The following is a 59,855-nucleotide window of genomic DNA, read 5'->3' as shown; positions in this document are numbered from 1 at the left end:
CTTCTTTTCTATGTGTGCATTTACAGGCATAAATCTCCCTCTGAGCCCGGCTTTCAGTGCATCCAATAAGTTGTGGCATGTTGTGTTTGGTTTCATCATCTCAAAGTATTTCTCACTTCTCTTGTGATTTCTTCTTTGACCTACTGGTTGTTTAAGAGCTTCATGTTTAGACTTCACCTATTTCTCAACTTTCTGAATTTCCTTTTGTTACTGATTTCCACCTTCACTTCATCACAGTAGGAGAAGATAGTTTGTATGCTTTCAGACTTTTTAGATTTTTTAAGACTTGTTCTGTAACCCAACATATGGTATGTCTTGGAGAATGTCCCATGTACACTTGAGAAGAATGTGTCTTTTGTTTTTTTGTTGTATAGAGTGTGCTATATATGTCCGCTTGGTCTAGTTGGCTTATAGTGTTTTTCAAGTCTTTCATGTCCTCGGCAATTTTCTGTGTAGGTGTTCCATGCTGTATTGAAAGTGGTATATTGAAGTCTCCCACTATTGTTTTGGAACTGTCTATTTCTCCCCTTAGTCCTGTTGAGTTTCTGCTTCATTTATTGTGTGGCTCTGTTGATAGGTGTATGAATGTTTATAATTGTTACGTCTTCCTGGTGAGTTGACCCTTTTATCACTAGATAACATCCTTCTGAATCTATTGTAACATTTTTTGTCTTAAGCTCTATTTTGTCTGATATTTGTATAACAACTCCAGCTCCCTTTTGGTTGCTGTTTGCACAGAATATCTTGTTCTACGCTTCCAGTTTCAACCTATTTGCATCTCTGGTTATAAGGAGAGTCTCTTATAGATAGTGTGCAGTTACATCATGTATTTTTCTCTACTCCACTGATTGTGTCTTTTAATTGCAGAGTTAAATATTTTATATAGTGTAAAATATATCTATATATATTTAACGTAATGTATTTTATATTTATATTTAATATAATATAAGAAAGGATAGACTCTGCCATTTTGTCACTTGTCTTCTATATGTCTTGAATCTTTTTGATGCTCAATTATTCCATTACACATCCTTCCGTGTGAGATATTTTTTGGGTGCCATTTTGTTCCCCTTATTATTTCTTTTACCATACAGGCATACCTCCGAGATATTGTGGGTTTCAGTCTCGACAACTGTAAGAAAACAAATATCACAGTAAAGCCAGTCACACAAATTATTTCTTTTCCTAGTGCATATAAAGGTTATGTTTACATTATACTCTTATCTAGTAAGTGTGCGATAGCATTGTCTAAAAAACAACATGCATACCTTAATTAAAAAATACTTTATTGCTAAAATATGCTTCCCATCATCTGAGCCTTCAGGGAGTCATAATATTTGGCTGCTGGTGGGTCTTTCTTCAGTGTTGATTAGGGTGGAGGTTGCTGAAGGTTGGGGTGGCAATGGCCTTTTCACAAAATAAAACAACAATGAAGTTTGCCTCATCAATTGACTCTTCCTTTCACACACTATTTGTGTGTAGCACGCAATGCTGTTTGCTTGCATTTTACTCACAACAGAACTTCTTTCAAAATTGGAGTGAATCCTGTCAATCTGTGTGCTAATATGTTGGCTAAATTTATGACATATTCTAAATCTCTGGCTGTCATTTCAACAATCTTCATAGCATCTTTACCAGGAGTGGATTCCATCTCAAGAAACCACTTTCTTTTCTTGTTCATAAGAAGCATCTCCACATCCATCAAAGTTTTATTATGAGATTGCGGCAACTGAGCCACTTCTTCAGGCTCCCCTTCTAATACTTCTATTTCCCTTGCTATTTCCACCACACCTGCAGTTACTTCTTCCAATAAGACTTGAACCCCTCAAAGTAATCCGTGAGGCTTGGAATCCAATTCTTCCAAACTCTTTCCATGACATTTTGATCTCTTCCCATGAATCATGAATGTTCTTAATGGCATCTAGAATGGTGAACCATTTCCAGAAGGTTTTCAATTGACTTTGCCCAGACCCATCAGAGGAATCGCTATCTATGGCAGCCATAGCCTAACAAAATGTATTTCTTAAATCGTAAGACTTGAAAGTCAAAATTACTCCTTGATTCATGGGCTGCAGAATGGGTGTTGTGTTAGCAGGTAAGAAAATAACCTCAATCTCATTGTACGTGTCCATCACAGCTCTCGGGTGACCAGGTGCATTGTCCACAGAAAGTAATATTTTGAAAGCAATCTTTTTTCCTAAGCAGTAGGTCTCAACAATGGGCTTGAAATATTCAGTAAACCACTGATAACAGATGTGCTTTCCTCCATGCTTTGTTATTCCATTTATCGAGCACAGGCAGAGTAGATTTAGCATAATTCTTAAGGGCCTTGGGATCTTTGGAACAGTAAATGAGCATTGGCTTGAATGTAAAGTCACCAGCTGCATTATCCCCTTACAAGAGAGTCATCCTGTCTTTTGAATTTTTTAAGCCAGACACTGACTTCTCCTTTCTAGATGTGAAAGTCCTTGATGGCATCATCTTCCAATATAAGGCTGTTTCATGTACATTGAAAATCTGTTGTTTAGTGTACCCACTTTCATTAATTATTATAGCTACATCTTCTGGTCGACTTGCTGCAGCTTCTACATTAGCATTTTTTGCTTCCCCTTGCACTTTTCTGTTATAGCGATGGCTTCTTTCCTTACACCTGATGAACTAACATCTGCTAGCTTCAAGTTTTTCTTCTGCAGCTTCTTCACCTCTCTCAGCCTTTACAGAAGTGAAGAGAGTTAGGGTCTTGCTCTGGATTAGGCTTTGGCTTAAGTGACTGTTGTGGCTGGTTTGATCTTCAATCCAGAGCACTAAAACTTTCTTTGTATCAGCAATAAGGCTGTTTTACTTTCTTGTCATTCATGTGTTCACTTGAGTAGCACTTTCATCTCCTTCAAGAACTTTTCCTTTGCATTCTCTACTTGTCTAACTATTTGGTGCAGGAAGCTTAGTTTCATCGTATCTCGGCTTTTGACATGCCTTCCTCACTAAACTTAATCATTTGTAGCTTTTGATTTAAAGTGAGAGATATGAGACTCTTGTTTTACACTTGGACACTTAGAGGTCATTGCAAGGTTATTAATTGGCCTTATTTCCATATTGCTGTGTCTCAGGAAAGAGGGACGCCAAGGAGGAGAGAGACATGGAAATATCCGGTCGGTGGAGCAGTCAGAACACTCTTTTATTGATTAAATTCACCATCGTATCTGGGAGCTATTCAAGGCACCCCCAAACAATTATAGTAGTAACATCAAATATCACTAATCACAGATCACAATAACAAATATAATAGTAAGGAAAACTGTGAAATATTGCAAGAATTACCAAAATGTGACAAAGAGGCATGAAGTAAACAAATGCTGTTGGAAAAATGGTGCCAATAGACTTGCTTGATGCAAGGTTGCAGAAACTTTCAATTTGCAAAAAAGGCAATATCTGCAAAGTGCAGTAAAATGAAACACAATAAAGTGAGTTATGCCTGAATATTTTCCAATTACTCTTTACTGATTCCTTTGGGGATTACACTTAATATCTGAATTTACAACAATCTACTTTGGATTCATACCAAGTCAGTTGCAATAGTGTCTGAAACCTTTTCTCCTCTATAGCTCTACATCCCTTCATTTCATTTTTGTGAACAATTGTATCGTTTTACATTTTGTGTCCATTAATATCAGTTATAATTATTGTTTTATTTTGTCATATAAAAAGAGGCGTCACAAACCACAAGTACATTAGTACTGACTCTTAAACTTACCTATGTTGTTACCTGTACTACTGATGTTTTTTACTCTTTTGAAGATTATGGTAGTTTACAACCTTGTGAAATTTCAGTTGTACATTATTGTTTGTCAGTCACGTTGTAGGTGCACCACTTCACCCTTTGGTGCCCACCCCCCACCCCCCTTTCCGCTGGTATAGTGATTTTTATTTCTTCATTTGGGTTTAGGTTACTGTCTATTTCTGCCAGAAGAACTCCTTCTAGCATTTCTTGTAGCACTGATACACTAGTGAAAACCGGTCTTAGTTTTTGTTTTTCTGGGAATGTCTTAATTTATCTCTCATTTTTGAAGCACAATTTTGTTTGATGTAGAATTCTTAACTCACAGGGTTTTTTTCTTTCAGTACTTTGAACATGTCATTCTAATGCCTCTGTGGTGTCTGATGAGAAAGCAGCTATGAATCTTATTGGTGATAACTTGTCTGTGTAGAGTTGCTGCTCTCAGGTGGCTTTCAGGATTCTCTCTTTGTCTTTGACTTGAGTTAATAGTTCTTGGGGCTTGTTGAATTTCTTAGATGTGTAAATTCATGTCTTTCATCAAATTTGTGAATTTTTTGCTTTTATTTCTTCAATTACTCTTTGTCCCTTTGTCTCTCTCTGCTCTCCTTCTGAGATTCCTATTACATGTTCTATACTGGGATTCTTGATGAAATGCCGCAGTGTAGGCTTTATTTTTCTTCATTCTCTTTGCTTTCTGCTCCTTGAATTAGGTAATCTCAGTTGACCTATCTTCTAGTTCACTTATTCTTCTGCCTACAGAGATCGGCTGTTGAACCCCTCTGGTAAAGTTTTCATTGCAGTTATTGTACTTTTCAATGCCAGCATTTCTGTTAGATTCCTTTTAAAACTTTCTAAGTCTTCATTGCTCTTCTCTGTTTGATGAGATGTCATTCTCGTGGTTCACTGTAGTTCTTTGTTCATACTTTCCTTTAGTTCTTGGGCATATTTAAAATAGTCATTTAAAGTCTTTTTCTGGTAAATCCAATGTCCATTCTTCCTCAGGGACAAGTTTTATTAATTCTTATCTCCTTGTGTATATGGCCAGTGCTTTCTTATTTCTTTGCTGGCCTCATAATTTTTTGTTGAAAACTGGTGATCTTGAATAGTATAAGGTGGCAACTCTGGAAGTCACACGCATAGGGCTTGTTTTTACTGCTTGTGGTTGGTGCTGTTAGTTGTAGTGACTTTTATGAACTAATTTGGTGAAGCCTGTATTGTTTGTTCTGTGTGGCCACTGAAATCTTTGACTACCTTAGTGGCCAGCTAGTGAATTGACAAGAGATTCCTTTAAATTCCTAGAACAGCAATGGCACCAATCTCCCCTCCACCACAATTCCTAGTTTTTGCAGATGTGCTCTCTTTGTTGGGGTATGTCTTCAATACTCAGCTGGGCAATTTACGACTCTGTCGTAGCCTTCATAGTTATTTGGAGAGAGCCTGAAGGTCAGACATATGTGAGACCTTAGGATCTTTACAGGTCTCTTCTGAGTGTGCTCCTCCGCCTTGACATACACATGGCCTTTTTAGATTCTCAAGGTGGGAGCTCTCAAAGCCTTTATTCTCCGAAGTAGCTCATTCCCAAGTTTTCCCTCTCAAGCTTTTCTGTTTGTCTGTTGTTTGCTCCATCTAATATGCTTTGTCCCATGTGGCAGCAGCTAATACATTTGTCTTTAAGTGTTTTTGACAAAAGCCCTCTGATTAGTCACCTCTTCATGTTGGGAAACTTGTGATTTAGCCTCAATAAAAGCAAGTCTTTTGAACTAGTCCTTCAGGAGACACTGGACTGCTATGGAGATGGGGATGGGGGGGGGGGGGAGTGGCAAAGTAGGTTACCATGCCACAAAGCTGTCCTACAAGATTCAGCCACCTTTTTCTAGATTCAGTGTTCGCCTGGTTATGTACAGTGTTGACTCATTTCCAGAGTTCATATAAAGTTGACTCTTACAGTTTTTTTTTTTTTTTTACCAGTGTCCTCACTGTTTTTGTGGAATGATGGGCCCTTGAGATTCCTCATGGCACCATTTTCTCTAATGGCACCCCACATCTCCTGAAGAACATCCTTTAGCCTTTCTTGCAGTAAGGGCCTAGCCATAACATATTCTCTCTGCATTTCTTTTCTGTATGTCTTTATTTCTTCTTCCATCTTGAATGATATTTTCCATGGATAAAAAGTTTTGGATGGAGAGTGCTTTTACTTTCATCATTCTGCTATCTTCTGCCTTCCATTGTTCTAAGAAAACTAGCTATCATTCTCATTGTTTTCCTCTAAAATCAAGGGGTATTTTATTCTGTGGCTGCTGGTTAGATTTTTTTAACTTGAGTTTTCAGTGATTGATTATGATGTGCTAAGGTGTAACATCTTTCCTTGTGTTTATCCATTTGGGATTTGTGGAGATTCTTAGATATGTAGGTTGATGTCTTTCATCAGTTTTTTAACCAACATCCCTCAAATAGTTCTGCTACTTCCTTCTCCTTCTACTCTCCTCTGGCCTTCATTATGCACGTGTCAGACCATTTCATATTGTACTTCATGTTATTGATGCTCTTTTTATTCCTTTTTGTTCCACTTTGTGCTTCAGTTTGGAACTTACCATTACCATGTCCTTAAGATCACTAATTTTCTTTTTCTTCAGCTTTCTTCAGTTTTCTGTGGAGCCTACTCAATTGATTCTTTATTCAATATACTGTAGTTTTCAGCTGTAGGATTTTTCTTTGGTTTCTTGTAGAGTTTTCATTTCTCTACTTTAATTCTAAAACTTTCCACTCATTTTTTCCAATTTTCCCTCTAAACTCTGTAATGTCTTTTTTTTTTTAATTTTTATTCTTTTTTTGAGGAAGATTAGCCCTGAGCTGACATCTGTACCCGTGTTCCTCTCTTTTATGAGTCTGATGCCTACTACAGCATGGCTTGACAAGTGGTGCCATGTCTACACTGGGGATCTGAACTGGCGAACCCCGGGCCACTGAAGCAGAATGTGCAAATGTAACTGCTGCACCACCTGGCTGGCCCCTGTAATGTCTTTATAATAGTCATTTACCTTTCATAGATTTAATTCCTTCTCAGCTTGATGGAATATATAAAGGAGGCCCAGCATACCCAGGTGCTTACAGGACCCTCCACAGACTCAGCTTATGCACTACCAGAGGCACCCAAATAAATTTCCTTTTAGTGAGTGTGCATCTGATCCATTCTTGCCTGGAAGGTCACTATCACGTGGTTCTGAGATCCAGTTGAATAGTTTTGTCTGTAAGGTGTTTCCATTTTAATACTAGCCCACCAAAATCCAGTTGAGGCTCTTTATAGTCATAATAGCTGTCAGATTTGAGTATTTTCCTGGGTTTGGGTAATTCAAGTACACATTTTATTAAAATTCCTCTTTATCAAATTGCATGAGAATCACATTTACAATTTTATATTTAACATTTATTATAATCCTGTTCAGTCAGGCTCAACACTGGTCTTTGATGGTGAAGATAATTCCAAAATGTCCCTCCCCTCATGTAGTCCATACCCTGGTGAGAGAAAGAGAACTGGGCCAATATTAAGATGTGGAAAGCATTGAATGGGTGGGGGACTGTGTCCCTTGGAAGAGGGGCTGGGCAACATTATGGCAACCATATATTGTCACAATTTTCCTAGTTCTTCTTCAAAAGGACCTGCGGCTATTTACTTGAGTGACTATGTGCTGAGCAAGCATTTCCAAGACTACTGGAGACAGAGTTTGAATTGACATTAATATCTGGAGACTTAAGTGTTATTATGACCCCCCTTGTTAGAGTAGGGTCCTGAAGGGACTAGGTAATAAATGGAGTCTTGGCTAAAGTCCAGCTCATGGTGTATCCACTGGCTCAATGGACCCCACCCAGTGGTCATTTCTCCAGCGTTCAAGTTCATAATTTGGGCTTGATCTACTTGGAAATTAGATCAATCTCCAATATAGGGTCTCTAGTCTATGGAGTAAGAGCTATCATAGTATGGAAGGTCAAATGGAAACATCTGAAACTGCCAGAATCCAGGAGGCACCCACCCAATGGCCAAGATAGTAAGTAAGAAAACAATATTGTATCCTTGGGGAGGGGTGTGGCAGAGTTTAGTGCCTCCACTGAGGACCTACAAGATGCAGGGATGGTGGATCTTTCACATCATCATTTAATTCCCCAACCTGGTACATCTGAAACTTAATGGATCCTAGAGAATGAGGAGCACAGAGGAGGAGGGTTTCTGGGATGTCAGTAATTTACAGTCATCTGGGTCAGAGATCGCCAATCATAGCCTGAATCCAGCCCCCAGGACTGTTTTGTTTAGCCCACACAATGTCAAAAATGCTTTGGAATTAGTTTCCAGCTAAATTTAAATTAGGGAAACTTCACATTAGCAGCCATATTTCCAGCTTTCCAGAAAAAAAGATCTGGACACCTTGGAGCTGCATTCCCACATGGTAACCAGGGCTTCTGACAGCACATGCAGCACCTTTGTGCAATGAGAAGGCATCTTTTCCTGTAAACCCTCTACAGACATCTTCCAGGAAGCTGCCATTGGTAAACATCTACATCAGTGATGTGAACGACACCTCCTCTGAAATAGTGCCCTTGTGCAGTCCACCACTTGTACAACTATTCTCAGTGACACCTATCCTTGGAGACAACTGATCTGCAGGAACTGAGATGTGGCTGCCCCTTTTACAAAGGCATGAGCTCTCAACTTTCCGCCATCCTCACTGTTCCCCTTTGTCTTGTGCCTGGCCTATTTCACTCACTGATATTACCTGATCCCTCCAGGTATTTAAGTTTGGACCCCTGACCTCTCATTTTACAGTAATCTGTGGAATGGTGAAGGGAGTCACCCAGCATCACTCACTGAGTTAGCAGCAAGTCCAGACCAGACCTTGAGTCTCTTGTTTCTCCAGAGCAGGACTCTTCCTGCCGCGCTGCCTGCCTCCCTCAGCAGATGCTCCAAAGCTGTTGATTGTCTCTGGCTTAGGAGGTTGTGGGAGGGGAGGGTCACAACGTATGGGTCACTTTATGGCTCTGGGAAGAGAGACAAAACCACATACAAACAAGCTGGAAATTCAGTTTCCTCTGCAGCTGCAGAAGATTAATGTCTCCATTGATATTTGGAGAAACCAACAGATTAAAAACACCACTGAAGTCATTTAAAAAATATAATCATTTTCAATGGCATTACGTGTATTATTTATATCCTTCTCACAGTCCCAGCATCCTCAAATATGGGTCTAATTTAAATAGGTGTCTTGCAAAGAAGGAGAATATTTCCAAGTCATGCTGATACAGGGCCTACTTCCATCCTTGTTCCCGTCCACATGCAATCAGATGTTTTATTGAGTTAAAGTTGAAATATCAATGCCACTTGGCGTCCTGCTTTTTCTCATTGAACTCAGGGTTTTCTGTGGGCTGTAAGAGAAGACTCACTTGGAGGAATTTCCTAAATTCCAATACCAAGGCCCCTCCCCAGTGCAACTGAAGCAGAATCTTCTGGGATGGGTCCTGAAAATCTACATTTTCAGTTTTTAGGCTTTCAATGCCCACCCTGATTAAGAACTGTTGAGTGTTAACAATGTGGCATAAGCATTTTCCACGATGCTAGAGGATTTTCCAAAAATCGCCTTGCATACCTGCCTGATGAGGATCCATCACAATCTCTTTAGCCACCAGCTGCTCCTGGACTTTCACGGGCACAATTTGATGAGCAACTTTGGGAATGAGTACTTTTAGTTTTAAAAAGTATATCCGTCATCTGAATTGCAGAAGACGGACCGGGTCAGAATCCACGCCCTTTCTAGATTCTCTCCTGTGTTCTACACATTCGCTTCCCTAAAACGTCCCATCACTTCAGCCTCCTCAGCAGCATGGCTGCATGTATTTCACAATTCACCTCTGCTTTTACATCATGGTAAAACATAAAATATTTAATTACACTCTTGTTATAAATTAAACAATTTATTTGTTTACAGAAAATCCTTCCCTTTCTTTTTGTTTTTTTCCAAATGACTTTGGGCCTGAACCAGTTAAAGCAAACCAAAACAAAATTTTGGAGACCACCCAAATCAGTCTTTACCTGTGAGTGTCGTAATGTCCAGCAGAGGACAGCAATACAAAGGAAAAAAGCTCTCCATCTGAGGCTCCTGGGGCACTGATGATGTGATACTGTAGAACTTGAACTGAGAAGAAAACCATAGGAAAGAGTTAAATTACAAACAGTACCATTCATCATTGTCCCTTTTCCCTGTAACATCTGGAAAAGGGAAACGTACAATCCATCACCTGAAAATTCTGACTGAAATGACTAGACTCACAGGCAGAACAGAGGTTGGGCCAGCAGTCTTTTTCTTTCCTAATTTGCCTGCCCCACCCCGAGGCCCACTTCTCCTCCCTCTCAGCCTGTAGCCCTGGCTGCAAGTCAGGGGCTTCCCCTGGGCAGAGGTGGGGAGGGAGGGAGGTGGGCTGAGGCCCTGCACCTGGGAAGCTGCCCTGCCTGGCGCACCCCAGGTAACACATCTACAGGGTGAGCCTCCCTTCCCCCAGCTCAGACAGACCCTTGTGCTCTGCTGGAAGTTTGTGTTAAGGGTGTGCCTCATCTTATTCCCAGGGAAGAGGGGCTGGGGAGATAACCTAACTTGGCACTTTCCCGGCCAATAAAAGGGAATTTGTTCGCAAAGATATTGCTGTCTATCTGGATGAACTGGAACTGAAGTTAGGACTTAAAGGATGGATAGGAGGATAAAGGCCAGGAGAGGTGTGGTGTCAGCATGACCATGAATGTTCAGTGGTGGGGAGGGGCCCAGCCCAGTGGGCATCGTGGCTGATATTGGCAAGGTTTCTGGACACACCCTGGAGGCCTAGAGGAACAGCTTTTAAACCTTGACCTGTAGGCAACAGAGTTCTTTCTTTACAGAGGGATGATTGATAATGAATTTATCTACCAGTCTAGCTGACCTTCCATCCATCCACCCACCCATCCATCCATCCATCCATCATCTGTCCATTTATCCATCAATCTATCTATCCATCTATCATCTATCTACCTGTGTCCTTTTATAAAATTACATTTGAAGCTCAATTTACCTCCTAGACTTTTCAAATATGAGAGCCAATGTACTCAATATATGCTTTAGGTAAGGTTAAGTAGGATTTGTGTATCTCATGCTATAAAGTCCAGAATCAAATAATTGCACATTTGACTTGTTATATTGTATTCTATTGCTATGATTTATAAAATTCTCAGTAACTTTGTCCAAAACAGTATTCTCTCCTCTATTAAACAGTAAGTTCTTAAGACTGGTACAAATTTTTGAGTTTTTTAAGTGAATATAATACACAAAGCAGTAATTTTTATGAATTTTCACTAACTGATCATGCCTGTATAGCAGCATCCAGATCAAGACAAAGAATATGATGAGCATCCCAGATTCCATCCTGAGCTCAGTTCCAGGCCATGCCCACCACCCCTCTTCCTGCCCCATCACCTTCAAAGGTACCCACTACCCTGACCTCTATCAGTATATTTCAGTTTTCTGGGTGTTGTACTTCATAGAAACAGAATCATGTACTCTTTTGTGCAGCTTCTCTCCCTCAACATCATGTTTATGACACTCATCCATACAGTGTGTGCTTGTAGTTTGTTCTTTTATCATTGCTGGATAGTCGTTATTTGTGTGAATGTGACATAAGTTTATCTATTCTACTGCTGTTGGGCACTTGGATGGTTTCCAGTTTTAGGTTTTTATGAAGAGTTCCCTTGGATATTCTAGAACATGTCACTTAGTGACTGTGTGTATGCATTTCTCTTGGATATTTACTTACAAGTGGCTTTCTTGGGTCACAGGGGTTGCAGATGTCAACTTTACAGTAGACACTCCAAAAAGTTTTCCAGCATGGTTGTACAAATTTGCCCTCCTCTCAGCAGAGTAAGAGATTTCCAGCTGTTCTCTATTGTTGTCAAGACTTGGTATTTTCTGAAAGTCTCTACACTTTTATTCTTATTAATTAGTGTACCTTTCTTTGTTTAGTTTTACTATAGGCAACAATTGATTTACAAAATTGCATTCCTGAAAATAAGCCACTGAATGGGAAAAGTGGACCATTGATGGTCAGTTAGTAACATAAGGGCAGAAACAACCTTGTCCACCATCATGACTGCTAGGTAGGTGACCAGACACCGGCTTCTTCAGGGGTCACTGTCACTGCAGCAATGTCCTGAGACTTCAGGGACCTTCTTTATGACACTCAGATCTCTGGACAGAAATCACATTATGTTGATTATGCCAAGGCCCTTCAGATACTCTGCTGTGATCAGGTGATCAGATTCCCGGGATTCAATCCAGTTCCAGGCCTGGCAGAGGCAGAGCACCTGTGGGGACTGTGGCCTGGGGGTGGGTCTCAGAGGGGAGAGCTGTCCTCGCCGTGTGCGTAGGTGAGGGATGCCTGCATCCACTTCCACAGGTACCCGGCAGCTCTCAATCCAGGGAGTTTTCTGCTGCCTCTGCCTTGAATCCATGTGTGTGTGTGGGCTCCCTCCTCCCTGTGCCTTGACTGTTACTTTCCCTGCTCAGAAAGTAGTCATCATTGCTCTGTCCATCTTCCAGCTTCCAAAATGCTTGCATTCTGTTTATTCCCTGTGGGCTTGTGCCTTTAAAGACTTTATTTTACTGTCCTTCTAGATGAATTTGCGTAGAGAGTGAAAATAAATGCAATGTCCAATCCTTTTTCTTTAGTAGGAAATGGCCAACTGAATTTTTAATGAACATTTAGAAACAATAGTATATATGTATCTACTTTGACAGCTACATAACATCCCATAGTAGGAATAGTTAATAAATTATTTAACCATTTATTATTGTTGGTCACTCAGGTTAATTCATTGTTCCTACTACTGTCAATATCACTGAGGTGAACCATCTGATACATGCACATCTTTAGGCTCATTTAGAATTATTCCTGGAGGGACAATGGCTGGGGCAACGGAGAGCACCTTTTGCTCTCCCCCTTTAAGTGCTGTCAGCTGTCTGTATGCAGTGATTCAACCAACTGCCGATGGAGTTCTTTTTTTTTTTTTTTCTGCTTTATTTCCCAACCCACCACCCCCCCTCCCGGTACATAGTTGTATATCTTAGTTGCAGGTCCTTCTAGTTGTGGGATGTGGGACACGGCCTCAACGTGGCCTGACGAGCGGTGCCATGTCCGTGCCCAGGATCCAAACCCTGGGCCGCCGCAGCGGAGCACGCAAACTTAACCACTCAGCCACGGAGCCGGCCCCGCCGATGGAGTTCTATGTTGATGATCTGAGGTTGGTTGAATGTCGAAGTGCAAAATCTGTGGATACAGAGCGCCTACAAAAGGACATGAGCATCCACAGAGTTTGGCATCCACAGGGGATCCTGGAACCAACTCCCCAAGGATATCCAGGGATGACTGTATTTGGATATATTTTGCCAAATTGCCCCCTAAGAATGCCTGTACCAGTTTATCTTTCATCATTGGTGAAGGTTTTTATTTTTTCCCATATATTTCTTTTACTGAACCTGAAGTGAGTTCGCTCACCTGTTGCGCAGCAAGCCAATCTCTGACACCAGGTGTGGTGGAAGAAAGTAGGACTTTTATTTTTTGCACAGCACTGAGCAAGGAGAGAGGGCAGCTAACGCTCAAATCCCAAACTCCCCGAAAAGCTAAAAGGAAGGGTTTTTATTTGGGGTTTTAGGTAGGGGAGGGGGAGCATATGGCCCTGCTGGTCAGAGCTTTCCCACCAGCCTGTCTTTGGCCTTGAGACACTTGCAGAGAGGAGGAAGCTCATGACCTTGCTGGTCAGCAGCTTTCCCACCAGCCCGTATCTCTTTGCGGGAGGAGATAGTCCAGGTGCCTGTCCTTGACGATGTCTGTCTCCATGGAGGATAGTGGATTCTGGAGCCAGGAAGCCAGAGAGTAAGCAGGGAATGAGTGTTTTGGTTTTAACCCCATATATGCTGGGTTTAATGTGGGGAAACTGGTATCAGGGTCGATATCAACTCCCCCCCTATTTTATGTCCATCCCTCAATCTTGAGGGATTTGGGGTGGTGACCGATCTAGCTACTTCCTGCTGAAATGGGGCATAGGTTGTTTCATCTCATTGAACCAGTCTTTTAATAAGGTGATGATGCTGGTGGGCTCCCAAAGTTAGGCCTGTATCATGTAAGTAAGTAACCAGGTATTTATTAAGAAGTTTTTCTAGAGAAACAAAAAGAGAAAAACAAGGTTAATGGTTGGAGCAAATTATAAACCAGTTTCTGAGTCCAGGGGGCAGCCAATCAAGATTCCTAGAAGTCAGGGTCGAAGCATCTTTTGCAGTTTGAAATGTCTCTGATGGTGTCATCGGGCACTCAGATAGACTTTTGAGTGGCTTACACAGCAGTAGACATGAATCTCTTTTAAGTTTATATTAGGTCCTCCAGCTTCAGTTTGTAAAGCTTTAGGAAAAGGACAGATTTAGTTTTCAATGACTCTAAATAAAAATAATGGGGAAAAGCCCTGAAAATGTTAGTTTGGAGATTTTTAGCCGGATATTTCAGGAGACTAAAAGAATTCAAGGTCCAGTCCAGTTAACAGAAGTGAAACAAAATTTCAAAGATAATCGAAAAAATTAAAATCTAATATCTATAAACATGTATTATAGTTTCTATTGAAACATAATCTTCCTCCCTAAAATCACCCTCAATTTCACTAGACATAGCCAAATTAAGACTAACTGGTTTGCACAATGTTTAGTTTTAATAAATTTGGCATAATTATTTGCATAAGTACAGCAAGAATAGTAGTTGACCATATAGGCTCTTTTTTAATCTGCTTTGCTGGAACCTTATAAGGAATCTCAGGTTGAACTTTAAAGGTCTCTCAAGGAAAGCCAAGCAAAGGACCTGTTATCACCTTCTGCCTTCAGCACCTGCAGATTTGGGTGAATTCCTCTCTTCACGAGGTTCCCCAAAATATTGAGGTTCCTTGTACCTGCCAGAGGGAACGACATTCTTTGCTCAACCTTATCAGGTTACAGAATCCATAAGCACAGTACCAGGCCAATATTTCCAAGTGGCTTTATTCCAGAATGTCAACCTTCATTCCTCAAAAAGCTGTCTTGTTATATCCAAGCCTGTATGTTTTTTCAAATATGATGTTCCAGTCAAAGCCTTGGTAATATAACCAGTGTTTCCAATTGTGTCCTGTTAACAGAAGAACAGATTCTTATTGGACTTATGCAAACAACCAAATTGCCATAAGAATAAGAATACTTACTCATCAGGGGTTTTTACATTTTGGAGGGCTCACATAGGGAGGAAAAGATAAATGCTTCAATTTTGTTTATAAATTGCTGTAAGTCATAGTTCTTTAAGGGAATAGAGGAAAAGGTTTTCTTAACTCTAAAAAAAAGCAAAATATCAAAAATCAGCAATATCTCAATCAAAAAGTCATAAAAATTACAATCATCCCTATCAGTTTATTCTGTCCTGTGTAATTGGTTCTTGATCTTAATCTGTCAGCAGTTTGTGAGGTCATCAGTTTCTCTGTTGGAGTTCTGTAATTTTTACCCAGTTTGGTTTTACAATCTGAACGTTTATTGGAAACCTGTATTCTAGAGTGTCAGAGTCCTTTCCATGAATTTCTCTGCGGATGAAACGTATTTGCAAAAACATCAAAGTAAAATAGCCATTGTTCATAAATAACAAAACATTCAAAAATGGTAATTGACAAAGGCATTTGACCATGTCTGTGATATATAGCATTTTGAGATAATAACCAGGATTATAGCTGACAATCAGAACAGGCCAGATAATTTTTAAAATATTTATATCAATAACACTCATTTACGTAATATCATTTAAGAAAGTTTATCATTACTTATTTGACAATGCTTCTCATGTAATTTAACATACAAAATAAGCCTTATTAGTTTAGCTTTCTTTTCTTATAGGAAGAGAGCAAAATTCTCCAAGAAGTCCCAGGGACCCTCTGAAAATCCCCAGAGAAACCTTCTCTCCTCTTCCAGGTCAAAAGAAAGCTTTTATTCAATACTTGAATATTTCTGTCAGGGGGGAAGCTTGTCAAAAATATTAAAAACTTTAAAGCATTTGTTCAGATAGGAAACAAAGTTCACTTGTAAAACCATGTTCAGGTATCTATTCAAAGTGACAACAGAAACAGTCAAGGGGAAACAGAGTTAAAATAGTCAAGAAAGCCTTTCTATAATCTTTTTGTCAAGAAAAGATTAAAAATTTAGGAAAATTAACCTTTTAAGAAAGAGGAAACCAAGTTTTAATTTTGTACCAGTTTACTTTTGACATATAAGTTTATTTACTTAATTGGATTTACTTTAATCCTGGACAACTTGACCGTACCTAAAACTCTTTAGGGCTTTACTTTTACAAATCTTTGGTTACTTTTTTACATTCAGAATTTGTCCCAGGACTTTAGGACAAATTTATCTTTCTCAACTCAAGAAACAAAAATATTTCCATTCTTTATATCTTTTTGCTGAAAACATATATTTTACTTTCTTTGTATACAGACCTTTTAGAAATATATGTTTTCTTATAGAAAATTTCTCAGCATACATATAACATGTTTATTAATAAACCTAAGCACTTTTTAGTCTCTTTGATATAAGAAACCAAAGGCAGACAATTATATGCTTAGTAGTTAACCTTTAATATTTTATCTTATGTGGAAATGACCTAGATACCCAATAAAGTGTTATTATTTAATTTAACTTAGTAAAGCTATAAAATTTAAGTTTCCAAAAGGATTTTGGAAGCTGTTAAGTACGCAGACTATAAAACATAATTATTGTACTTAAAACTCTTACCCAGTTTTAACAATTACTCTTCAAAACTTCATGTGACATTATAGCAGTTAACTATCATCCTCAGTTGTTTTAAGTACATATATCATAATATAATTATTATACATATAATTATATATATAATTATTGTTAAAAAGTTTTTCCAAAAACTTTTATTTTTTACATTTATTTAGTTTACCTGTTCTTAACAATTATATTTAGATTGTCTACAAAACCTCCATGAGACATTAAACAAAATTAGCTATTATACAGAGTTATGAGTTTTGCTGATAAATTCTGTAACAGAGATGACATGAGCTCATTTGACCAGTAAACCCAGGCTGTATGTCTGCATTATAGCCAATGCTGATAACTTTGAAGACATGTTCATTTTTAAATGAAACCAGCAAACTTAAACAGGCTTTCATTCATCAAAGATCATTTTATATCATGTTAAATAACTTTGTCTCTCAGAAGTTTTTGCTTATTCATTAAAGACTGCATTCCATTATGAAAGATTTTGAATCCTCTTCTGAAATAGGTTTTCAGAATGGTCATTACAATTCTAAATTATCTCAGAAGTTTACTTATTTTTACTTGTTCAATTTTAGATCATACATTTTGGGGGAGTTGAAGCGAAGCTCAGCTTGCTGGGAAGCTTAGCAAGAGATAGACAAAAGCAGCAGATTTGGGTTCGGCTGCTGGCATGTTTAATTATTTAATTATTTTCTCTTAAATAGGCAGTAAAGTATTTTTAATTTTATTTAGAAGCCTCAAAAGATTAAAACAGGCTCCCGGTTGTTGGCTGGCTTTTCCAATTGCATACATCAGTTAGGGTGAACTGTAATTGGCTCGTTTAAGTACATCAATTTTTACAAAACTTTATCTTAGTTTTACTAACCCTTATACTTTTAATTATAACTTACATTAGAATTCTCTTAAGAAGTTTTGGTATTACAATATTGTTCAGTGGAAGCATCCCAGTTAGACATAACATTTATTCCCAAAGAAAACATCCAGGCAATGTTGACATAACCTCTTCATATAATATTAGCTTAAACACTTCAATTTTTATAGTCTTATTAATCTTAGTAGCCTAACTGTTGCCCCAAACAATTGTTGGTCAGGTTTCTCACTCTGATTTTTGCCTCCTGACCTTTTACATTTTTCAAACTGGGGTAAATAGAACAGGTTTGTCTGATGTCCTCTAATGTTGGGGAGCCAATAGGGGGTCCCCTTAGCCCATCCAACCTTAGGCAGTGTTTTATTACAACCTTTGTTTTAACTTCATTCATATCTGTTCCATTTATCCCATTGGGACGAGTCCTGTGACTCTTCCCTTTCTAATTTCTCTTTGTTAACTTAGCATTCTTATTAGCATCTGTAAGGCTACGAGAAGCTGAGACCCCAAGTTTGATTAAGTTCTTAAGACTAGTCATTATAGTTTCCTCTTAATTTGGTCTTTTCGTAGGTACCAATAAAACAGTTGTTGATCATAAGAGCCCTCTAAAAAGTTTCCCAACTCGAGGATCCATCTTTTGGCCATTTTTTTCTTTCCGAGGTCTAAAGAATATTGTGGCCACGTGGTGTTACAAAAGAAAATCATCCCTCTTTAGACATTGGCTTATAGCTATAGGTCGACCATCAGCCAGTTTTTCCCAAGGGGCTCTTAGGTGGAATAGATGCAGCATCTCCCATGTTAACACTTTTAAAAGGACAGACAAACAGACAACAACAACAAACACCAAACAAGCGCGCATTCCCAAATACCCTCGGCCACAAACGGAAGCCAAAACAAAGACCAAACCCAAAAACCAAAGTGCTTCCAGTCCCAGCTTAGTCCGTGTCCTACACTCGGTGGGCGCCCAACAAATGAAGATCCGCCATGCAGATCTTCCCAAATGAGCAAGGACAAGGGACCTCGGTTGTGCACACCCGGGGGACTTACCAAAATTTGGCCGGGGCGTCGCAGCGACTTCAAAACAAACGGAGCCCAGAGGGCTGCCAAGGTACTCGTTATTTCCGGCCGGTCCTGTTGGAAAAGGTTAACACAAAGACAAAAACAAAAACTACCAGCTACTTACAAGAGACGTCTTCCTAAGTCCTAAACCTAGTTTCTTCCACCACCAAAGCAAAAGTGCAGTGTGCCAACAATGTCTGGCTAGCAGCCAGCCACTTGGGGCTGTCCCTGAGACAAGGGGCTCAGGCAGCTGCAGGACAGTTTCCAAGAGAGGCCTTTAGCCAGAGGCCGGTGTGCCACAGGCCAGACATCCACCTAGGACACAGTCCCATCTGGGTCGCCCAATTGTTACCAAACCTGAAGTGAGTTCACTCACCCGTTGCGCAGCAAACCAATCTCTGACACCGGGTGTGGTGGAAGAAAGTAGGACTTTTATCGTTTGCACAGCGCTGAGCAAGGAGAGAGGGCAGCTAACGCTCAAATCCCAAACTCCCCGAAAAGCTAAAAGGAAGGGTTTTTATTTGGGGTTTTAGGTAGGGGAGGGGGAGCATATGGCCCTGCTGGTCAGAGCTTTCGCACCAGCCTGTCTTTGGCCTTGAGACACTTGCAGAGAGGAGGGAGCTCATGACCTTGCTGGTCAGCAGCTTTCCCACCAGCCCGTATCTCTTTGCGGGAGGAGATAGTCCAGGTGCCTGTCCTTGACGGTGTCTGTCTCCATGGAGGATAGTGGATTCTGGAGCCAGGAAGCCAGAGAGTAGGCAGGGAATGAGTGTTTTGGTTTTAACCCCATATATGCTGGGTTTAATGTGGGGAAACTGATATCAGGGTTGATATCATTTCCAATACTTGCCATGACTACTAAAATAATAACGATAAAAATCCTTGCCAATTTGAGAGGGACAATTTGAGTATCTGGGTTTACTTTAAACGTCTTGATTTTCATGCTCATTGGGATGTTGAAATGACATTTTATATGTATGAACTTGAAAGGCCCTTGGAACCCTGTGATGGGATCTGTTACCGTGGACTGACTCACCCTCCCACACACTCTTGTGCCTGCCCCCAATGTGCTCCCGACCTGCTGGTACAGAAGGACAAGTAGACAAGTAGGACAGAAAAGACAATGATTTGGGAGATCTCAGAGGGTTACAACTTTCCCATGGTTTCCATGACCTTCTAAAGTGAGAACTGAGAACAGCATCAATAGATCCTGTGATCCAGCAAACTTTGTGCAGTCCAGCACTTTGGAGACACTATGTCATTATTCTCGTTGAGGCCTGTGGGAGCACAAAAGGCCAAAAGCTTTGACACACAGCGAGTTTAGCCATCTTGGGAAAAGAGAGCTCACCTTCCACCCTTCCAGTGAGTGCCTGGGAGGTTCCTATTCAGAGAAATCCTCTTGGCCTCTCCAATGGCTTGCCTGCTTCTGCTGGATTCTACTTTCAGAAATGCCTTTTTTATGCTGTCATTTCCAGGATTAAAGCCTTTCAATGGCTCCCCATTGTCCAAGATGAGAGTCAGCTTACCTTCACTTGGCATTCAAGCCTTCGATCCTCTATTCACCCAACCAGCCCAAATGACCTCCCCAAGAAGCCCACAAACCCACCTTGCACCACTTCTAATGTCCTCTCTTCTCTGCTCCTCCAAATTCTGCTCACCTGTTAATGCCCAATATAATCAGGAGAAGTCACGGAGAGTTTGGGGCATAAATGCATATAAATTTTCATGGTAAGAAAACACACAACCCTTTCAGTAGTTGAGGTCACTGTATTTACCCACATGTCTAAAATGAAATCTATGATAACAATTTGAGTTTGCTGAGCCCTTTCCAGAACATAATTCAATCTTAACTTTTCGGGCCTAAATGTTTATCTGTCTTTCTGGTTCACCTGTTTAAATTCTTTCTTCTTAAAAGGCTGAAGGAAACCTTTAGAGAGTAGCCCTAGCAAGTGTGGACTGGGTACAATCAGGCTTTTGGAATTTAAATCACAGAAATGCAAATGCTCCGTGTTTACCAAAGTGTAGTACACTTGTTCCCAGAGTTATGCAAGATCATTTTAGATGGTGTGCCAACAAACTAAGGCATTTATATAGTGGTTATGCATTTGTATTACTGTTATTAGAAAAAAATCTCTAATATCAAATACGTGATTTAATTGATAATATTTGTGGCAGGATTGCTAACTGTCCATTAAAGTCTGCCCTGGCTTCTTTGGCACACAACACAAACAAAATTCCCAGCCTTCCTTGCAATTAGATTGACCATATGTCAAAGTTCTTTCCAGTGGAATGTGAGCAGAGGTGAGGAGTGCCACATGCAGCTCTGGCCCCAAATGCCTGCTCCCCGGAACCATGTTCACTTCTTTATGCTCCTCCCCTCCTCAGCTGACTGGAATAAACACCCATAACAACATTAGAACCTATGAGCTAAAGATGGCAAAACCGCCATGGTCTAAATCAGGGGTCTGCAAACTCCAGCCCATGGGCCATGTCTGGCCCACCACAGGTTTTTAAAATAAGGTTTATTGAAATGCAGCCATGCCCTTTTCCTAGGTATTGTCTATGCTGCTTTTGCTACAACAGCAGAATTGAGAAGTTGCCACAGAGACCATATGACCCCCAAGCCTAAAATATTTACCACTTGGCCCTTTACAGAATAAGTTTTCAGACCTTGTTAGAACCTTGAATAACAAAGTGGAGGAGAGCCACTTTGTTGCCCTGAATAGCACCCCAGTTCTTTTTTTGTTTTTTTAAAGATTTTATTTTTTTCCTGTTTCTCCCCAAAGCTCCTCAGTACATAGCTGCGTATTCTTTGTTGTGCGTCCTTCTAGTTGTGACATGTGGGACGCCGCCTCAGTGTGGTTCGATGAGCAGTGCCGTGTCCGCACCCAGGATTCAAACCAACAGAACACTGGGCCGCCTGCAGCAGAGTGTGAGAACTTAACCACTCGGCCACGGGGCCAGCCCCACACCCCAGTTCTTTACACAAGCAAGAAAGAAGCTCCCAAAATTCTGGATGTGTTTGCTACCATAGGTAACCCTACTCTCACAATACATGCCTACTCAGCAGGAGCTAAACTGGGCAGTCCCATGTGATTGCCTGATGTAGATGACATGGAAACCAGTTGTTAGTGCCATTCAGGATGATGACTTTTGCCCATGGGGTCGTGCTCCCCTCCAGGACTCACCCTCAGGTCAAAATTTGCCACAGGCGCTCACCCTCACTCAGTCCTAGGACCCAAGTGACCCGGGGCAGTTTGACCCCCTAATTAAAATACAGCATGCAGGGGCTTGAGATTGGGAACATGATGAGATTTCTCCCCAGTGATCTGAGTGTCAAAAGGAAGGTCCCTGAAACTCAAGGAAAGGGCTGCAGTAACTATGACCTTCGATGAAGCTAAAGCCTGATCACCTGTCTAGTGGTCATGAAGGTGGTGAAGGTTGTTCCTGCCCTTATATTACTAACTGAACAACAATGGATCAGTTTTCCCATTGAGTAACTTATTTTTCAGTATACATTTTTGTAAATCAATTAGAGGTGTTATTGCTTATGTTTCCTTATTCACTTTTTAATTTTACCATCATTTTAATTTTTAAAAAAACAGTGACACATTTTCCATGCTTACTGTTAATTCATGACAAGTTATTCAGGTCTTCCATTTATGGAAAAGGTGTGAAATTTCCTTTTTGAATAAGTGTGCTCAAGTAAACAGAATTAACCTGTTTAAGAAAATTGCTAACAATAGTACAGATGGTATGCCGTTATGACAAAATCATGATATTATTATGAGAAGAACTGAGATTCCAGAAACACTGCTCATGTCTAGCCTGCATTGGAAAATGTTGAAGAACTCTAGATTCACAGAATATTGATCCACGTTGGATGGTGCAGACAAGGTCACCACACTCATAGCCACCCCTGCCTCTTGTGTGCTGGTTTCCAGAAAGGATCCCTGAAAGTCACCCAGGGAGGTTCCCTGACCTCTGGGCTGCCAGTGCAGTGTTCACCACCGTGAAGGCTCTGCCTGATTAATCCCATGATCAATAGGCAAAGTCAAGTGAAGGGCCCAGGAGGACGGGGGCTCATGCTAGTTCAGTGCTTGCTCTAGATGTGCTCTTCATGTATCTATTGAGTAAATTAACGGAGATGGAGAGTTTTTTGGGGGGCTAATTTGGAGCCCCCAGAGGTTTCTTCTCTCCTAAGATCTGCCCAGATACTTAGGAGTTAAAGCTGGTTCCTAGGAGTTTACTCTTCAGACCATGTAGTTCCACATGGTAAACCTCCGCGAGTTCTGCAAGGGAAAGGCGATAATCCCAACCAACCACCACTGACCAAGAACAGCTGTATCGCTTACCGATACTAATGTGATAGAAGGAGGTCACACACATTAAGCAAAACTGAGGCCTGGCTTGAGCCTTCATAGACTCCATTCTCACTCATCACTTCCACAGAGATGTCATGAACCAGGAATGAGCTTCCAGGCTGCAGTCGGACACAGAAAGTTGCAAAATTGGTTAGTGTTACAAGGCGGCATATACTTGAACAACAGAATTGGGTGAATAATTCATCCCTGCCTTTTATATTGTGCTAAGTCAGCACCCTACAATCTTCATAGGCTAAGATCCAAGGCTGTGTGCCGAGGTTGCAAAGGCCAGCTGGCCAGGGCAAAAGGCAGGATGGTTATACCTTAACAGGGGTGTGCCTGTGTGTGTGCACGTGTGTGTGGTGTGCTAAGTGATTAGAAACAGCCTTGTTCTCTGCTATGAGACCACCCAGATTGCCCCATGTGGATAGAGATAGGAGTGCTCTTTATGATGTGTGTTTCTTTCTTGGATAAAAGTGAGGACCCCCAGGCCAGGTCAATCTGTGCAGGAGCAATGACCTCTGGGGACTGGCTGTAATGCTGTCAAATGCCCTCACCCCACCACAGGGCTCCCTCTGTGGCCTGCCACAGTGTCTAGAATTAGTACAAATGAGCATCCCTTTTTGAATTTGTGTGTCCACAAGCTTTGTTTAGCTGTAACCTACAGCCTTGGCCAAGAACCTGTGAACTTTCCTAGGATTTTCATGTGTTTTATGCCTGCTGGTTTCCCAGTTGTCCCTGATGCCAATGCTGGTCTGGCCTGGACACAGGCAGGCTTGCCGATGACACTGAGAGAAGAGTACCAGCGTGGAGAAGGCACAGTTGCCTCTTTACTGCGCTGGCCTGGAGACAATGGTGCTTCACACCTGCCTCCTTCTCCATTGGCAAGAATGAAGCTCATGACTCAGTTAATGTGAGGGGGACTGGGGCAGGCGTTCCTGGCTGGGGAGCACCTTCTCAGTGACAAGTCCTCACTGGGAGAGAGAACCATGAAGTGTGAGCCATCAGTAAGCACCTCTACCATCTGCTCACTACTGCTCTCAAGAACCCTAGCACTTCTGTTTCCAACCAGCCTTCCAGGCAGCCTGAGGATCCAGAAGGGGTCAGCAGGAAGGCATGGCACAGAAAAGGGGCAAAAGTGGAGAAGATCCCAGAAGAGAGAGGCCGCCTGAGCTCACCCACAGGGGTACCGACCATGTGCTTAGGGAAACAACAAAGTCAGTTTGTCAAAAAGTTTTGACACCACGGCAGCATGGTGGAGAGTATGGTGTGTAACGTTGTGCAGCTTTTGTTCAACCCTCAGCTCTTCCTTGTACCCGCTGTGTGACTGTGGGCCAGTTCCTGACCAGGCTGAGCCCCAGGAGATAATAGTATCAGGTCACAGGGTTATTTGAGGTCTAAGTGAGATCCTGCATACAAAACACTCAAGCACAGTGTTCACCACACAGTGAGCTCTCAACAAATATTTGTCAAATGAACGTCTGAATGAATAAAAGTGGAAAATGCAAATGAGTATAAACATTCACAATTTTACAGCCAGGAAATGGCTATTGTAATACTAATTAGATGTGTAACCTTCTAGAATTTTTCCTGTGCAAATAAAGATAGATATTTTCACTAAAGTGGGATATTATACTTGACTGAATTTTTAAAAAAAATACTTTTTTATTTTGTGGAAATATAACTCACATACCATAAAATTCACTGTTTTAAAGTATAATTTAGTGGTCTTATTATATTTCAAATTTGTGTAAGCACCACCACTATCTAATCCCAGGACATTTTCTTCACTCCAGAAAGAAGCCTCTTACCCAATGGCAGTCATTCCTCATTCCATCCTCCCCAAGCAACCTCTAATCTACTTTTTGTCTCTGCGGATTTGGTTATTCTGAACATTTATCGTAAATAGAATCATACCATATGTGGCCTTTTGTATTTGGCTTCTTTCATTAACATAATATTTTCAAGGTTCATTGATGTTGTAACAAGTATCCATACTTCATTTCTTTTCATGGCTGGACAATATTCCGTTGTGTGAATACAACACATTTTATTTGTCCGTTCATCAGTTGGTGGACATTTGGGTTGTTTCCACTTTTGGCAATTATGAATAATGCTATTTGCGTACAAGTTTTTTATGGATGTGTTTTCAGTTATCTTGGGTACACACCTAGGAGTGGAATTTCTGGGAAATAGGCTAACTCTGCGTTTAATTTTTGAGGAACTACCAAACTGTTTCCAAAAAGCAGCCATGACTGTTTAAGACCTTATTTTCCCTTTATAATAGGTCATGTCTGTCTTTCCTTGTCAATAAATAGAGGTGAGTATCACTAGTTTGAGGGAATGCATAGTGTGTCCTTAGCCAGCTGTACCAGAGTGCATTTAAGGGATTCTCTACTATTAGATATTTAATGCTTCTACGAAAAAAGCTTTGAGCATCTTCCTTGTGTCCCCAGCAAGTAAACCACACTTTCCTAAGTATACCCAGAGCACTTGGGATCCCTGAATTTTGGTGCTCTTGTATTGCATTGAAATTCACACCTCTCCCCATGCCTCATTTGCTTTTTTACTATACAGTGAACTCCTTGAGGAGATGGAACATGTCTTGAACTCATCTTTGTATTTATAACACCTAGCACAGTGGCAGGCATTTGGTAAATTTTGGAGAATGAATGAATAAATGGAATAATGAATAAACAGAAGGTTGGATGGATGATTATAGTGAGGATCCATGGAGAGATGGAATTTTTTTTACGCAAGAACAGGCTGTCCAAAGATCTTTGCCTCTAGAGGTAATGAGTTCCCTGAGCTGGGAGGTGTGCAACAGGAGCTCAGTCACTTGGCAGGAATATTGTAAAGTTAATTTAGGCATCAGAAGGCAGCCTGGATGAAATTTAAGATGCCTCCAAACTCGGCAGCATAGACCCCTATGAAATAGAAACCCAGGGAAATGAAGAGTTTTGTCCTCAGTTCCCCAGCTGAGCAGCTGCAGGGCTGGGAGTTTCTCTAAAAGTTTTCAAGCTGGTTCTGGGAACCACAGACCAAAATCTCTCTAAAGACTTGTGCAAAGGCTTCTGTCGCTTGTACCTGCTTTTGGGAAGCTCACAGTGCACTAAGGTTGGAGCTTAGGAAGGGAGACACGCTTATGTAACAAGTTGTTTGACCAGTCTGAGGCTGTCTGTAATCGGAGAGTTTACTCAGTGCTGCTCAGATAACAGGGTAAACTCTGGGTGGGTGTGGTGTAGAGGCTCCAAAAAGGCCCAGAGAGATCCTTAGAAGGGAGAGAGCTTCTCTGCCTGATTAGGCCATTGGCTACGAGGGTGGGACTTGAGGGGCAGGGCGGGGAAGGGCTCTGGGGCTGACTGCACAGCCCCTTCCAGCGGCACTGAGTCCTGCAGGCGCAGCAGCTGCTGTCCTTCCACGATGTGGCTCTTCTCTCTGGTCCTGGTCTCCGTGGCCTCTTCCACAGTTTGGGGTGAGTCTTTCTGAAATACAAATTGCGGGCACATTGGAAATTCTTGTCCAGGGATGAGGTGAGGGAAACACATATAGGACAAAGGTGTGACAGGTCCGGTTCAAAAGCAGTGTGCCCACTTGGACACAGACAATGGAGCTCCACAGACTTGGAGCTCAGACAATCCCCAGCCCTGAGTCTGACAGAGATGCAGTGGAGGATAAACACCCTGAGACCTCAGTTGCCTGCACACTCGCAAAAGGCAACCAGCTAACCTCATGTCTCACAGATAATGACTTTTGAGATCTCGGTTTGTTTTCTCCCCGATTATTAGTCTGGATACAGCCAAATCATGGAGACTAGCTTAGCAGATATTAATACTGACTCTGGGGCCACAGCGCCTGGGTTTAGGTTCCAGCTCAGCACTTTGTAGCTGTGAGTTCTTAGCCATTGTCGACGAAAATAATCCATATCCAATCTATAAATGAAAATTTGGGTGAGTTTATTCTGAGCTTAAATCTGAGGATTATAACCCGGGAGAGTCTTTCCACAAAGGAACAGAGCACTCCAAAGAGGTGGGGGGGGGGGGGTATACAGGGTCGTTATATACCTTCAAAGAGGATGTTTCACATATGATTGGAATGTCCCTTTTACAATAGTCGCGAGACTACTCTGCCGGCACAGCGATTGATGGAAATAGCAGGTAGGTCTTCTGTCTCGGTGAACACAGCAGGGTGGCAGTCTGTTGTCTCCAGCTGGGTGGTCACAGGTGAGCTGGGAGGTGAGTGCAGCAATCAGTTCCTAGCCTAAGGAAAAATGCTAATGTCGGGGGGAAGTTGCATCTTTATCTCAAGGGCCTTTGTTCTGGCCATAGGAAATGTCTAAGCAGATGTGCAATGCGTGCTCAATAGCCAGTCAGGCCCTTTTGGAGGAAAAAAAAAAAAGTCAGGCCGAATTAGGTTTATACCAAATGGCTTCCTCATATACTCCAATATATCCTATTGCTTGCCATTTTTATTTGTCACCATGTTACTTAACGTTTCTGTGCCTCAGTTTTCCCACTAAAACTGGACATAACAACAGTAGCTTCTCACTGGGCTATTGTGAAAATGAAATGGGTTGTTGTTTCTAAAGAGCATGGTTTCTGGTATAGAGAGAATGCAAAAAAGTATTCATAAATGAAGGCGTTGTTTGAAAATATGGTATACTAACAGAAATTTGAGTTATGGTAAGCCTAACAGACCACGAGCTGACTGCCGTTGAGAAGATAATTTGTTACTCACAGTTCCCAAGGGGAGGGGACACATCACCACCATGGGGGCGCCACAAGGTGAGGCACTTGGGTGGGTCAGGAGGCAGAGGGAGGAGGAGGAATTGGGGACAAGAGTCTTCATCCTGGTTGCTGTAGAAATGAAAGGATGAGGCAGGATAAGCAAGATTAGGGTTGGCAAAATCAATAATTTCAACCAGCTCTGGGGCCTGGGGGTTGTCTGCAGTTGTCAGGTGCCTGGCCCTGGTTTGCTTAAGGCAGGAACCTGATAAAGAAGGTGGTCGGGGTGTGGGCTCCGGCATGCTGGAAAAGGAGCTGATTCCTGCCATTAGCAATGCCTGGCTTCAGGAGGGGTGGTCCCGCCAGGGTCAGCAAGGGCCTAGATGTCAAAGCATCTGATCAGAGAAACTGAAAGACAAGGTTAATACAACGGTGCAGCAAGGGACTTCAGCTTACATCTGTGCCATTTGATAGATCGAGAAACTGAGACTTAGACAGGGAGATGTACTTGTTCAATGTCAACTGGAAATTCATCCTCTAGAATCGATCTGTGACTCCTGAATCTGGAGCCAGTGCTCTGGCCATCACTGTCCTGACAGCCCACACCGCACATGGATTCTGTCTTCTTTCTGGTGGTGTGACACCATGAGAGGCCTGGAACTGTGTATAAGGGCAGAGTAAGAACCAAATTAGGAGGGATCATTCCTTTACCAATGGTGCCCAGTTAGCAAAGCCATCCCATTTCCGTCTTCAGAATGTCCATACTGGGTGCCTCCATTTCCTCAGTGTCCTCATCTGTAAAATGGGCATATGAACACCTACCTAGCAAGGCTTTTGTGAAGATTAATTTAGCTGATCTGGAATGCACATCAGCACAGAGGAAGTGCTCAGTATATTAACATTACCTATAACACACGTGGTAAATGCTGCTCTTACCACTATGGCTGATGCCTCTCACCCCATCGCCCACTTTGTCACCCTCGGCATCTGGTTCTGTCCACTTCATCTCTCCTGAAGGTTAGCACTGGATATTCTTCTTTAAGAGCAAGTCTGGGTTATTCTTTCTGCTGTGGCCACACACTTTGAGGGAGATGCTGCCCTTTTGTGTACACCTAAAGGAAAGCAGTTGGGAGGAGAGGCTATACATCATTTCCTACGAGGAACGCTTGAAGAATCTGAGGACGGACAAGAGAAGGCCTGAGGGATGGGCAGGCTCAGGGGTCTGCAAGGCCGCTGCCACATGGGAGCTCAGGACGGGCCACAGCAGGTAGAAGCAGGGCTGATGTGGAAGCTGCAGGGGAGGAACTTCAGCTCAGTGAGGAAGAGCTGTCTGCTCCACAAGAACGGAACAGATGGGGATCTGACCCCAGTCTCAGCCCCTCTGGACGACCCTGCTCAGAGTCGCCAGAAGAATACTCCTCAAGCTGATGGTGTCACTCTCCCATACTCTAACAGTTCATTGCTGCTCATTTACCCAATAAATAAAGCCCAAACCCTTAGCCTGGCATTTGAGGCCATGCCAGAGATGAACCTTTATCACCCCAGGATTATTTTCCACTCCCCATAGACTCCCTCTGCCTCACATGGGCCATCACTCTTCCTCAGGCAGGCCTTGCCTTTTGTTGTCTCAGAGCCTCGCCTCGGCATAATCCCTTCTCTAGTCTATACCTTTATAACCCATCTTCCATCTTCCCTTGCTCAGTCCTCCTCTACTGCAAGTCCCAACTCTAAGGTCACCACCTCCAGGATGCCACCCAATCATAAGCCCTCGCTCCCTCTTCTAACTCCTGCAGGACCTTACTGGTCCCTCTCTCAGGACACTGACCGCTTTCTCCCCAGCAGTAGGGTCGAGCGTGTATGTGGCTCATTCTCCCCACAAGGCTCAGAGCTTCTGAGAAGAGGGGCCGCCTCTTGTCCATCCTCCCATCCAGCACGCAGCTCAGCGCCAGGATCCTCGTGGATAACTGTCTCCAGGGCTCCTGAGAGTGCAACCCAATGTCTGCTTCACTCCCAGCAGCTCTCCTTCTTGCAGTTCCTTCTCACTTGATGCCGTTTTACCTCCATGTCCAATTTGTTCCTTAAGACAGTCCTGGGAGTTAGGAAGGACAGTTGACCTCCTCTCCCTTTTACATAAGAAGAGACAGAGGCCTAGAGAGTTGAGGTGACTCATTCAAGGTCACAAGCTGAAAGTGGCAAGACTCCCAGAATCCAGGTCAAGCCTTTCACCGCTGACGTGTCCTCATTTCCTCTCACTGTCCAGCAGGGTACCCATCCTCGCCGCCTGTGGTGGACACCGCGCAGGGCAAGGTCCTGGGGAAGCACGTCAGCCTGGAAGGATTTGCACAGCCCGTGGCCGTTTTCCTGGGGGTCCCTTTTGCCAAGCCCCCCCTGGGATCCCTGAGGTTTGCTCCGCCACAGCCTGCAGATCCATGGCCCTTCGTGAAGAACACCACCTCCTACCCTCCCATGTAAGCCTGGGGCTTTGGCATCTTTCAGTGGGTGTGTGCCTCAAAGTGACTCAGGAAGGAGCCAAGGCCATCCTCCGAGTGGCTCATACTTTGTTCTAGAATCCTGAAGACATTGCAGATTCTTAGAGACATTCCAGAACTCTCAGAGCATTCTAGAGCCCTCTATTCAACACATCGTTATTGAGCACCTACTGTGTGCCAGGCATGTTCTAGGTCCTGGGATCCATTAGTGAACAGAACAAAGATGCCATCCTCATGGAGCTTGCATTCTAGGAGGGGAGACAGATAATAAACAACATGCAAATTAATAAGTGAATTATGTAATACGTTAGAATATGACAAGTGCTTTGGAGAAAAACTAAAATGTGAGCGAGAGAGGGATTAGATGTAGTGGTTCTGTTTATTCTCCTGTCTTGAACTTTGCTATAGTTGGCAGGTAGGGTGAGCCAGGCAGTGTGTGGGTGGGGAGTGCTTTGGGGTGTCGATCAGGGAAATTCTCAGCTCCCAGGTGTGTCTAGCCACACAGTCAGGAGCAGAGCAATGCTTGGTGTGTCCTAATCACCCTGGCCAAGCTGGGCAAAGGAACCCGTGAGCCACACCCGAGGGCACCTGAATGCCTCCATGCATCCATTTAGACATTATTCTTGTCAGGAAGACCCTTCTGGGAATTTCCTCCTTTTTTTTCTTTTGTTTTCCTCTTCTCTACTCTTCACCACTTCCTTTAAAAATAATGTTACCTGTTTTTATTTCCTGATTGCAAGTGGAATGCATACTTATTACAGAAAAGTGAGGACATACAAATAGGGAAAGGTAAGAAAATGAAAATCATATACTATTCCACTCCCTGGAGGGAACCGCTGCTCATATTTGTATTGTGTTTCTGCAGTCTTTTATCTGTTGGCTATTTACTCCCTTAAAAATAGTACCACAGAAGAATCTGCACACAGCTCCAATGTGTTTTGCTTTTTTACACACCAACAAGCAATTCTCAGACACCAGCTGAGTGTCCCACAATTCAACTCAATTCAGACACTATTTACCAGGAGGTAGCATCAGATGCCACAGTTTAAAGGCTCAGTCCTACAAGACTGCCCTCTGCTTCAGATGCCAATACAAGTCTGGATTGTTACCTGTGCTTCTGATTGACCGGCTATAAATCAGAGTTTGCCATGATCCCGCTTTGAGTTCCACTAATTTGTTAGAGCAGCTCACAGAACTCAAGAAATTAGTTTACTCACTAGACGACCAGTTTATTATGCAGAATATTAAAGGTTACGAATCAGCAGCCAGATGAATAGATACATAGGGCATGGTTCTGAAGAAAGGAGCTTCTGTCCTTGTGGAGTTTGGAACCTGGCACCATGGCATGTGGACCTGTTCTGGTTCACCAACCTGGAAGCTCTCTGAACCCCTGTCCTTTTGGTTTTTTATGAATGCTTATGTGCATATGCATTATCAATTAAATCCTTGGCCCTTTACCATTGATTCAACATCCAGACCCTCTCCCTTCTCCAGAGATCAGCCGGGTGGACTGGAAGTTCCAAATCTCTAGTCACTGGTTGGTTCTCCCACAACCAGCATCCATCATCAGCTGTGGTCCAGAGATCACCTCGTTAATATCACAAAAGACGCCTTTATTGTTCTCATCACTCAGGAAATCCCAGCATTTTAGGAGCTGTGTCCCAGAAACTAGACAACGAAATATGTATTTCTTATCATAAATCACAATATCCCATTACTCTATACAGAGAGTTTAAATGGCTGCTTTGCTCATTTATAAATATATCATGAATATCATTCTATGTCATTAAATATCACAGGCTGACATTTTATAGCCACATTACCTTGAGTACTGAATCATATTTTATTTACCTTATCTCTTATTTGAGGTCATTAATTTGCTTTTGATGTTTTTGATAATATGTGGTGCTCTGATGAACACATTGTAGCTAAATCTTTGTGCACACTCAGGAATATTTTTGGATAACTTCTAAGAAATGACTTCTCTGAGTCCAAGAAAATGCACCTGTTGTTAAATTTTCCTCCAGAAATGTCCTAACTACATTACTTCCATTAATATATGAAAACCTCCATTCACTGGACCTTAGGCAATGCTTGGGGCTATTAAAAAATGTTGTTGGCTAATGGATGGACAAAATGATAATTATTATTATAATCATAATTATATATATATATTTTCTTTTTCTTCTGCGTTATTTGAATATTAGTATTGTTCCCTTTTTTGACATATGAATTTCTTATTTTGTGAATATTATGCCTCTTGCTCTTAGTGATCCAGGAACGTTTCCCCCAGGGTGGAGATCAGGAAGTCATCTTTGCAGCCTCTGAACATGGCACTTGGCAGCGGTGCCATCCAAGCACCTTGGTGCCTCTGTCACCTCATCCTCATACTGGGGGCAGTGATGCCTGCCTTCTGGGTACACTGAGATCAGGAAATGTTGCTCATAATAACCTTGGAAATATAAGTGCTCGATAGTATGGATCTTTCTGGCTGTGTGAAGGGAGGATTTCAAACCTCTCTTTGCATCAATTTTCTTGCCTATAAAACTTGGATAGTAAGAGAACCAATGTCATGGGGCTGATTTGAGGATTAAACGAGTTAATGCACAGGAGTACACACCCGGCATGCTAGGAGGACTCAGTAAATGTTACTAATTGCAATCTATGTTGGGTCTTTAAGACCTGTTATTAGGGCAACCATTAGTGCTTTCCTGTGATGGGTTGATGACAGGATTGTAGGTTACCAGGGCTGTGGACCCTTATGGAAATCACTCCTTTCACTACGTCTGGCAGATTGAGGCCAGAGCAGGGAAGGAATTCAACCAAGGCACCCTGTGATATTAGTGGATGAGGCAACACTAGAACGCAGTTCTTTTACTGTTGCCCCACAAATATTTCATCCCTGACCTGTTGTAAGCCCTAAATGTCTGCCATTTGAGTGACTTCTTTCGGTTTATGGAAGTCTCTCATGGACTAGAAGATGTTTACCTGCAGCCCAACATACAGAGCCCAGGGGAGAGCCAGGCTGCATTGGGGTGTGCAGGAAATCGTCCTCTTCCAGTTGTAGAGGCAGTCTCCTCTCCTTGACCCAGGGCATGTCGAAGGCTCTGGGAAGGAGACAGGTGCCAAGCCTCCTCACTATACGCCATCCTGGGAAACCTTAGTGAGCCCCAGGGCCCCCCACCCAGATTCTCAGGTACTTTCCTGCCCATTCCAGTGTCTCCAGTCTGGTAAGAACAGCTGTGTTACAGGTCTAACCCTCCCAGTCCAAGTCCCAGACTGACCACAAGAGACGTCTCCTTGCTTAGCTCTGACTGACTCGGGACTTCTTCTTTCTCCCCACTCCTCCCAGGTGCTCCCAGGACGCAGTGATGGGTCAGATGCTCTCAGACCTCGTTACCAACAGAAAGGAGAAGATTGCTCTCAAGTTTTCTGAAGACTGTCTTTACCTAAATATTTACACTCCCGCTGACTTAACAAAGAAAAGCAGGCTGCCGGTAAGTGGTGGGAACCACTGGTCAAGGCTAGCGAGTTCCAGCCCTCCAGGATCTTCTGGTGGAGACTAGAAGAGGATGAAGGTAGTTTGGGGTGGGGCCACCACCAGCCATGGCTGTTTCAGGGGCCCCACGGCTTACTTTATCCAGCACAGCCCAACCACGTGATCATAGGAAACTGCAGAGGATGAAAACCTTTCCCTTCTTCTCTTCTAGATTCTTTGGATGGCCTAATAATTAAATTGACTTAAAACAGATTAACAGGAGAAAAACAAATTTAACTTCATGCATACAGGAGCTTATCAAAATTGAAGCATCTAAGAAATCGCCAAAGGAAGCAGCATTTACATGCTTTAGATAAGGAAACAGTAATTTGTGAAGATTTGACAAAGCAAAGGATTTTGGCTTGAAGTAGAAAGGGAAAGAGGGAGTAGCAAAGTTTGTTTATTCAGCTTTCTCGGCCTTGAATTCCACACCTCTGGTGATAAGGATGCCTTTTCCCCTCCTGGTGCAGGGAGGGTACCCTTCACATGGAGATTTACTTCCTGCTTTCAGGAGACAAAAAAGGGTTAGAGTGTCCTTCTTGCACTTGCTGTTTCCTAAGTAATTTTCTTAAGTAAGTTTATTTCAAAATAAGCAGTATACCAAAATGGCATATTTTGCAGTGGCATATTGTACTTCCTTTCAACCCCATTTTCCTCTAGTGACAGACATAGGATCTTTGGGGGAGTTTGTTACATCTCTGTAATGTGCATTTCGATTTTTCCGAGTTCTCTTACACTAACAAAGAGGAAGAATGATTGCTCTTGGAGGATAGGTTAAGAATCTGACACAGAGAGCAGATAAGACATAATTTCCAATAATGTTAGAATTGAAAAGAACCTTAGAGATAAGCCAACAACCCAATCCTTCCTTTACAGATAGACAAATTGAGGCCTAGAGAGGGGAAGGCGAGGTCACACAATAGGGGTGGCAGGATAAGAGTTCGTTCAAGTCTTCTGATCTTCAAACCAGTGCTCTTTGATACAGACTAGGAAATCGAGCCTGTGTGCGGTGTTACCTCAACATGCAGATCAGTCTTGGAAGGTGTCCTGTGAGGGATGTGTGGGGACAGAACCTGGGTCAATCCAGGAAGCACTTTGTTTTGTCTTTGGCCAAACATCTGAGATTTTGTTCTTGCTAATTTTCCTCCCTAGTTGTCTTTGGCATGGGCTGATGACCCAATGAGTCAGCATTTCCTGAGTAAAGGGAGGCCCAGAGATGGGCAGGCTTCCAGACTCAGGCTGGAGTCTGGGGAAGGGGCTTCTGGAAAAGTAGGGGATCCCTGGGGTGGATAAGGGAGGGGTGTGAGCAGCCAGCCATCTCCCGGGACTCACCTGGCATGATGCGCAGGAATCATGAGTCATGAACTGTGCCCACCCTGATCCTCAGTTCTTATCAAAGTCCCCAGGACATAGTAGATTCTTAGATCATTATGTCAAGTGATTGAAGACTTCTTGGAGGAGGTGGCTTTTAGGCTGGGCTTTGGAGTATAAGTGGGATTTGGGGATGGAGAAGACTCAGGTGGAGGCAGAGGGAAGGCATATTAGGAAGACATGCCACTGGGGACATGTGCTCCTCTTGAGAGAATCATTTACACATAGGAGAAGTTTAACTCACTGCCTAAGAGGTAACTAAGATGAAGCTGAAGTACAAGGGCTGTGGCATGCAGAGTATGCTGAGATGAGGGAGGGGTCCAGGCACGAGGATGATGGAAGTGTTGGGAAGAAGATGACACCCTAAGCCTTGGCTTTTCCCATGATGGTGTTCTCAGCAGGAAGATCCCTGGGAAGGGGTGGCACTGAGGCTGGGGGACACGCAGGGGAAATGAGGATGCATTGAATGGGTTGGTGGCCTGGGCCCCAGCTAGGAGAATGGGGAAGAAGAATGACCGCCTGCTCCAACTTTACTGTGGACTGGTGAACTTTGGGTAACGGCCTCCTTGAGTCATCGCTAAGAGGTAGGAGAGCAAAGTAGGCAACCTCTTGAAGTCCTTCTCAGATCTGCTTCCTGTAACCAGTAATTTGGCTTCCTCCCTGTCCAGGTGATGGTGTGGATCCACGGAGGTGGTCTGGTGGTAGGCGGAGCATCGACCTATGATGGGCTGCCCCTCTCTGCCTATGAAAATGTGGTGGTGGTGACCATTCAGTACCGCCTGGGCATTTGGGGATTTTTCAGGTAAGATATTGGACTTCCTCATTGCACACTGTCCCCCAGAGCCAGTGTACTAGGACTCAGCTCTTGTCAGGTCAGCCCCCAGGAGGATCTTTGCTAAATTCCCTAGTGAGGCACCCAAGGCCCTTCACAACTACACTACATCTACTTTCTCATTCCCCAGCCACACTGGTCCACTTGCTTCTAAGCTTTTGCATGTGCTGTTCCCTCTGCCTGGAATGCCTATTTGACCCAACAAACTTTTATTCATCTTGCAAGGCTCAGCTCAAAGGTTTGTTGTTAGTGTCATTGATTCAATTCAGACTCCTAGCCACCACGTACAGCAGAGCAGAACTCTGCCTGGTCCTTCTGTGCCATCCTCTCATCTTCTGGTGCTAGATCAGACAATGCTCCATCGCTGTTCACAGTGTTTTCACGGCAATTTTTTTTGGAAGTGGATAGCCAGGTCCTTCCTCCAAGTCTGTCTTGGTCTGGAAGCTCCACTGAAACCTGTCCACCATGAGTGACCCTGCTCGTATTTGAAGTGCTGGTGGCATAGCTTTCAGCATCACAGTAATACTCAGCCACCACAGTTTGACAACTGACAGACTCGGGGTGCGGTTACCAGCCTGGGAAATAAGCCTGAGCCACAACGGTGAGAGTACTGAATCTTAAGCGCTAGACCACCAGGGCTGGATAACTCAAATGTCACGTTCTCTGAAATACTCATGTTCTTTTCATCTGTGCTGCCTCAGCACATTGCAACCTCTAAAGTGACAGCATGCTGCACAACAGTTAGAAGTTGACACATCTTACCTTATGGGAAAGTGAGGGAGGGGCAGACTCTTGATGGGAGCTCAGTGAATGGTGTGGGTGAGAGAATGGGTGGCCGGAGCTAGGAAGTTGTGAGAGCATATGATCTCGAGGGACAACCCTCCCAGGGAATGGCAGGTCCTCTCATCCCGTTTTCTTCTGCATTTTGCACATTCATGAGTCAAGGCTAGAGTCTTCTCCATCGCATCTCCATGGAACCAGAAGCAGGTTCCCTGCAGCATAGGGTTCTTGAGAGCCTTTTCTGAATGCCTCAGCCTCAGGACCTCTGAACCTGAGATGGCTGATGGGTGGCCTTGTGGGGTGGGGGGGGGGGGGGGCAGGTGGGCTACTCGCTGGAAAGACCTATGGAGGTAGAGAAGGGTTATCGCAGGCAAGTCATGACTCAGGATGCATTGCCTTCTTTGAGATTCCTCCTCTGTTTCACCCAGGGGCCATTACTCCACTCCACATTACAGGGAAACTGTTACATTAGCTCTCCCTGCTTCCTCTCCTCCCATCTCTACTCTACCCACACTAGTGAGGTGTTCATCTTGATGACACCACCAAACTGTTCTGCTCAAGGTCACCAATTAGCCCAACCTTGAAAACAACCATACACAATTTGGGCAGCATCCACTCATGGTCACTCACATGTTTTTGAAAAGCTTCCTGCTTTTGGCTCCTGGTCACCTCCTACCTCACGGACTGCTCCTTCTGGACCCTTCACTGGGCCCTCCTCCTCTCCGTCCTTGGGCCTCTGTGTGTCTCCCTCTCCATCTGGACTGCTGCCCTGAGCTACCTCAGGGAGCAATATCACAGCTCTCTATTTTGGGCCCCAAATTCTCTCTCGAAACCCAGATGCACATCACTAACCACCTCCTCTACCTCCTGCTGTCTCCACTGAACATCAAAGGGCACCTCACACTTCACCGGGACAAACTAAAGCCTCGATTCCCACTGCCCCTCCCCCAAAAACACTCCCACTTTTCCCACAGCGCCTCCTGCTCAGCTGCTGCAGCTGCATCCTTCTGCTTGCTCAGGATAAAGGCCTTGTGGTCAGCGTTGACTCTTCTCTTTTTCTCACACCACATCCAGTGGACTAGAAAATCCTCTTGGCTGCACCTTTAAGATTCATTCAGAATCCAGCCAAGTCTAACCTCCTCCCTTGCATCCACTCCAGTCTAAGCCCTCTGTGTGTCTTGTTGGAATCATTGTAATAATCTCCTGCTTGTATAACTTCTCCTTTTATTCTCTGATCCGCACAGTAGCCAGAGTGATCACTTAACACATAAACGGAATCATGTCTTTCTCTTGCAGTGACTTCCCACATTACTTACAATGGCATCCAGTCCTTACCAAGGGCCACAGGGCTCTCTCTAGCTACATGTCCTACACTCACACTTTGCTCACTGGACCACGGGGCCTTTGCACTGGCAGTTTCTTCCACCTGGAATTCCCTTCTTTGGATATTTGCAAGGCTCTGTGCTCACTCATTCACTTCTCTACTCAAATGCCACAGCCCCAAAGAGGCCATCCCTGGTCGTGTGATCTCAAATAGGATCCCACTGCCCCACCTCTGCCATTTCCCTTACCAGGTTTTATTTTTCCTGAAAGCACTTTCAGTACCTGACCTCATATTCTATGCTTATCCTTTATTTGTTTATGATCCATAGTGTGAGCTCTGTGTAGTCAGAGGTTTGCCTGTTTTGTTCTCAGACGAGCTCCTGGCTCTTAGAACCACATTTGGACATAGCTGATGCTCAATAAACAGATACCGGATAAAGGAATGTACAACCCACAACAAAACAATGCTACAGGAAGGAAGGCAGATGAAGAGCCCCGTGTCAGGGCTATGGAAGCCCTGTCTCATTTCAGAAAGCTCACCTAGAGCCCACAACCCCATCTGTGGTCCTGAGAGCCCTGCCATGACATCTCTGCTCCCAGCTCACTCTGTTCTCTTACTCACAGCACAGGGGACGAACACAGCCCAGGAAACTGGGGTCACCTGGACCAGGTGGCCGCACTGAAATGGGTCCAGGAAAACATTGCCAACTTTGGAGGAAACCCAGGCTCTGTGACTATCTTTGGAGAGTCAGCAGGAGGTGAAAGTGTCTCTGTTCTTGTAAGTGATGCTGGCCCTGATGTGGCTCCTGATGGGACCCCTTGTAGCCTAGCCAGTCTAGCCTGGGGCACCTTTGCTTACAAGACCTGGATTCAAGGCTAATGCTACTCTGCACAGCATCAGATGGTGGAGAACTAATGGCCAAGCTCTCCTTGGCCCCCAGGAAGCTCCAGAGCTCAGCTTAGCATCCTAGGTCCATAAGAATCTCCAGTTACAGCTGCAACAATGACATTCCTCTCTTCTCACTTGATTGACCCCTTTCTCTCCTTCCTAATGATTTTTGCATTAGGATTCACCTCACTTCTCCTGGGAAGTAGGTGTGGGTATAAATTATGAATAAGAGGATTCAGCTATGAGATTTGGACAGAGTGTCATGATTTGGCTTGTAGTCAGATCTACGTGTCAGGGGACACAAGCACTAGAACAGGTCAGGGGCCTCCTCTTAGGTGGTCTGAAGTCTTGTCCATGCCCAAGAGAGAAGGCAGCAGTGTCTGGATGAGGGATGGAGCTGGGCTGAGGGAAGCGGGTAAGAGGGAGAAGGAGTCAGGGGGAGGGATGGGACTGGGGATGTGGGACACAGACATGACATGGGAGCCTTGTGTGGAGAATGGGGCTGGGGGAAGCAAAGATGGAAAACTACATTAGAAGGTGCTGGAAGCTGTAAGGACCCCTCCAGCTGCCTCACAGCAGAGCAGAGGGTCAGCACTGTTAGCTAACTTTTAAAACACGTATTGTTTTCATAATTCAATATGCAGAGGAAACTGTTTTCATATTTTATACAGTGGAGAAAAAGGAAAAGCCCGGATAACCCCAGAGAAGGAAAAATTCACCCACAGTCTCATTCCAGGGATACATACCATGGACATTTTTCTAGACTTTTTTCCATGACTCATTCTATCAATCTATCATCTATCAATCTGTCTATCTATCTATCTATCTATCTACCTATCTATCATCTGTCTATCTATATAGGATTTATTAAAGAAAAAAACCCTTCATTGATGTTAAAATATACCATCAATTTGCCGCTAATCATTAAATACTCTTGCATAATTTTATTTTTCAATGTCACATAGTATACCATCGTAAGAATGAAAAATAGCTTGCTTACCCAATGTCAAAATATTGGAACCTTCAATTGTTTCCAATTTTTACTCTTATAAGCAGTATGAGCATTCTTAAAAATTGTGTGTGGGCAGACCAGGGAGTGTAGTGGTTAAGTTTGTGCATTCCGCTTGATCAGCCCGGGGTTCACAGGTACAAATCCTGGGCGCAGACTGCACACTGCTCATCAGGCCATGCGGTGGCAACATCCCACGTACAAAAAATAGAGGAAGATTTGCGCAGATGAGTGAAAATTTTCCTGACAAAAAAGAAGAACAACATCGCATGTGCCTCCACGATCCTTTTCCCTAGGATATGTTCTAAGTAATGAAAATGCAGAATCAGAATTTTGCCTTTGAATTACTGCTAGGAATTTCCGAACATGTATCAGATATTTTTGATTATTACAATCAGCGTGTGCCACACACTTTCTGTTCTGTCCCTCACTCTATGCTCCTGGCTCCCTCCAGCTGAGGGAGGTTTTCTTTGAGTAGCCAGATCCCAGAATCAGCCTGGGGAACATGCCAGGCCAGGCAAGGACCTGTCATGTCCACTGAGCCCCAGGGTGTCCAGAGGTGGGGCCAGGGCAGAGCTGTGGATGGGGGCAGCTCCTGAAGACCCCTCCCATGAGCATAAACTCTCTTCATCTCCACTTTCCTCCCAGATGTTATCTCCACTGGCCAAGAACCTCTTCCACCGGGCCATCTCTGAGAGTGGCGTGGCCCTCACTACTGCTGTGTGCAAGAAGGACTCAAAGGCCGCAGCTCAGGTGGGTCTCACACTGGGACACCCCTGCACCCTTAGCTCTGCTCTCCTGGAGTCTTCAGAGGCCTTTGTTGCCATGGGATCCAGCTGACGTCCACAAGGAATCACAGAAGAGAGGATGGCTGAGTGGGAAGGGCAAAGAGATACCTCACTCAACCTCCCAGTTATCCAGCTGCACAACCTGGGGGAGGGTATGGAAGCAGCTGGTCAAGGTCAGAGAGTCATGGGGGCAGAGCTGGGCCTCAAGCTCATGATACTGGACTGCCAGCTAAGAGCACTGTCCACAGACCACACTTCCCAAAGTGTGCCAAGGTGGGTTGCTGGGCCAGCCAGTGGGCAGTGGACTCTCACCGTGTGTTGTCTCTCTCAGGGTCTCAGATCTGATAAACTCACTTGTAGCAAGGAGTCTCATATGGTTCCTTTCTTAGGGCCTTATGCCTGGGGTCCATTCCTGGGGATTAATTCATTTATTCAATCATTCACTCAACAAATAATTTTGATATAGCCAGACACCTAGAAACCACTAGAAGCATCTTCTAATGGAGTAGACAGATTAATGATTACATAATCACACAAATTAGAGAATGTCAACTGTGACAAGAGCAATAAAGTAGAGGACCTGATGTCGTAACAGAATCCAAAGGAGCAGTTAGTCCATGAGTAGGGGGTGGTTATCAGGAAAGCCTTCCTGGAAAAATTATCAGTGAGTTGAGATCAGAGGGATGAGCAGTAATTTACTTGGTGAGAAAAGAATATTCTGGAAAGGGAACAGTACATGCAAATGAACTGTGGTAGGAGCAAGCATCTCTAGTGAGAGAGAATGAGAAAGGCTGATATGGCCAGAGCAGAAGGAGCAGAGGGAAGCTGGAGTGAGCTGAGGATGGGGACATTGCAGGGGCCATGCTGCACAGGACCCTGGTGAGGACTTTGTCTTTATCTGGAGACTGTTAGGAAGGAAAGGAAGAGTGATCCACAGGAGGCTCTGCTGAGGAGGGCCCGCTGGAGTCGGTGATGTGGGGCGTTTACGTAGGGCTGTGAGAGCTGGTTTCATGGAGTGGTGGGGGCAGAAACCAGATTTAAAGGGGTTGGAAAGTAGAAGAAGAAAGGAAGACAAAAGGAACTTTAGAATCTTTGAGTGTGTTTTTTCAGAATTCATTGGTTGTAAAAAACACAAGCCCCCTTGACCAGGCTGAAGTCAGGACATGCAATGTATTTAAGAGAAACAAGTGGCAGAGATGGGGCTGGATTTGACTATCAAACAGGAATCAGAAATTGGCAAAATTAAGTGTATCTGAGACTTTTATTCTTGCTCTTTCTCTCTCTCTCATTCTCTCCTACTTTTCCTCTTTCTCTCACTGTCTTCTCCTCCCCTTCTTGACTTGACTTTTTATTTTTTCAACAAATACACACTGATCTGTGATTCTGTGTCAGACACTGTACGAGGCTCTGGGGAGCCGTGCACACTCTCCATGGCCCCGCCATCGTGGAGCCTGCCTCCTCGCCATCTGCCTCTTCTCCTCTGGTCACTTTGTAAGTGTCTTGCCTGAGTGCAAACGTCTAGTAAATGGATGAGCTCGGATTTGTAACAGGACAGAGTGATTCTGGACTCCATGCTCTTAGCCCCACTCCTGCTGCCCCTGCTTAGATGTTCAGCTCTGAGATCATTGTGCCCATTCTAACAGAGATAAGATAACAGAAATAGAGGTTGTGTAAGTGGCATGACTGGAACCAGGACCCACATCCGCTGGTCTAGAGCATTTTCTGCCACCCCTGCTGTCTTTAGAAATTGAGGTTTGGATGGAACACCTCTTTATTGACTGAGCGAAGGGACATGACTCTTGAATTCTGCTATTGTCTGTGATCTCTGCAGAAAATTGCCGTCTTCAGTGGGTGTAAAACTACCACCTCGGCTGTGATTGTTCACTGCCTGCGCCAGAAGACAGAGGACGAGCTCCTGGAGACATCGCTGAAGATGGTATGTGCTCCATTCTCCTGTCTGCCCAAGCTCTCCACCCTGTAAACCCTGAGTCAGGCTTCGTCATTTCAGCTGTCCTCTCACCCAAGAAAATATACCTGGAACAATGTCTTATCTCTCAGGAGCAGTGTCAGCCTCTGCATCTGAATAAGAAATTTCTTTTTTTCTGTTTTATTATGAAATATCTCAGATATTACCAAGGCAAAAAATAACACAAGGACCAATTGTGTAATAATCCCCCAGTTCTGTCAAAACTTACTATTTTGCCATTCTTGTTTGCAGATATATTTTTAAGAAATTAGGCATTACATATTCCCAGAGGAAACTACCATCCTGAATTTTGGGCATGCAGATATTAAGGAAGATTTTCAGGAATGTTGTCACAGTTCATCTTGGCTAATTTAGAAAGTAGCTCAATTATAACCCAGTGGTTCCCCAATTTTCTAGATTTTCTGACACTCACCTCAATTGTGATTCCAGAATAACCATACGTCAACCCATTCATCCGTTCCACCAACCAACCATCCATTCATCCATCCTTTCATCATCTTATTATTCACCAACCCATCCAATTCATCGATATGCTTTCATCAATTTAATATCAATCCATCTGTAATTTTCTCTTTTCTGTTATCTATCATCATGCATTATGCAGCCACCACATATCTTTAATCCATCATCCATCCTTCTAAAACCCATGACCCACTTATCACATACCTGCTAGTTTTCATCAATCTAGCCACTTAACCGTCCTATTTATCTATACTCCAGGTATTGACCAACTCCGTCCATCCACCCACCCATCCATCCATCCATCCATCCATCCAAACTAGCCAAATGGGAGCAAGTGTAAAAGGGAAGGTGATGCAGACATGAATTGGATACAGTCCCTGCTCACACGAAATTATTCAGGAGAAACACACCGTAGACTTCTTGGGTTAAGTGTAGCGGGAGTATAGAGAGGAGAAGCATTCAATATAGTCAGTAGGGATACTTCATAGAGAAGGTGACATTTGAGGATTGATGGATGGCTATGGCAGTGGGTCATCACAAGGAGAAACACCCAGGGAATGCAGCATTTAGGGCCAGTGACGACCATTCCCTTTGTGGAGGAAGGATGTGAATGTGAGCCCAGGAGTCGCGTAAGACCCTGGCCCCTCTGTCTGGACCCTGGGCTCCTGAGGATACTCCTGGAAGCCCCAGGACAGGCCTCTAGCACTGGACTCTGCTCTGTTCCCATGGGTTGACTCCAGTGTGGCCTTGGGTCTTGGATCCTTGTTTCTCTGGCTCAAATGAGGTGACCAATGTGTTCAACGAATCAAAGCACAACAGTCTTCTGATGTCTGGAAAGAGGAAAATTTATCTCAGCAATTCGCCACGTGGCTCAAGAGGACCCAGTTTTAAGAGGAGAGTTGGTGACTTTGAGAAAACCCAGAGAACTTAAGATCCCGTACTATCCTTGTGAGATTTCCTGACATCGTGAGGAAGTGTTTCCATGATTATCCATTTACCTAAAACAAACACACAAGCACACAGAAACACACTGTGCACTCCCCCCCCACCCCAACATACACCCCTGGGTCGTTCTGCTATAATCCATAATAGAGTGATCCTTAATGATCACTTACTTGCATGCTAGTCAGACCCCTTAACTCTCATCAGTGCAGTCTTGGTGAACACACAATAAAGAAAAGTGTAGAGTGCAGTGAATTCCCGTGAGCTTGTAGGAGTGAGGACTTTCTAATGCAAGATGAGAAAACTCATCTCAAAATGCCTTGAGCAGAAAAAGAAATGTGTTGTAACAGAATCTTCAGGTAACTAACTGAAAACTAAACTACAGTTCTGGAGTAGATGGCTTCAGGCATGGCTGAATCCAGATGCATGTATTGTACTATTAAGAATCCATCTCTGTCCCACAGCTTTTTATCTTTCAGTGTTGGCTTCATTCTCAGGCAGGTTTGTCCCCTGGGGAGGTTAAAGACAAGAAGAGCACTCTAGACTTACATTTTATCTGCTTGGAAACCTTCTTTCCCAATAATTCCATTAAATGTCTTGGGGTAAATTCTATTGGACTGACATGGGCATGTGCTCATCCCTGAACTAATCTCTGTGGTCAGGGAGATGGGGTACCTCAGGTCACATGTAGAGGCCTGGATTCATGGACTGAAAGTGGGGAAGAAGGAGGTCCCCCAAAGGAAAAAGGGGGTGTTGTTGCCTGGGGAAACAAGAGGGGAAATGGATGGAGGGCGGGGCAGGCACCACCACAGACATGCTCTCCAGAGCCCCTTCCACCATCCTACACCTACAGCCTTTTCTCATGCCCAGGTCTGCCAGGGTCCAGCTTTTCTCCAGGAAGCCTTCTCACCCACATCCTCTGCCTTTGTCTTCACAGAAATTTTTCACCCTTGATTTCCATGGAGACCCTAGAGAGGTAAGGACCTTTGGTTTCTCAATTACAGGTTTTAAGTCTTGACAACTTTCAAGGTTGGCCTGTGGAGTCATAGTAATTCCTTCTGTTTATATTCCTGGGGCCCAGAGAGGAAGTGACTTGTCTGGATAACACAGCCAGGAGGACCAGACTGGAACCCATTCCCCTTACTCCCAGTCCTGTGCTCCCAGTCATCAACTCTGTGTTCACTCCACCCAACCTACATCTCCCCTTCTTGTTTATATTTCCTTCTTCCAAAAATACCCCCTTTAGAGACAGTTGGAATAGAAATGTCCACTGGGGGAGATGGAGATAACTGGGTAAGGGGTTTCTTCAGGAGCCTTCACTGAGGAGCCCAGATCTTCTCCTGGAGGCTGCAGGGTTGGTTAGCTGTGCAAGCTGCACTGTCTGCAGGGCCATCAGGAAGGGAGCCAAGAATCTTAGTCCTGAGGAACCACCCTGCTCCCAGCCATGAAGAAACTTGAACAGCATCCTCCCCATACTCCTTCTTCCTCCCCTCCTGCCTTCTAACATGTTTCGAGATTCCAATGGCATTACCTCTGCAACATCTCACATTCCTGTCCTCTCTGCCTCTCCCTGGGGATGGTAGCACTTAGCTTAAAAGGTGTGGTGAGGATTAAAAGAGATTCGCTCAGTCATTCAGCAACGATTTAATTAGCACTCACTATGTGCCAGCACGTGATTCAGGAGGTGAGTATATAGCAGCTAAACAGGCAAAAGAGAACTAATGACCTGCCCTTCTGGAGTGAAGGAAGAGTCAATAAGTAGACAAATTCAATACGTACTGTGTGTGATGATGATCAGCCTTAGAATGGAAAGGTAATGGGGAAAGGAGGCTAGAGTTTGCCAGTGGTTTGAATTTATATGGCATGGTCAGGAATGTCCATGAGAAGGTGACATTTGAGCCTAATTCTGGAGGAGGAGAGGAAGCCAGCTGTCAGGAACACGGGAGGAGAAGTGTTCCAGGCAGAGGGAAGAGCAAGTGCAAAAGCCATGAGGCAGGAGGCCAGTGTGGACGGAATGGAGGGCAGAGAGGAACAGGACTGAGGCTGAAAAGGGGATGGGAGGTGGGGGTTGGTCCTTTGAAGGACTTGGATTTTGATTCCAAGTGTGACTGGAAGTCTTGGGGGGGTTCTGAACAGATGAGTGAGTGACCTTGGATGTTACAAAGGGCTCATTGACGGCTGTGTTAAATGGAAGGTGGGGAAGGGGCAGAGCAGATGCAGGGACAGCAGCTGGAGGGCCCCTGGGCTGCAACAATCCAGGCAAGGGATCATGGTGGCTTAGACTAGCCCACAGCAGAGGGAGTGGTGAGAAGCGCTTGGTGCCTGGATATTTTTGAAGTAAAATCTAACAGGATGTGCTAATGGACAGGATGTGGGGCGTAAGAAAAGGAGAAGGGGTGAAGCAGGCTGCTGGGTTTCTGCCCTGAGCCAGGGGATACAGGAGCCCCATGGAGGGCAGCCACCAGTAGCCACTCTAGGCATTGGCCACACTGCCATTCCTACTGTTGCATCAGCCCGTGCTGGACGCTGCTCCGTTTGGGCCCTCATGGTCTGTCTCCTGGACTTTCACGATCTTCCACCTCTGCTCTCCCTCTCACTCCCATGCCCCACGGTGCAGCCAGACTTACACTTGTGGGCCCAGGTCAGGGTATGTCACCCCTTCTTAAAAGGCTGACCCTCTTTATGAGACAAGTCCCCTCACCTCCATGGAGTTATCCTTCAAAGCATATCTGAGTCTGTGCTCTGTGCCAGACATGGTGCAGAAAGTTGCCGCACCATCTGCTCTCTCTCTGTCCACGTCCCACAGCCTTCCTCCAAGCCCAGGGCTCCCGGGGTCTGAGGTTCCTGGGATTAGTGCTACACACTGACACCTCGGTCACTGTGCTCATGCCATTCCCACTGTTTGGAATACTGTTCACTCCCCAGTCCCACTGCAGATGGCAGGCACCACCCCATGTGGCCTCTCCTGTGTCTTCCTTCCAGAAGGAGCTGCTCCTCTAGGCGGCTTCCCACAGCAGCCCTTTCTGAACTGCACAGCCTTTCAAAGAGAGCAGTGGTGGCACCCAGATCCTTTGTCCCTGTTGTCAGCCATATTGCATTAGGATGTGTGCTCTTGTCCTGCTGAGTCAGATCACTTGACAGAGCTTCTCCTGTGCAGCCAGAACTGGCCCATCGTCATTGGCCCTTGTGGAGCAGACACAGGTCCTTGGAGTCACAGGGTCTCAAAGCCTGGGGTTGTCCAGGGGGGAATATGACACATAGTGGATGGAGCTGGAAATACGGCACGTGGGGGTGGAGTCTATGCACGGGATCTGTAACACCACAGCTCATGCATAATATCTAATGTTTATCCAGCTCTTTCCACATACCAGGTACTGTGCTGAGCATTTTGCATGTGTTCTATCATTCAATCCCCACAACAACCCATCTGATAGGTGAGGAAACTGAGGCACAAACAGGTGAAATTATTTTCCCAGGTTCTTAGCTAGTAGGTGGCAGAGCCAGGTTTCACATCCAAATATTCTGGCTCCAAAACCCACCCTTTTAACAAATTCTGTGACCAACTATGGAACATACCTGTACCCAGAATCACCTTCCCAGGTGGTGACATGTGAGTCAGGCTCTGTGGGATCTATGACCTTGAAAATATTTTTCATCAAAGGTAAAACAAAAATAAAGACCCAATGTGAGCCCATCCCTGATTCTTTTACTCCTGCTGTTCCTCTCTGATAGGGAGTCAAGCCTCAGTTTAGGCACCTGGAGTGATGAGGAGCTCACTGCCTCCTTGAAGCAAATCACTTATCAAGAATAGCTTGTGTTTAAATATAGATACAGTCAATTGTCATTGATCATGAATTCTGTATTTGTGAATTCACCTATTCACTGAAATTTATTTGTTACCCAAAATCAATACTCGGGGCACTTCTATGGTCATTCACGGACATGCAAAAAGGGGCAGAAAGTGTGAGTCACGTGATGACACTATGTTCCCACCTGAGATCAAACAAGGCAACACTCTGTCTTCTTGTTTCATGTCTCAAACTATTAACATGGTCTATTTAGTCCCACATTTTTCACATTTTTGTGCTTTGTCTTGGTGGTTTCTCTGTTTAAAATGGTCCCAAGCATAGTGCTGAGGGGCTGTCTGGTGTTCCTAAGCACAATAATGCCGTGATGTGCCCAACATGGGAGAAAATGAATGTGTTTGACGAGCTTCATTCAGGCGTGGGTCACAGCACTGTCGGCTGTGCGTTCAGTGTTAATGGATCAACCCTGCAGCCCACCCAGAAAAAGGAGGAGGACATTTGCCGTGAGCCCCTCTGGAAAGGCTAAAGTATCATCCCTGGGGTGTGATGAAGCTGTGGAAAAACGGCTACATTTGTGGATTCATGAGATATGATGATAAACTCATAGTGGACAGCACTGTCACAAGGCTGAAGCACAAGGAAATTATAGTCCCATTACCCAGGGCCTGGAAAATGTGGAGCCCTTCTAGGCTGATGCTTTATTATAAATAAGAACTACAGATCACTAATTATGTATAATAAATGTATATTACATAAGACCTTTTTAAACACAAATAAAACACAGTTGATGAAAATGTGACCAGAGGCTTGCAGGAACCTGAGCCCGTACTTCCCCTGGGAGCAGTGGCTCAGTGTTTGCCAATTCAGAGTTCACAGTCACTTACAGACCTAAACCACCACGAATAATGAGGACTGACTGTAGAGAGAGACACACATAGATATACATACAGTTCAAATTGAAATATATTTAAATGTTTATGTATGTGTATACATCTAAATACTTGAATATATACACATAAATATATGTAAATATGGATGTTATGCATATATATTCTCATTTGTGAGAGACTGGACCCCATCACCTTACCTTCTCTAGCCCTTGGTCAAAGTGCTGTCCTCTGGGGTCACACAGACTTCGCCTCCTTTGATGGGACCCTCAGTTCTGTGGTCACTGCCATGGGCATGCAGGTCTGTGGTGCTGGCCTTGTGCTCAGACAGGTGGAGATGAGGAGGAAGGTGTTTCCTTGAGACGAGAAGTGCACACACTATGCTCCCTCTTCCCCAGAGCTACCCCTTCCTGCCCACTGTGGTTGATGGAGTGCTGCTGCCAAAGATGCCTGAGGAGATTCTGGCTGAAAAGAAGTTCAACACTGTTCCCTACATCGTCGGAATCAATAAGCAAGAGTTCGGCTGGTTTCTTCCAACGGTGAGAATGCGCTGGTCTCTTAGACTCACCTCCCCTGCCCTTCACATCACCTCTCCCATCTCAGGTCACAGGAGCTCCTCCTTCTCCAGATCCCCCTTGGGGTCCAGGACAGCTGTCCCCTTCGCACAAGTTGACACCTCCATGGAAACCTTCTCAGTGGTGGCCCAGCTGTCACCTGGGTGTGTGGCCCTGGGGACCCCTCTCCCCAGACACTCTCTGATTGTGCTCCAATCCAAGAATCCCGAATGTCGATGCTGTGGGGCCTGTAGAGACAATCACAGGACAGATGAGAAAACCCAGGCCTGGAAAGGGAAGGAGCTCAGAGCTGAAGGAGTGTGAGGCCTGGGTCCCTGCAGCCTCTCCCCTTGGGCTTGGTCCCTTCGTGGTTTCTCCATAAGCCCCACACACGCTCCTGGTCATCTAACTGCAAAGATTCAGAGGAACTCGCTTCCTCTTGAGTTAACATGACTGCTGAAAGCTCGGAAGGGATTTCCCTTCTTTCTAAGATAAAGCTGACGGGAGTGTAGGTGCAGGTTTTATTCAGTTATAGCACTGCAGCAGGGAAAAGAATCCAGCGTGAACTGAACTCAAGTCCCTGAAAATAAAGGCTGGAGCCTATTTAAAGGCTGGCTGTGCTCAAGGAAAGACTGTTGGGCGGGTGTGGGGGTTTGTCCATGTGACTGGCCACCTGGATTTGTTAATAGGCACCTACACAGAGGAGCAACAAACTCTCTTGTCTTTATGGTCTATGGCAGTGGCATAGTTTGGAGGAAGGTGCCCTAAGAAGTTAGATCTTTACGCTCCCACAGGGCCTGAGAGAGAGCAGAAGTCATCCCTGAAGTGTGAATTCAGAGATGGCTCTCAGGTCCTTGAGGAAACAGTTTGGAGTGGTAGATTAACCTCTCAAAGGCAGAGAAAGGATTTGTAATCACAAGCTTTCTTTTCTGTCTATGTGTGAGGTAAGAAAGCATTTTGCCATTATTTAATTGGAAATATTTTTTTTCATTGAGGTAATATTGTTTTATAACATTAGATAAATTTCAGGTTTGTAGCGTTATATTTCAGCTTCTATGTAGACTTTATCGTGTTTACCACCAAAAGTCTAATTTCTGTGGGTCATCATACAAATGTGCCCCTTTACGCCTTTTGCCCTCACCCCACCCTACTTTCTCTCTGGCAAAACCAAGTAAATGCTCTAAGAGGGGGTTCAGGGAGCTATTCACCCATCAGCAGGTTTGAGCTGGAACAAGCAGTAAATTCTCCTGGCAGCAGGGAGCTTTCTCAGGCAGGCATTTTAAGGGAAGCTGCATCATTCTAAAGACAGGGCCTTAAGGCACTAGGATTTGTGTTAGAGTTTGGTCAAGTCCCTTAGTGCAGAGGTTTGGATGGAGTTGCTATGTGCAGAGTTCTGCATTTCTCACATCAGAACAATTTCAGAGGTTACAATGAAGGACCAAAGCCAGCATGGCAGGATTTGGGGCTTCCTCAGTCACCTGAGTTAGGGAGGGTATTTGTGAGCCCTGTGTCCTCTGCCCAGAGCCCTCCACTTCCACACTACCCTGGCTTAAACTCTCCTTGTTTGTGTCGATGGCCATTGTGAGGACTCTAGCCTGACATATATGTACACATACATACTGCAAAGGCCTGGGACAGTTTTTCTTAGCATTTAACTTATCCTGTTTGCATTTCTTGAGTTTCTGGATATAAGTTCATTTGATTCATTGATTTTGCCCAACTCATCAAAGATTCTGACTGTCAAGACGTGACAAGGTGACCTTCAGCCTGCATTGGTTTGGACAGTGGGTTAGTTTGGTTCTTCTTGCTAATTCCCAACGGTCCCCAATTGCTTAATGAACCATTGTTTTAACAGATCATGGGCTACCCACTCGCTGAAGGCAAGCTGGACCAGAAGAAGGCCACATCACTCTTGTGGAAGTCCTACCCGATCGTTGTAAGTGTCTAGGGAATCAACAGTAACTGGCTGAGACCCAAAGAGGGGAGGGGCTTGACCCAAATCACAGCCCACTTAAATGGCACAATGAAGACTGGGGCCAGAGGGTTCTGTCCCCACTTTTCTGCCTTTCTCACCTCACCACCCAGGGTAAGAAGTGGTTGCACAGGGCTTGGGAGGTTCACAATTAACATAAGCCTTCCTCACTGGTTGGAAAAGCTGTTGTTCACCAGGTAAACTCTTGATCCATTGACTCTTGATCCATTTCAGAACATCCCTGAGGAACTGACTCCAGTGGCCATTGAGAAGTATTTAGGAGGGACCAATGACCCTGTCAAAAAGAAAGATCTGTTCCTGGACTTGATGGCAGATGTTGTGTTTGGTGTCCCAACTGTGACTGTGGCCCGTTATCACAGAGGTGAGTTCCAGGGATTGGACAGAAAAGGGAGACCAAACCCACCAGCTTTGCTGTCTGACTTGCCCACCCCTCAGCATAGATATGTGGAAATTTCTGAGGGTCTCCAAGCTCAATTCCATACAGCCTGGGGTGAGACATTGTCGTATTTTGGTTTCTGCCAGAAGCCGACTCTAGGAAAAGGATAGGAATGCAAGTAATTTATTTTGGAGATGATCCCAGAAGACAGCAGTAGAGGAATGGAGTTGTGGCATGGGAAGGAGAAGGAAGCCAATCCATGCTGCCCCATCAAGCAAGTATCCACCATGGACACTGGAGCAGGGAGCTCTGGGAAACCTGCGTAAAACATTCTCAGGGTTATCCTGAGTGAGCAGCATGAGAGCTGGGTATTTATCCTCCAACTCCCACGTGTCATTGGTTGAAATCTGTCCCCAAGGGGTTGTTAATTCTCTGGTGCTTTGACCTGCTAAACACATGGCACAGAGGTCTCTGTTGGCCAAAGACCTCCAGCTAAGGGCTACAGACCTTAAGGTGGAAGTCAGCCTGACATGTTCAGAAGTTGGGGATCTAGTGAAGCACCAACAGCACCTGCTACAGGAACTCCTCACCTGAAGCTGTGGCTAGAAGGGAAATCTTGGAAGATGTGTTTTGTAATGTTTCCAAGGTCAGAGCTATCTGCAAACTAATTTCTTAACCAGTGGAGCTGGGGATAGAGTGAAACCAAGCATAGGATTGGTGCTGTGGCAGGGTTTTGGGGGGCTGGTTTCGGGACCAAGAAAGTTGAAAAGACTAAGAAATGGAAGGTATGGAGGCACTTGTTCTGGAGAATGTTAATGCCTACAGCTGGCTTTTGTTCATCGTGGTGTGTCCTGCGTCCACCACAGGACCTTCCACATTGATGCAAGGCTGTGTGGGTGGGGTGTGAGGTCACGTTGGATGAGCTCGCCTAGAGAGGATGTGTCCCTCCTGGGTACCTTTTTGAGGTCTTCACAGGACCTTCCATTTTCTAGGAGGCTTCTTTCACCTAGTCCGCAAGTCAGGAAATGGTTCTCTGGTCCAGACCTCTCTCTCTAACTGTGCTGGAGGTTTATAAATTCGGGATGTTTTAAGAGTGTTAAAAATAGCTGGATGTGACCTATTATATGCCCAAGCACTCAGTGCAGTAATGTACAGGTGCTGGTTGCTGCTTCTTCCTCCCAAGGGTCCTGATGAAACTCTTCAGCCCGGGGACATTGTGGTCAAATCTTTTCTTTCATAAACTTGGTCTTGTCTCTTCCTATGTGTCTGCTTTGTGGTATCCCTTTCTGCATTGTCTGCTGGTCTAGCCATACCAGACTTGTGTTTTTACGTGATGTCTCATGACTTGAGTTCAGGGTCTTTTGTCAGGACTGCACAGACTTTATCAACTTTGTTCTTTCATTTTTATATTTGACTTGCTCTCTTTTTGATAAAAAAGATCTTCTCTAAACATAAAATTAATATATAATAATATATAATCTTACATTGTGGAAGGTAGTCAAAATATAGGAAAACATAACGAGGAAACTCGATACCACTCATAACTTCTCCACTAGAAGTATCTGCTATAATTCTTTCGTTCATGAGGAAAATTGACCCTGAGCTAACATCTGTGCCAATCTTCCTCTATGTTGTATGTGAGATGCTGCCACAGCATGGCTGACGAGTGGTGTGTAGGTCCACACCTGGGATCCAAACCTTGAATCCTGGGCTGCAACAGCGAAGTGGGTGAACTTAACCACCATGCCACCGGGCTGGCCCACTGCTATAAATTTTTGATATATTTTCTTCTAATAATCTTTCCATATCTTACATATAATTGAAAAATTAATTTTTTGTTATGGTTTTGTTCATAGAACACTATATTATAAGCCTTTCCTCACTGTCAATAAAAATTCATTGAAAATATTCATTATTTCACAGATAAAATTTACTTTAGTATTCCTGTCTATTAGGTATCTAGCCTGACTGCTTATATTTTGTAGCTTCAAAAAATATATGCTCAATCTTATGTGCATAAATCTTTAAAAAGTCTCTAGGAATTTTGTTAGGATTGGTTTTCAGAAGTGAAATTCCGAGGCTGGACAGTAGGAGCATTTTAAAGTTCTCGATACAGATTGCAAAATTTGTTTCCAGTGTATAAGAATGTGGAATAGTCAAATTGAAAAATAAAATATTGCTGCCAACATCATAAGCCTTTTTCACATACAAAAGAACATGACGTTGTTTTATTTTGCATATTTTTGATTACTAGCTCTCTTTCACTCTGCTGTCCTTGTTGTTCCTAATTATTGTTATCCAAATTTATGCCCTATTTTCCTTTGAAGACATGTGTTGTGATTGTAAGAATTTTATAAATCTCAGTGGCTTAAGGCAGAACGTTAAAAAATAGAGAAAAAGCAATATATCTTTTGGGCAGCATTGTGCCAAAAATAAGTTCTCTCATTCACAGAAGATCTCTCCTCTATGGCTGTGCTCTGAGCTCCTCTCTGAAACTTTTGGGCGGCAGAGGCGAGGTGAACCCCCTCCTTTCAGGGAGCTCTGCTGACCTGGAAGCAGCTGTTTAACAAGTGGATTCCTGAACAGCAGGGGATTGCTTCTTCCAAACATCTCCTCTCCCCAAACCAAGGGTGCAATGATGGGGTGTGGGAGGCAATTAAACAAATTATTCTACTTCCTCATTTCGGGATGGCATATTTGTCAAATTATTTTGTGGGTGAATATTTAATGAGGTGAAGAAATGATCATAATCATGACAAAATAAGAGGCACACTATTATCCCAATTTTACATACATCAAAGGGATATGCGCTAAAATATTGACAGGTTTTTCTGAACGGTAGGACTATAAGTGATCTTTTTGTTCATTTTCCTTTTTTCTACATTTTCCAAAGTGGTTACTGCATGCAAGGTGGGAAATGTTGTAAAATTTCTCCACCCACTCGCTTGTGGGCATCATAATTGTTGCAAAGTGCCGACCTCCCTGGGCCAGGTGGCCCAAGAGTTAGCCCTGAGGGAGCAGGGATGGGCAGCTCTGGTGAAGCCGTCCGCAGGAAAAGTGACATCTCTGCAGCTTGGAGAGGGGAAGGTGAGGGAGGAGGCAGGGCAGAGGAGGAGAGAGGCAATGTTGTCCTTCCTCAGCCCCCTCTTCTCTCATCAGCCACCAGCTTACCACTCCCCAGGCCAAGGAGGAGGCAGGAAGTGACAGAGAAAAAGGAAAGGCTGTTTATGGTTTCCTGAGGCACAAGAGACAGATTGTTCCCTTTCTGCATGTGTTTGCATTTAAATATTCGCGCTTTTGGACCAGTAACTTAGATTTGCTTCACTCTTCTCAGAATGGTGAAAAAACATTGGAAACACTCAAAACTGGGCAGAATAAAATACATCTATTGGGCTGAAGATATTCCCCAAAGGAATGAAAACTAGCTTGTTATCAATGAAATAATAGTAGCATAAATTGTATGTTCGTAGATGTTGTTGGGTGTGAACGCATCAGTAGGCAAAGGGGCTTATGTGAATTAACCCGGTGCCACTGAAATCCACTTCCACCTCCAGCAGCTATGAGTCATTTAGCAAGCCACATGACTTTCCCGAAACTCTGTTTCTCTATTATGCTGATAACCAGAGGTTTCCTGCAGGGCAAGAGTGTCCAGCATACAGTTGGCACTTACAATAGCAGTTGTTGTTAATATCGTATTTGTGTCCTCAGGCCCCAGGAGTGCCACCAATTCCCTGAGTGCTCAGGGACCCCAGAAGTGTTGATATCATCCAAACGTGTGTCTGGTAAAATGAACTGTGCATGAATCCATGTCTTCTCAGATGCTGGAGCCCCCACCTACGTGTATGAGTTTCAGCACCACCCAAGCTTCTCATCGGACAGGAGACCCAAGACGGTGATAGGGGACCACATGGATGAGCTCTTCCCGCTCTTTGGGGCCCCATTTTTAAAAGGTGATGGCCCTTTGGTGACTACAAATTTGGGAATGGGAGATCTGGGTTCAAGTTTCAGTTTAGTGTCCTTGGGCAAGTTCCTCCTTTTCACGTCTCAGTTTCTGGAATTCATCATAACAGGGGTGAACTACAACAGTTGCCAATCTTTCTCTTACTCTAATGTGAATGATGGATAATGTGTACCCATGTGCCCTCATTCATGATCACTGTAAAGATCCAGACCAGGGCATCAGTGTGACAGGTGGTAGGACACCTGTAGGGCCCTGCTCAAGAGTTAGAATGACATCGCTCACTTCCAGTCACAGGAGTTTATCAGCATGTGAGTGAGAGTAAGATTAGAAGGTGTGTAGACATTGAGTGAGGGCTAACATGTGTCTGTCTATTCAACTATCTATCAATCCATCTGTCTATCTATCTAAATATCATCTTATTAAGTTTAATATATTTAATAATGTGACCTTTTAAATAAAACTTTTCACAAATGCCTTCAATGCCTTAACTGTCAACAGTTACAGACGACTTGCACGTCACCCACCTCAGGACTGTTGTGACACACAGGTGCCTCTGGGCACTTCCTGGTAGGGTCACTCCTTAGGGCCACTGCAGCTCTGTTAGTTTTCAGAGTCTGTGCATATGTGGGTGGGTGGAAGGAGATTGTGAAAAAATTCAAAGAAGAGCATCCCAGGAGGAGGGTTGCTGCAGTGGAAACCCTGGGATGTGGCATTGCCACCCTGGAGCGGGAGAGCGGGGCAGGTGGGCACAGAAGACAAAGGCGGGCCACTTATGGATTGACTGCAGCCCTTTACTCTGTCCTAGATCAGTAACTCTCAAGCTTAAAGTGCACATAAAGTACCCAGAGTCTTCTTAAAATGCAGCTTCTGACTCAGTAGGTCTGGAGTAAGGGCTCAGATTCTGAATTTCTAACAAACCTTCAGGTGATGCTGCTGCTGAAGGACCATGAACCACACTTTGAGTAGCAAAGGCTTTTGTCTTCCTCACAGGGGGTGCCTCAGAAGAGGAGATCAACTTCAGCAAGATGGTGATGAAATTCGCGGCCAACTTTGCTCGGACTGGGTGAGCCTGGTGGCAAAGATGGGGCAGGGATGGGAAGGGGTAGGGCATGTCCTTCAGAAAGGGGTAGCTTATACTGTTTGATGGTCAAATTCTGGCCCTGTGACCTCTGAGATAAGAGCTCTCTAAAAACAGGCAGGCTGCCCAGGAGATGGTGAGCTCCCTGTCTCTGGAGGCATAGGAGCCTCTTGGCAGAGATGAAGCCAGAAGTTTCCTGAAAATCTCAGTGTTGTTGGGACCATACAGTAGCTTTAGGGAATTTGTATTTTATTCTGTTCCCAGGAACCCCAGTGGCAAGGGGGCGCCCCATTGGCCAGTGTATGACCAGAAGGAAGCATACTTGCAGGTTGGCGTCACCACCCAGGTAGCCCAGAAGCTGAAAGACAAGGAAGTGGCTTTCTGGACCGAGCTCCTGGCCAAGGGGGCAGCGGAGAAGCGACAGGAGACAGAACATGTTGAGCTGTGAAAGGGCATCCCAGCCAGCCTCCAAGGCCTAGGGGAACCCAGATGGGGGATTCTACAGAAGGTGTTACGGGCCTAAGAGGCATCTGATTGTGGAGGCTGGGGAATTGTCTGGTGGGAGTGGGCAGAGGCCAGGGAGAGCGAATTTCTATATCTGTGGCCTCAAATTGTGGAATAAATGTACTTTTGGGGACTAAGTCAGTGTCTGTGTCTTGAATTGGAGATGAAGCCATCCTCCTTATAGAGAGAAGGCTGAAGAGAGATGTAGTATCTGCAGGAAATTGCCTCTGACAGGTCTGACTTGGCCTATGGACAAGCAGAGCAGCAGGCTGGGCCCTGGGATGCTTTGCATCTGCTCCATGTCTCTGGGCCCTAAACACCTTCCAACAACAGGATGTGAGGTGGCCAGAGTGTAGTGTCCCTGTCTTCCCTATTAAACCACCTGTAGAGATAGAGGTGGCACAGATTGAGGATGTACCTGGATTCGGGTGGGGGTGGGGTGCCGTGGTGATCCTGCGGCATGTTGTGTGCCCCTTGCTGACCTTTCTACGGGTCTACAATTCTCTCTTAAACACACACAGTATCTTGATAATATTGAGTCCTCAAATCCATGAACATGATTTATCTCTCCATTTATTAGATCTTATTTAATTTCTCTTGGCAATGTCTTATAGTTTTGAAGTCAGAGGTCTTAAAATCTCTCATTAAATGTATCCATGAGTATTTGATGGTTTTTGATGCTATTATAATTAGTATTTCAAAAATTTTATCTGATTTTTTTTTTTTTTGCTTGAGGAAGATAAGCCCAAGCTAACATCTGTGACAATATTCCTCTACTTTATATGTGGGTCACTATCACAGCATGGCTGATGAGTAGTGTAGGTCCACACCCAGGATCTGAACCCATAAGCCTGGGTTGCCAAAGCAGAGCATCCCAAAATGAATTACTATGCCATAGGGCTGACCCCCCTGATTTTTTGTTAGTAGAAGAAACTGAATTTCATATTGAAAATACACATGTTCTCCCGAACTTAGTAAAAGACTTATTGTTCTGTATCCCTGGTAACAAGTAGCCACCAGAACTGGTTTTAAAGTTGTTTAATTGATCAATGACACTTGTTCAGTGAACATACTTTTGCAAATCACCAAATCACTCCTAGCCCCTTGCTTCTGAAAATCAGCTCATCAGGCCCAAACTCACTTTAATAAACACACTTCTGAGTGTCAGCCCAACAACAAGAGTCATCCCTGAGTAACCATGCTTCTATGATGTCTATCCTCTTGTGTTATCTACAGTCCACCCATCCCTGAACTCACTGTCTAATTGCCCTTGTGAGTTTTTCCTTTGCCCCCATTGGTTCTTTGGAAGTATGTTGCTTAGGTTTCAAGGTGTTTGGAAATTCTCTAATGATCTACATTGACTTCTACCTTGTGATCAGAGAATATATTCTGCATTGTTTTAATACTTTGCACCTTATTAAAACTTGTTTTAGGGCCCAGCGTATGGTCTGTGTTGGTAAATAATCCATGTGTCCTTGAAAAGAATGTATAATCTGCAGTTGTTAGTGTAGTGTCCTATATATGTCAGTCAGGTCAAATTGATTAGTACTGCTGTTCAAATATAAATCTCTACTGATTTTTCAGCTCATTCTATTAATGATCAACAGAGCTGCATTAAAACTTCTAACTATCATTGTAACATTTTCTACTTCTTTTGTTCAATTTTTACTGCTTGTCCTGTAAGGCCCCGTTGTTAGGTGCAAACACTACTTTTATTCTAATATCTTCCTGATCATGGTATTTTCTTTCCATCACTCAAAAACGACCCTCTTTATCTCTGGTAATATTTCTTACCTTGAAATCTCTTGTACTGAATGTGCATCTCTGTCTTAAATTGCAGTGCTCAGTCCATTTTCACTAAATGTCTTTTCTTATATGGGTCAGCTTAAGTCTACCCTCCAGCTATTGGTTTTGTCTTTTTTTCCCATCAGTTCTTTTGTTGCTTCTGTTGTTTCCCCTTTCTTATTTTCTTTTAGATTCACTAAGTATTTTCTATGATTCTTCTTTTTTGATCTCTGCTATGGAGTTTTTAGCTACATATGAAACAATATAACATCAATCCCTCTACCCCCTTTTGTGCCATTTTGCCACATATTTCACTTCTGTTCATCTTAGAACCCTGTAATACATTTGCATTATATTTGACTTACTATTTTCTTTCAACCTGAAGAATACCCCGTAAGGTTGGTAGTATTGAACTGATTTTAGTATTTTGAGTCTTCTTTTTTTGTCTTGGTCTATCTAGAAAAAACAGTTTTATCAATTTTGTTAATCTTTTCAAACAACGAGCTTTGGGTTTCATTGAATCCCTTTGTAGTTTTTCCATTCTTTATTCTGTTTATATCCAATCTAATATTTGTTACTTCCATTCTTCTGCATGTTTTGGATTTAGTTTGCTCTTCTTTTCAGAGTTCCTTAAACTGGAAGATTTGGTTATTTAGTTGAGATCCTCCTTCTTTTTTCATGTAGGCATTTACAGCCATAAATCTCCCTCTGAGCTTGGCTTTCTCTGCACCCCATAATTGTGGCATGTTGTATTTTGGTCTCATTCATCTCAAAGTATTTCTCAATTCTCTTGTGATTTCTTCTTTGACCTACTGGTTGTTTAAGATTGTCGTGTTTATATTTCACACATTTGTCAA

At 43.9% G+C, this 59,855-nt stretch overlaps 1 protein-coding gene across 1 annotated transcript; it reads left to right on the top strand.

The window, feature by feature from the left end:
* Positions 1 to 26,264: 26,264 nt before the first annotated feature.
* LOC124234467 (liver carboxylesterase-like) lies at positions 26,265 to 57,350 on the top strand. Its single transcript, XM_046651812.1, has 14 exons — positions 26,265 to 26,395; positions 29,908 to 30,112; positions 33,486 to 33,630; positions 35,711 to 35,844; positions 38,602 to 38,755; positions 40,524 to 40,628; positions 42,495 to 42,599; positions 44,992 to 45,030; positions 49,146 to 49,286; positions 51,157 to 51,237; positions 51,508 to 51,655; positions 55,489 to 55,620; positions 56,622 to 56,694; positions 56,974 to 57,350. Exons 1-14 carry the CDS (start codon positions 26,344 to 26,346, stop codon positions 57,155 to 57,157), a joined length of 1,698 nt encoding a protein of 565 aa, XP_046507768.1. The 5' UTR covers positions 26,265 to 26,343; the 3' UTR covers positions 57,158 to 57,350.
* Positions 57,351 to 59,855: the final 2,505 nt, after the last annotated feature.

The sequence above is a fragment of the Equus quagga genome, unplaced genomic scaffold (assembly GCF_021613505.1).
Source record: "Equus quagga isolate Etosha38 unplaced genomic scaffold, UCLA_HA_Equagga_1.0 76195_RagTag, whole genome shotgun sequence".
NCBI lineage: Eukaryota > Metazoa > Chordata > Mammalia > Perissodactyla > Equidae > Equus > Equus quagga.
The sequence above is the reverse complement of the archived record's forward strand: the minus strand, read 5'-3'. Positions and strand labels throughout refer to the sequence as shown.

What these genes read in the sequence shown, in the direction of transcription:
- LOC124234467 (XM_046651812.1), top strand. Translation starts at nt 26,344, where the DNA reads ATGTGGCTCTTCTCTCTGGTCCTGGTCTCCGTGGCCTCTTCCACAGTT. An exon ending in TCCATGGAGACCCTAGAGAG is followed by an intron (nt 45,031 to 49,145) that starts GTAAGGACCTTT and finishes CCTCTTCCCCAG; the next exon opens with AGCTACCCCTTCCTGCCCAC. An exon ending in GCCAACTTTGCTCGGACTGG is followed by an intron (nt 56,695 to 56,973) that starts GTGAGCCTGGTG and finishes TTCTGTTCCCAG; the next exon opens with GAACCCCAGTGGCAAGGGGG.